General features: G+C 36.0%; 1 protein-coding gene and 1 long non-coding RNA gene across 2 annotated transcripts; both read right to left on the bottom strand.

The window, feature by feature from the left end:
• Positions 1-6,146: 6,146 nt before the first annotated feature.
• LOC128553066 (uncharacterized) lies at positions 6,147-50,569 on the bottom strand. The gene is made up of 6 exons (XM_053534176.1): positions 49,832-50,569; positions 45,551-45,637; positions 42,971-43,212; positions 32,259-32,313; positions 26,457-26,648; positions 6,147-15,742 (listed from the first exon to the last, which is right to left on the bottom strand). The coding sequence occupies exons 1-6, from the start codon at positions 49,863-49,865 to the stop codon at positions 15,060-15,062; spliced, it is 1,293 nt and encodes a 430-aa protein (XP_053390151.1). The 5' UTR covers positions 49,866-50,569; the 3' UTR covers positions 6,147-15,059.
• Positions 50,570-53,063: 2,494 nt separating this feature from the next.
• LOC128553065 (uncharacterized) lies at positions 53,064-56,465 on the bottom strand. Its single transcript, XR_008369243.1, has 3 exons — positions 56,363-56,465; positions 54,161-54,233; positions 53,064-53,161 (listed from the first exon to the last, which is right to left on the bottom strand). It is a non-coding gene; the product is annotated as an uncharacterized LOC128553065 (long non-coding RNA).
• Positions 56,466-56,519: the final 54 nt, after the last annotated feature.

Here is a 56,519-nt window from a genome sequence, read left to right as displayed (position 1 = left end):
ATTCCATGACAAATCAGATCCATTCGTAGGTTCCAGAGTTATTTTATATCTGATTAACTCCCCTGATTGTAATCAAAATGGATTTATATCAGTAAGTACTTACAGGACTTATTTGAAATTTCATTATTGTCACTAGTTGGACTGAGCCAATGAGGGTAGATAACTATGGACTGATTTTATATCAAATTAAAATGGGTATATCTCCGTAACTAATGAAGATACTGAAATTTCATTTATGTCAACAGATTTATTTGGCTGATCCTTCTTTTGTTAACTTACAATCATTTTTTTAATTACTTCCCTTTTACGTTACTATAAATAGCTTGTTTTTAGTAACTTTTTTATTATTGGCCGTAGGGAAAAACCGAGACCACTTTTATGTGGTACAACATGGATGGTACCTCCAATTTTTAGCTGAAAAAGAAAAAAGTGTGGTTTGAAGTGTCACGAATGTTTTCAACTATGGGCGCACTGTCTTACATGTAACACGAGTGTGGGCTATATTGGAGTACTGTGATATAGCTACCAAGATGTTATCCTGGAAAATAAAACTTGTCTTAGTCCTTCTATCAGAACGCTATGTCCTTTCAACCTTACAGATTAGCTGCCCAGTTCCCAATGATGAAGCATGATTTTGATGTCTCCGAAGTAGACACTGACAAAGACGAAAAGTTTCCCATGTAGAGGCCTTAAGAAACAGATCATCATTGATAGTTTTACAGGCCCCTTATTAGCAAGGCAGACTACTCCAAGGTCTGCGATCATGTGAGACCTTCATGCCAAATACAAGGACCTCAGTCTATATTTATCCCCCAGACATTGAATTGTCCACTTGCTCAACTACACTGAACCTATTAACTAGTCTTTTCTAGACATGATTAATGACATAGTGACTTCTGAACAAATTGTAAATTATCCAGATAAACTGGAAAATACACTCGATATTTTCTGCACTAACATGCAATCTCTCATAGGCAAATTTGTTCCAGTACCAGACTTAAGCGATCATAACATATAATGCTTATTGACTTTTACATTTTAGTTTATACATAATTTATTTTAGGTCGATTGTGAAGGAAGTTGTACAACTTATATTAATCACTCTCGACACCTCATTCCTGATGGAATCCATCGCCATGAGGGTATGGTGCATTTTACCACCTAGATGGAAGCCTGCAAGTCAGAATGTTCTTGCCGAAAAGTCACAATATCAAGTAAAATACAAAAATTCTGATTTAGTTTTCTACATATCCATTCATTCTCCTTCCACCTTAAGTCAGTGAGCTATGGTGCACTTAAAAGCAGAAGTGCTTTGGATCTATGACATAGACACGCTTTAAACAATAGTGTGACCATGAGGTTCGTCAAGTCAATAAGGAAGAAGAATTAAAACAAACAACACTGCTATCTCACAAAGTTGAATCGCATTAATCTTTGTCAATACACTGCAACAACAGTAGAATGACCGACTGGCTGGTGCTGTATAGTAGAATACAGTGATTCATGGAAACATAGTAATACTAGTATTAATGTAGCAAATCTTAAAATTTCCTATCCGTTTGTTGAAAGATACTGGTCGGATGAAAGCATCAGAAAAAATTAAAATTTACCTAAACAAGCAGATTGATATTACTAAGACGGGATGAGAATATTAGATATGCGTGTGCGTTTTTTTTTTTTCAAGATTTTTCTGATCAACACATACTGGAAGACAAAGAGGAAAACAAAATTGGTCTTCCATGCTTGAAGTCTGTAAGCCCGAGTATATATAGATACTGATCTGTTCCCAACGATATTTATATTGGCACTCCTCTGATAATCATAATGTGGTTCATTTATACAACGGTAAAACACAAAGCAAATGTGGATTTAAAATGTATTTTATTACATGTCCCCGGGCATATAGTGATTGAACTGTCTATACATCCATACAAATCGGATTGCCTATAGCCCACATTAATGACCAGATTTAGTTCATACTCACCAATTCTTGTGGCAAGACCTGCAATTGACCTATATATAAATTACCTTGACTCTGGCCTTCAAACTTAAAAACATTTTTGGTCCAACAGCCCACATATTAAATGACACAATTTAGTTCATACTTGCACTCAACAAACCTTGTGGCAATATCTTAAAACTGACCTACACATAGATGACCTTGACCTTCATGTGGTCTTCACTTTAAAAAACCTCAAAAACGACTGTTTTGGTCAGAAAATGCAGCTCCTTGTTTTTGTGCTGTATGAAGCATGCTACATTATTACAGTGTACCCATTCATGATGCTTACAAGTATTTGGATCAGTTTTATTCACATATACAGAGATTTGTCATTGGAATTGAATATGGAATAATAGTCAAAGATGTTGCATTGTTACAAGAGACCAGTATATCCAGTGAAACAGGTCAAGTTGATTTTTAGGTTGCAAAACTATGTATGTGACATTGAAATAAATCAAAACATTCATGTTGTGACCCTAGATCGCAGCTTGTCTGTTATATTTCCAGTGACTCTTCCAGGTGGTATCTGAGCTGAAAATGTTATTGTGTTTCTACATTTTGTATAAAGTATTTGAGCAACACCTACTTTTGATAAGAAAAAAAATTAATGATTTCAGTAAAGAGACCTTAATTCTTAATTGTGAAAAACATCACATTTTGAAGAAACAGTAACTGTTGTTCTGAAGTTTGTAATCAACTTAAACATTGTAATAACATGTAATTTTTGTAAATACATGCTGGAAATTTTGTACAACATTACTTAAAACACGAAGCTACAGTCTGAGCACACAAGCACGAGTATCGGACCTGGGACCAAAGCATATGACCAGACTGATATAAAACCCTGTTTTCATCTTAAATATGTCCAAAATGAAAAATAAGATGTATATTTTTAAGGGGGCTCATATTTCGCTATGTATTTTTCATTTTGGACATATTTAAGATGAAAACAGGGTTTTATATCAGTCTGGTCATATGTTTTGGTCCCAGGTCTGATACTCGTGCCTGTGTCTGAGCACAGATGACAATGGTTGTGCTTCAGTTATCACAAAAAAACAATTAACATTTAATGACTGATAATAAATGAATATCAAAGTGTTTGCATTCAAGAACTTGATGACTGCCGTACATAAATGAAGCTTTTTATACGCCCGAAGGGGATGCTGGGGTCTGTCCGTTCGTTAGCAATTTTGTGTCCACTCTGTAACTCTTGAACCCCTTGAAGGATTTCAAAGAAACTTGACACAAATGTTCACCTAATCCAGACGACGTGCAGAGCGCATGTTTTGGATGGCTCGTTTCAAGGTCATGGTCACACTTAGGGGTCAAAGGTCATATGACTTTGTTTCATGTCCACTCTGTAACTCTGAACTGCTTGAAGGATTTTAAGAAATTTGGCACATCAAGATGATGTGCAGAGCACATGTTTCGGATGACTTGCTTCAAGGTCAAGGTCATACTTGGGAGTCAAAGCAATTTCGTGTCTGCTTTGTAACTCTTAAACCCCTTGAAAGATTTTGAAGAAACTGGATACAAATGTTCACCACAATGAGACAAGCAGAAAATATGTTTTGGATAGCTTGCTTCAAGGTCAAGGTTACACTTATGTCAAAGGTCATATGACTTTATTTTGTGTCCGCTCTGTAACTCTTGAACTGCTTGAAGGATTTTAAAGAAACTTGGCACAAATGTTCACCACATCGAGACGAGATGAGAGCCCATGTTTAGGATGGCTTGCTTCAAGGTAGGGGTCCAATGTCATACCTTTGGGCGTATATTGCTCCGCATTGCGGTGCTCTTGTTGAAGTTCTGAATTGTACAATTAATTATGCTGAATTGGCTTTATGTCCTGTATAATGTAACGGAACAGCCATGTTGTGTCTGGATTACAGGTAATATTAAGATATTTTTATTACTCAACATTTTTATATAACGGAAACAGCCATGTCGTGTCTGGATTGAAGGTAATATAAAAATATTTTAATTACACAACATCTGTTGTCTTAGAAGCATTTTTATGCTCCTTTGGTGGGGTCTGCCATTTATCCATTTGTCCTTACTGTATCCAATAAGAGTTTGAGTTGCCAGTTTAGTTTTGACAAAACTAAACAAGAGGGTCATTGACCCTAAAGCGCTCACCTGTGTACAAGGCTTCAAGTGTGTCTGTATAAGTACAGAGTTAGGTTTCTTCTATGTTAGCCTATATCATATATATGTCACACACATTTTTGAACCTAGGGCAATAATTTGAATAATTACTATAGAAATTACAAATCTGATATCACATGCCAAATATCAAGGCTTTAGCTGTTATTGATTCAGAGAAGATTTACAATGTTTCTTATATAAAAGCCTATAGGAAGTACATGTCAGACACAGGGGCATGGCCATTTTTTTTACCTTAGGGTAATAATTTGGACAAGTATGGTAAAAGTGTCAAATCCTTATATCACATGCCAAATATCAAAGCTCTAGAGAAAAAGATCTTTAAAGTCTAATAGCTGAAAACCTATTTTTAACCAAATAGACCCTTATGTTCAATGAACCGGAACCATTTGAATAATTTTGAAAGAGGGCTACCCAGAGATCATTTGTGTAAAGTTTCATCAAAATCCATTCAGTGGTTTTGGAGGAGATACTGTTTAAAGAAATTGTTGATGAAAAGTGACCACGCCCTCTGGCGGCCATGTTTTTTGATGAATCAGAAAAATTTGAACACTATTGAAGGTCACACAAGAACCATTTGTGTAAAATTATTTTAAAATCGGACTAGCAGTTTCACACAAGAAGATTTTTAAAGTTTCCACTATATACATATAGGGAAAAGTGACCATGCCCTCTCAGGCGGCCATGTTTTTTGAGGAATCGGTATAATTTGAACAATCTTGGTAGAGGGTCACACAAGGAGCATTTGTTTAAAATTATTCTAAAATCGGGCTTGCAGTTTCACACAAGAAGATTTTTAAAGTTTCCACTATATACATATAGGGAAAAGTGACCACGCCCTCTAGCGGCCATGTTTTTTGACAAATCAAAATAATTTGAACAATCTTGGTAGAGGGTCACACAAGGACCATTTGTGTAAAATTATTTTAAAATTGGGCTAGCAGTTTCACACAAGAAGATTTTTTTAATTTCCACTATATACATACAGAGAAAAGTGGCAGCCATGTTTTTTGACGAATCGGTATAATTGAACAATCTTGGTAGAGGGTGTCACAAGGACCATTTGTGTGAAATTATTTCAAAATCGGACTGTTGGTTTAGGAGGAGATGTCGTTTGAAGATTTTTCTATTTTTAGCTCTGGCGGGCTGGCCCCTATGTGCAACCAAGTGGAACCGTTTGAACACCTTTGGTAGAGGACCATCCAAGGAACATCCATGCCAAGTTTCATCAAAATCCATTCAGTGGTTTTGGAGGAGATGTCTTTTAAACACAATTGTTGACGACGGACGAACGACGGACACAGCGTGAACACAATAGCTCACCATGAGCATTGCTCAGGTGAGCTAAAAATGGTAGTCATCATATGAAGTTGTGCACTTGGTGTTTTGACTGGACTCGATCAATAATGGCAGTGTTGAGGCCCTGGACTTGTTGAAAATAGCCTGATGGTATGGGTGTTGTGTATATGACTTGGAGAGGTTAAGACTTTTTTCAATATTAGGCGGCAGAAGGTTAGAGCAAAGTTATGACCCTTGAACTGATGAAAATTGCACATTTTGGTTGTATAATGGATTAGAACCTTAAGAGTGATCATAATTCACATATTACTCAAGATGTGTTCAATATTCACTAGGGGTTACATTTTAGATTTTTTTTATTACTTTATTATTCAATAAAACTTGGGGTACAATGTGCCCACGGTGGCACTGATAGCAATTTGCAAGGATGAAAGATTAAACCAAAGTAGTGTGAGCAGCCATCAAGTTGGTCATGCAGCTAAAAAATTGCTACAGAGTCACTGATTATTAAAAGACTGACATATCACCTGTTATATGTATCAGAACTTCCTGTTTCATACCATTTTCATATCACTCTAAATATCCAAAAACTTTGGTGATGCTGTCAAAGAATATTCAAACATTTTTTACTGCTCAAAACTGAGATAGGGGGAAAAAGAATGTAATAGTCTCTCAACCATAAGAATTTACAATTTATTGCAGTTCAGACCTCCAACTTGCATATATTTCACACACCTGGCAACAAATTAATGTTCAACAAACAAAATGATAATGAATAAATCCAGAATGTTTAAAATACTTGTTCAAATTTAGTAAAGTAAAAAATTGATAGATATGAAAGACAATATGATACTTAAATGACAATCCTTTGACTTACTGACCATGCAGCCTGTCCATTACACTAACAATATGTTAAACTAATTAATGGACAAGAAAGTACTTATCACAGTTCTTTTGTTAGCAACCTATGTTATTTATTACAACTGTAAATGTATATTGGAAAGTAAAATGTACAAAACAATGAAAAATGTGTACATTTCAAATATATTGCACTACATTTTAAATGGAATAATTTATTCAAGACCACAAATAAATAGCTGATAAGGCCGCTTCAGTCTGTAACAAATATTCACTGAAAAATATTTCTCAAAATTAATGCAAAACCTAATACTGAACATGGTACGTACATATAGGAGTTTTGCATGGTCTGCTGATGGATTTATATACAGAAGTGACTAGAGTAATTCAGAAATTTTATCTAGCTATTTCTATGTGGTGCACATTAAATACAAATTTAAACTAGCAGACATTTCTTTGCTGACTTGCAGGTAATGTGAATCTGTTTTCAATAACTTTTAAAAACTTTAACAGGTCATCTACCAAGAGAGTTTTGAGCCAAATAAGAATTTAAAAAGAGGCAAATAAATCTTCCATTTGTCATTCTTCAGTTTTTGAAGAAAAAGAAAAAAGGATCATGTAGCAAAATGCCCATTAAGGAACTGTAAAAAAATGCTCTGGACTATAACAATGACATCTATTTACAGTGAAATAAACAAAACAGACACCTACATATTTTTCAAGGTCGAGTATATTGATTAATGACAAGACTAGCAAAGAAATCAATACTCTACATAAAATCTAAGGAAACAGATGTGGAATCAGTCAAACCTGTCTTTAACCGATACCCTACTAAATTTCTAAAATGGACTGGTCCATCATTCAATTTGGGCAAACAATTTATTAATCGAAGGGGTATTCACTGAAAATTACTGACTGAATAGCGAAGTGCAGACCATGATCAGCCTTCACAGATGTGCAGGCTGATCTCGGTCTGCACTGGTTGCGAAGGCAGAATCACTTGTAACACATGTTAATTTATACTATCTATGGTTAAACTTACAGAGAAAATAGTGACCCATGTAAGCAGGTTTTACAGTAGGGACCTTTATTCAAAGGTGATCCTTATGACTGGTTTGACTGTATTTATTAATTTCAAATACACCCTGTCTTAAGCTTTATTACTGGTAAATGACTTAATTTATAAAGAGTGCCAGTCAATGGTTTGTGTTATTTACCTGTCTATAGTTCAAAACAGGTTTGCTGGGACAAAGCCCAACATTGACAATGAAAAAACTTATTTTTGATGTCAAGTAAAACACTTGAATGGCCAATTGGCTTGCAAGTTAATAGTCTTGCAGGTATTGGCCTTAGACCTCAGGCAAGCCGCAGCAATCCTACAACAGAGCAAGTTTATAACAGTATGGTTAAATGAGACATTGAATTATAATTAACATGAAAGATCAAACTGAAGTTACATGTATTAAAGAGAATTCCTATAGTTTTTTTCCTTTCATAGAATTTTTTTAAATTCACATATACTGTAGGAAAATTTGTGCTGAAAACAATGAACAAATAAAAACAATAGGTCACCAGGCTTGTTTTTGTGAAAAATTGTTTTGAACACACCCACTGTTGCTAGAACTGCCAGCGATTTTTCAACATTTTCATAATTTTCTGCTTTTTTATAAATACTATCCAAAATATACATCAAGACAGCACAATACGGTTTTTTTTTTACAGATTTTGTTATATACTTATTAGATATCATAGTCGTATTTGTAATACTCTATCCTTACAATAATGGGTACAAATGAAAAAAAATTGTTTCATATTTACTTTTGTGAACTTTTTTTCAATGAAAAATACCCATAGTGAAGAATATATTTTTAATTTCATAGAATTTTTTCCTGTTTTTCTTGTGTATAGATAATAGTATTGTGAGCATAAAAATGTATGGGTCACCAGACTAAATTTTATGTTAAGACCGCTAGAATACAACACCTGTTCGGACAGAAAATGGCGCGAACCTGGCCAAACTGATTACATGTATGTCTGCTAGAAGTTAAAAAAAGTTTTAAAAATTCTTAATTCTTTCTATAATTGAATACTAAATAATCTGAAAAGTGATATTGTCTTATCAGTACTAAGTCAATTATCTTACATTATATGAACAACACTGTCTTTGCACTAAAATGCGATGTAAAAACACAACCACAACAAGAGGGCCATGATGGCCCTATATCGCTCACCTGTTATCATTGCACTTGAGGACAAGAAGGTCCTCAGAAAAAATATCTGTCCAAAGGACAGGAACAACAAAGGGAAGAAATTTAACCAAAAAGAAAAAAAAATTCTTAAAAGGTACAGATATGTCAAAAAACACCTAAAAATTGGAGGTACCATCCATGTTGTATTACAGAAAAGTGGTCTTGGTTTTTCCCTACGGCCAATAATAAAAAAGTTTCTAAAAATAAGCTATTTATAGTAACATAAAAGGGAAGTAATTAAAAAGAAAATTATTGTAAGTGAACAAAAGAAGGATCTGCCAAATAAATCTGTTGACATAAATGAAAATTCAGATCAGTATCTTCATTAGTTACGGAGATATACCCATTTTAATTTGAAATAAAGGGAGGTAATTTGACATTAAATCAGTCCATAGTTATCTACCCTGATTGGCTCAGTCCAACTAATGACAATAATGAAATTTCAAATAAGTCCTATACGTACTTACTGATATAAATCCATTTTGATTACAATCAGGGGAGGTAATCAGATATAAAATAACTCTGGAACCTACATTTGGATCTGATTTGTCATGGAATCCAAGATTTATTGTTGTTGAAGATATTTTGGAAGTTTGTATCAAATAAAACCATAAATGAAGTCTCTATATGGCTGCAAAAGCCAAAATAGCCAATTTTGGACCTTTAAGGGGCCATAACTCTGGAACCCATGAAGCAATCTGGCCAGTTCAAGAAAGGAACCAAGATCTTGTGGTGTCACAAGTTGTGTGCAAGTTTGGTTAAAATCAAATCATAAATGAAGCTGCTATTGTGCAGACAAGGTCAAAATAGCTAATTTTGGCCCTTTCAGGGGCCATAACTCTAGAACCCATTAAGGGATCTGGCCGGTTCAATAAAGGAACTGAGATCTTATGGTGACACAAGTTTTGTGCAAGTTTAATTAAATTCAAATCACAAATGAAGCTGCTATTGTGCAGACAAGGTCAAAATAGCCAATTCTGGCCCTTTCAGGGGCCATAACTCTGGAACCCATAATGGAATGTCGCCAGTTCAAGAAAGGAACCAATATCTTATAGTGTTACAAGTTGTGTGCAAGTTTGGTTAAAATCAAATCATAAATGAAGCTGCTATTGTGCAGACAAGGTCAAAATAGCTAGTTCTGGCCCTTTCAGGGGCCATAACTCTGGAACCCATAATGGAATCTGGCCAGTTCAATAAAGGAACCAAGATCTTATGGTGATACAAGTTGTGCGCCAGTTTGGTAAAAATCAAATCATAAATAAAGCTGCTATTGTGCAGACAAGGTCAAAATAGCTAATTTTGGCCCTTTCAGGGGCCATAACTCTGGAACCTATAATGGGATCTGGCCAGTTCAAGAAAGGAACCGAGACCTTATGGTGATACAAGTTGTGTGCAAGTTTGGTTAAAATAAAATCATAAATGAAACCACTATCGTGCAGACAAGAAATTGTGGATGGACGACGGACGACAGACGAAGGGCGATCACAAAAGCTCACCCTGTCACTACGTGACAGGTGAGCTAAAAATAGCCAGATACCTGTCAGGCATGATACTTGTCAATACAACATAAACCAGTATCAACATTTGATTACTGATAAAACTTATCAAAAATGATATTTCATTCAAGATTCCTCATATTTAAGATTGTCTGTAACATGTTTCAAGAGATTTTGACTTCAGTTCAGTTTTCCATAGAAAGTGTCGGCTGCGCAGAAAGATGCGCATAAAAAACTATAGGAATTCCCTTTAATATAAAAAGATCATCAATAGGAAGAGGTAATTTTTTTTTGGCTGTTTTTTTGTTGTTGTTGTTTTTTTGTTTGTTTTGTTTTGTTTATTTTTTTTTTGTTTTAGTAAAAATGAAGATTATTAAAATGATCAATAATACAGTGATATTTTTGTTTTTTGTTTTAGCAAAAATAAAGATTATTAAAATGATCAATAATACAGTGATATTTTGGTTTTTTGTTTTAGTAAAAATAAAGATTATTAAAATGATCAATAATACAGTGATGTTTTGGTTTTTTATTTTAGTAAAAATAAAGATTATTAAAATGATCAATAATACAGTGATATTTTGGTAAGTATTTGGCAAATTTGTCATATATGTCTATTAATCAAATGCTGAATGAATATACTTTCATACAATGACAAAAGTGATATTAACAAAGATACAACAATAAATTTAATAAAAGTACAGAAAGTGAATACAAGGAAACAATTTGTATGAGATTTACAGTCAATTTATAAGGACTAGACCAGCATTTTCTTATTATACATATTCTATACACATTTACAATAGTAGCAAATTAAATGTACACAGTACAGTTGAATAATACAAATTGGAAGCACCTCCTCTCATTTAAGACACAACTCTTGAATAGATATTCTGTATTAGACAACATAGGTATCAATGTCACTGTGACTACAGCAATGGCAAACTACAAAACGAAGAGTAGACATACAATTAATCATACATGTAAGAACACCATACAGAGCACTACTTAAGTTGATGGGCGAAAACCAACATCTATCTGTAATTTCTTTAAGTGTAATATTTGAATGCCCATTAAAAAAAAGACAGAAAATAGAACAACTAGTATTGCAATAAAAACTGCACGAAACATACTGCAAGAGTACATAAAAGTATTAGAATACCAAAGCCAAAGTTAATATCAAACACTATACAGGGTTACAGTTCTGTATGTCTATTACTGTGAAATCAATTTTGTTCACGCAGGACGAATTTCCCATATGTCACGCTACGAACAATGCGCAAATTTAAGACCGCGCTATTATTCAACCATTTAATATATAGTTATCCAAGTTTACTTCATGTCTGAAATATGTGTATTGTATAAGACTCTAGTATTTCAATTTTTCTCAAAACTTCACAGTTATCGGCAGTTAAAGGTTGTCTTGATAGGAACTTATATGTTTATACCAAAATGGATCATTATGAAATCTGATTAAATGATTTATAACTGTTGGTTCATTGGTTATTCTTTACGATTGCTTCGAATACTTAAGCTAGTTTTATATCGTTGTCATCGTCTTACAAATGCAATGAAATATTTCTTTTATTGATAATTTTGTCCTTGACAGAAAACAATGTAATTTTTGGAATTTTTATGTGTCTAAATTCATTCGTCGTCAACAAATTTCAAGTTGTCACATTGCGTAATTGAAGGTAACAGTGCCACTTCGTGAATTATTTGCACCCACCATTGTAGTTTTAGAGTGACTGGACAAGCGCCATTCATAATAAAGACTTGAAACTCCTTTTATTTTACTTGATCCTTTGATGCTCTTTCACACATTACCGAACCATAGTGACTGTCTGACAGTGTCATATTGTTTATCTAACTAGGTCATAAAATGGACTGCTTTAATTGACAGGCAGTACATGACAGTGACTTGTGCAAGCTGGTGATTTCTAAAAAATATTTTTTTTAAATTTCTTTCTTTAATTGAAAATGTGCTAAATTAAATCCCGTGCAAAACTGTCGGCAAAATTTCATGCCAGCGATTTAAAATGATTTCACAGTAATAGATTTTGCAAAAGCATGAAAAATATAAATAATTTGATCCCTTCTAAAACATTCTCCTTGGATAAAGGTCCTTATGAAACATATAAAAATAATCAATACAAATTTAATACAAAAATGTACCCAAGTCATAGGAAAGTATAAAACTCAATATATGTGATAAAAAATATTTTAAAAGATAGACAACTTCTGGAATTTAACTTTATTCTTTTTTCTGGACTAACAAGCATTGATAAAAACCATACACAAAATTAAAGAGAAAACCTTAAAAGTCTTTTTAAAATGAGCTACAGTTTACAAAAACAACACTGATGACTTGCCAAAAAGAAGTTTCAGGGTAATGTCTCCTGGAAAATGAACAAAATAGCTTATACGAGTTTTCAAAGAACAGTGAAAATATGGAACATTATATGATATGTTTCAGTTTCACAATTAATAATTTAACACAAAGTTTAAACAATAAATACAAACTGGTTACCGGTATGTATCTTTCTAACAGTAAGCAAAACAAAACAACAAAATATTATGCATAAAAATGTTAGAAATATATTATGTTTAAATTCTATACTTGAAAATTTCAACAATTACATCACAGTATCTACATAAACATGAAATAAACATTTAGTGTGGAGAAACAGCACTTTAATATACATCTAATTTTCTCTTCCAGTCAGTGATTTGCATTTGAACCATGTGACTATCCATTATATTTATACTGGATACAACAACTTGGTAGATAAATATCAAAAATAATGGAGATGTAACTGAATGTATATGAGCCGTGCCATGAAAAAACCAACATTATAAAATGGGTTGGTCAGGATCCATGCTGTTAGCTTTCAAAGCCTATTGCAATTACAGAAACTGTTAGCGAACAGCATGGATCCTGACCAGACTGCGCGGATATGCAGTCTGGTCTGGATCCATGTTGGTCGCAAACCCACTATGTTGATTTTCTCATGGCACAGCTCATATGTTTCTCTCACAAAAAATAAAATAATTTTGAAGTCTGTAACATGTATGTATCAACAGACATATCTCCTCATAATTTTCATGATAGTTGCTTTTTCACATTTTTTTTTTTTTGCACCTTATGAAACATCCTAACAAATTAAGAAAGAACCAGTTGGAAGCACTGTGTCCTTTTCTAATCATTTTTACATACTTCAGCCAAGTTGATTTGTATAATACAATGTTTAGTTCTGAAACAACTTAAAATTTATGCCCCTGAGTCACAAATGGTGAACTGAATGCTAGACTGTATTTAAGGGAAAATTAGGAAAAATCCTCCAGTGTCTGTCCTGCAGCAAGTAAATCGGATGGTGACAAGGTAAGATTTGGTTTATCAGATGGCGCCTGGAAATTTGAAATTCGGCAGCGACCAGACAATTCTTTCACCTTCTGAGAACTTGTAAACACATTGTCAGTGCATTGTCCAACTGTCAGCAGGGCGCCGGACAGGGATTGCTTGAACTGGATGGAGATTGTATGATTTTTGTTCAAAATTTTACCTTCAAAATCGTCCGCGGACTGTACTGGCAACATCCAGGCATCCTTTGGGGTGTTTACAGGCAACATCCGATGTAAAATAATCATCCAGGTATCGGAAGAAGTCCATCATAATTCCTGCCGCGTTGCGTGAATTCTTTTCATGCAGCGGCCGCATGGCACACTTTATTGCCCCATTCACAATGGCAATCTAGTCCACAGGTCACACTGCTTGGGAGACCATTTTTGTTAATATGTTATGTTACATATGAGATTTTGGCATTTTACTGGACTGTTTACATGTTCCAACAACCTCTGTTAGTCAGCCACTTAGTTTGTTTTAGAGATATGTTAACTTCAAAAGTATGCAACACTGGATCCATATAAGCCTTTGGCCTCCGAACATAAATGGGAACAACTAAACTGTGATTCATTTCTCAACTGAATTAATTCATTCAAGGATTAAATACTATTTTTCTATGAATTTAGATGGATAAAAACAACATTGGGACTTCTTGCAAACCCATGAATCATGCTAGTTGTTTATAAAAAAAAAAAAAACTTTCTATACAAAACATATAGCCAATTCCAAAAAGGAACACATTATTATTACACTTACAACTACTAAATGACAACATATATTCTTAAAAAAAACGTTAAGTTTGTTCACATCATATGTTAAAACACACATCCTCTAACAAAAATACATTTTATACTTTATTGAAACAAAAGTTCATATAAAATATATCTGTACTATGAGATCAATTTGTGGCATAGATTTTTTTATAGTTTTGTTTCGTTGGGACATGAAGTTTTGTATATTAAAGTTAATGCTAGCATTATAAGAAATTCTTTTTGTTCGTTGGGATTCAGTTTCTTAGACTGATACTACAAGTAAGTCAATGAAAATTTATTCCTCATAACTAATAACTACCCCCAGAAAATGCCTGGCCAAAACATCCTAGGACGAAAGATCCTAGGCAAAAACGTCCGGGCCAAAACGTCCGCTGGCCAAAACGTCCTACATTCGATGATATCACAGTACCTTTATCATAGAAAACTATCTTACATGTTATACATAAACTTCAATTCTAACACAACCCAATTTGTTCTACTATTAAACAAGGATGACTGGAATTGTGATGTTAATTTGGGATAAGTATGTCACAATTATGACACATAGCATAACATAATGACACAAAACAGTGAATAAAAGATATGGCACAACCCTCACTGTCTGTTCTCCGACACAGGTGGTATCTTTACAGTTGAATCACAGTTACAGTATCTCAAGGGACTTCATATTTACTTTCACACAACCGAAGTTGCAGTATCTCAGATTTGTCTTAAACAGAAAATAAATACATTAAGAGGGAATATTCTTTCAATATAACCATAATTTCAAGATAAACGAGTTCGAGGTACCAAGTTTCAACAGCATATTTTATCTCATTGTTCCCCAAAAATATCTTTGGCTAACTCCGGATTAGCTTCCTGAATAGCATGATAGATGTCTTTCATTCTTGTTCCATATTCAAATCTGTAAGCTGTGGGAAAAGCCCTTTGGTCTGCTGGAGACAAACGGAAGTAAAAATCTGGGATACCATTAGTAAGAATGCCTACCACTACAACACAACGCTTGTTATCTACAGCCAGAAGTGGTGCACCAGAAGCTCCATGCTCGAGGTAACAGTTTAAGATTATCTTGTGTGGATCATCATACCCGTAATATCCAGCGTCTACAACATTGGGATCATCTACTTTCTGTCTGTAGAATATTCTATTTGTCTGGAGCCATGCATGAGCTTGTCGTATCTTGACACTTGCAGCAGGGATAACTGAACATGATGGGTCTATCTTTTTCTTTGAAGTATTGCTTGGGTGTCCAAATCCAATAATGTTCACAGCTTTTGGATTTGAAAACCCAGATTTATCTAGCACCATTTTTCGTGGAAGGTCACTGATGAGATCAAACTTAAGGACAGCTACATCCAAGTTTCTATCATAGAAGATACAAGTTAATTTGGACAATATCCTTGGTTTATCAGTTATTGATTCATTAAAGTTCACGTATATTTCATCATTCTTTAGCAGCAACCAGTCGAACTGATCCTCCTCATTTGGACCATCTCCTAAAAGGAAAAGTTAAACAATAGTAAAAAGGAAGTAAGAAAAACCTTCTCTAAAATGCAGCTAAAATGATACGTTCTTTCAACAGTTATGCATGCCAAAAATTTTGTATACTGAAAAGCAGATTTATCTAAATTTATAAGTCAAGGGCAATAACTCTGGTCTGCTTGAACAAAATCTCTAACAAGAGGGCCATGATGGACCTATATCGCTCACCTGTTATCACTGCACTTGAGGACAAGAAGGTCCAAAGGACAGGAACAACAATGGGAAGAAATTTAACCAAAAAGAAAAAAAAATTATTACAAGGTACAGATATGTCAAAATACACCTAAAAATTGGAGGTACCATCCATGTTGTACTACAGAAAAGTGGTCTCGGTTTTTCCCTACGGCCAATAATAAAAAAGTTACTAAAAATAAGCTATTTATAGTAATGTAAAAGGGAAGTAATTAAAAAAAAAATTATTGTAAGTGAACAAAAGAAGGATCTGCCAAATAAATCTGTTGACATAAATGAAATTTCAGATCAGTATCTTCATTAGTTACGGAGATATACCCATTTTAATTTGAAATAAAGGGAGGTAATTTAACATAAAATCAGTCCATAGTTATCTACCCTGACTGGCTCAGTCCAACTAATGACAATAATGAAATTTCAAATAAGTCCTATAAGTACTTACTGATATAAATCCATTTTGATTACAATCAGGGGAGGTAATCAGATATAAAATAACTCTGGAACCTACGACTGGATCTGATTTGTCATGGAATCCAAGATTTATTGTTGTTGAAGATATTTTGGAAGTTTGTATCAAATAAAACCATAAATGAAGTATCTATATGGCTGCAAAAGCCAAAATAGCCGATTTTGGACCTTTAAGGGGCCATAACTCTGGAACCCATGATGGAATCTGGCCAGTTCAAGAAAGGAACCAAGATCTTGTGGTAATACAAGTTGTGTGCAAGTTTGGTTAAAATCTAATCATAAATGAAGCTGCTATTGTGCAGACAAGGTCAAAATAGCTAATTTTGGCCCTTTCAGGGGCCATAACTCTGGAACCCATTAAGGGATCTGGCCGGTTTAAAAAAGTAATCAAGATCTTATGGTGACACAAGTTTTGTGCAAGTTTGATTAAATTCAAATCATAAATGAAGCTGCTATTGTGCAGACAAGGTCAAAATAGCTAATTCTGGCCCTTTCAGGGGCCATAACCCTGGAACCCATAACGGAATTTCGCCAGTTGATGAAAGGAACCAAGATCTTATGGTGATACAAGTTGTGTGCAAGTTTGGTTAAAATAAAATCATAAATGAAGCTGCTATTGTGCAGACAAGGTCAAAATAGCTCATTCTGGCCCTTTCAGGGGCCATAACTCTGGAACCCATACTGAAATCTGGCCAGTTCAAGAAAGGAACCAAGATCTTATGGTGATACAAGTTCTGTGCCAGTTTGGTAAAAATCAAGTTATAAATAAAGCTGCTATTGTGCAGACAAGGTCAAAATAGCTAATTTTGGCCCTTTCAGGGGCCATAACTCTGGAACCCATAATGGGATCTGGCCAGTTCAAGAAAGGAACCGAGATCTTATGGTGATACAAGTTGTGTGCAAGTTTGGTTAAAAATTAAATCATAAATGAAACCACTATCGTGCAGACACGAAATTGTTGACGCACGGACGCACGCACGCACGCATGGACGGACGGACTGACGACGGACGAAGGGTGATCACAAAAGCTCACCTTGTCACTATGTGACAGGTGAGCTAACAAAACACCAGATGCACAAATTCACATGCTGAATAAAATCCTGTGATGTTTCATAATCCTGGGTCAAATACTTTTTCTTGCATAAAAAATACTTTTTTCACTGGATCCGCCCATGTATTAACGGGAGAAAAATCGTGTGCAAACAAGGCAATTCACGTGCTGATAATACCCGATTTTTATTTTTGAAATACTTTCCCAGGGACGTATATTTATTTCTACGCAGATTGACATCTGGTATCTGCGTCTTGTTTCTTTCAAAAAAACTTCTTCTTGGAAGCATAAAAGATGCAATCTAAACCATAGAATGTTTTGCTGTATCAGTGTAACTAACGCCAAATGTGCTGCCCCCAACAATGTTCGTACTCGTTTCTTCCCTTGTTTACTCCCCTTTTTAGAACTCGGCATCGATTCAGATTTTGTAGACAACTGTGATTATTAAAGAATTGCATGTAACCTGTGCGATTCTTTGTTTTTAGAAATCATATTTATGATTTTGGTAAGTATCAGTCAGTATGTTTTTATCTAATTTCTCGAAAAATTTATATAAACAGCTTGGAAGCTTGACACTACGTTCGTACTCATCCGTACTCCAAACTGTGTCCGTACTCTATATAACTCGAATGTAAAGTTATTATTCTTGAAATTATGCTTGAGTGCACCAAATTGTGAAGTGATATGAACAATTATTGGTTATTTTATGTTTGTAATAATGAGAGATAAAACAACAGCTGTCTCCATAGGATGACACATGCCCCCGATGGCACTTTGAATGAATAGTTATGGCCGATGTTAGAGCTTAGGACCTTTGACTTACGGACCTGGGTCTTGCGCGTGACAAGTCATCTTACTGTGCCACACATTCATGCCCAATAATTTTAAAATCCATGCATGAATGACAGAGATATGGACCGGACACGCCCATCAATGCACTATCATGAAATATGACCTATAACGTCTAAGTGTGACCTTGACCTTTGAGCTACGGACCTGGGTCTTGCGCGCGACACGTCGTCTTACTGCGGTACACATTCATGCCAAGTTATTTGAAAATCCATCAATGGATGACAAAGATATGGACCGGACACGAATGCACTATCATGAACAAGAGGACCATGATGGTCCTGAATCGCTCACCTCTTCCCACATGACCCAGTTTTGAGTATGACGTCGTTTTTTCTATTATTTGACATAGTGACCTAGTTTTGAACATGACCTAGGTATTATCAAGATAAAAAATCCTGACCAATTTTCATGAAGATCCATTGAAAAATATGGTCTCTAGAGAGGTCACAAGGTTTTTCTATTATTTGACCTATTGACCTAGTTTTCGCAGATATGTGACCCTGTTTTGAACTTTACCTAGATATCATCAAGGTGAACATTCTCACTAATTTTCATGAAGATCTCATGAAAAATATGGCCTCTAGAGAGGTCACAAGGTTTTTCTATTTTTATACCTACTGGCCTAGTTTTTGACCGCACGTGACCCAGTTTCGAAACTGACCTAGATATCATCAAGGTGAACATTCAGATCAATTTTCATGAAGATCCATTGAAAAATATGGCCTCTAGAGAGGTCAAAAGATTTTAATAATTTTAGACCTACTGACCTAGTTTTTGATCGCAGTTGACCCAGTTTCAAATCTGACCTAGATATCATCAAGATGAACATTCAGACCAACTTTCATACAGATCCCATGAAAAGTATGGCCTCTAGAGAGGTGACAAGGTTTTTTTATTATTTGACCTACTAACCTAGTTTTTTAAGGCACGTGACCCAGTTTCAAAAATGACCTAGATATCATCAAGGTGAACATTCTGACCAATTTTCATGAAGATCCATTCACAAGTATGGCCTCTAGAGAGGTCACAAGGTTTTTCTATTTTTAGACCTACTGACCTAGTTTTTGATCGCAGTTGACCCAGTTTCAAACTTGACCTAGATATCATCAAGATAAACATTCAGACCAATTTTCATAAAGATCCCATGAAAAATATGGCCTTTAGAGAGGTCACAAGGTTTTTCTATTATTTGACCTACTGGCCTAATTTTTGAAGGTACGTGACCCACTTTCGAACTCGATCTAGATATCATCAAGATAAACATTCAGACTAACTTTCATACAGATCCCATGAAAAATATGGACTCTAGAGGGGTCACAAGGTTTTTTTATTACTTGACCTCTGACCTAGTTTTTGATGGCACGTGACCCACTTTCGAACTTGATCTAGATATCATCAAGATGAACATTCTGACCAATTTTCATGAAGATCTCATGAAATATATGGCCTCTAGAGAGATCACAAGGTTTTTCTATTTTTAGACCTACTGACCTAGTTTTTGACCGCACGTGACCCACTTTCGAACCTGACCTAGATATCATCAAGATGAACACTCAGACCAACTTTCATACAGATCCCATGAAAAATATGGCCTTTAGAGAGGTCACAAGGTTTTTCTATTATTTGACCTACTGACCTAGTTTTTGAAGGCACGTGACCCAGTTTCGAAACTGACCTAGATATCATCAAGGTGAACGTTCTGACCAATTTTCATGAAGATCTTGTGAAATATATGGCCTCTAGAGAGGTCACAAGGTTTTTCTATTTTTAGACCTACTGACCTAGTTTTTGAAGGCACGTGACCCAGTTTCGAACTTGACCTAGATATCATCAAGATAAACATTCTGACCAATTTTCATGAAGATCTTGTGAAATATATGGCCTCTAGAGAGGTCACAAGGTTTTTCTATTTTTAGACCTACTGACCTAGTTTTTGATGGCACGTGACCCAGTTTCGAACTTGACCTAGATATCATCAAGGTTAACATTCTGACCAATTTTCATGAAGATCTTGTGAAATATTTGGCCTCTAGAGAGGTCACAAGGTTTTTCTATTTTTAGACCTACTGACCTAGTTTTTGACGGCATGTGACCCAGTTTCGAACTTGACCTAGATATCATCAAGATGAACATTCTGACTAACTTTCATAAAGATCCCATGAAAAATGTGACCTCTAGAGTGGTGACAAGCAAAAGTTTACGGACGCACGGACGCACGTACGCACGTACGGACGACGGACACTGCACAATCACAAAAGCTCACCTTGTCACTTTGTGACAGGTGAGCTAAAAATGACCTTTAACGTCTAAGTGTGACCTTGACCTTTGAGCTACGGACCTGGGTCTTGCGCGCGACATGTCGTCTTACTGTGGTACACATTCATGCCAAGTTATTTGAAAATCCATCCATGGATGACAAAGATATGGACCGGACACGAATGCACTATCATGAAAAATGACCTTTAACGTCTGTGACCTTGACCTTTGAGCTACGGACCTGGGTCTTGCGCGCAACACGTCGTCTTACTGTGGTACACATTCATGCCAAGTTATTTGAAAATCCATCCATGGATGACAAAGATATGGACCGGACATGAAAATTGCAGACAGACCGACAGACGGTTCAAAAACTATATACCTCCCTTTGGGGGCATAAAAAACCGCTTATTAATAAAAACATTCAGGATGCGCTTTTGATAGTGTTGTTTATTTCTGGGCCCTGGATACGGATATTTAAAACTTGTTTACCATTTCCAAGAACAACAAGAATGGTAAATAAACAAGAGGACCATGATGGTCCTGAATCGCTCACCTATCCCCACATGACCCAGTGTTGAACTGAGTATGACGTCGTTATTTCTATTATTTGACATAGTGACCTAGTTTTTGAGCACATGTGACCTAGATATCATCAAGATAAAAAATTCTGACCAATTTTCATGAAGATCCATTGAAAAATATGGCCTCTAGAGAGGTCACAAGGTTTTTCTATTATTTGACCTAATGACCTAGTTTTTGAAGGCACGTGACCCACTTTTAAACTTGACCTAGATATCATCAAGGTCAACATTCTCACCAATTTTCATGAAGATCTCGTGAAAAATATGGCCTCTAGAGAGGTCACAAGGTTTTTCTATTTTTCGACCTACTGACCTATTTTTTGACCGCACATGACCCAGTTACAAACCTGACCTAGATATCATCAAGCTGAACATTCTCACCAATTTTCATGAAGATCCATTGAGAAATATGGCCTCTAGAGAGGTCACAAGGTTTTTCTATTTTTAGACCTACTGACCTAGTTTTTGACCCCACGTGACCCAGTTTCGAACTTGACCTAGATATCATCAAGGTGAACATTCTGACCAATATTCATGAAGATCTCATGAAAAAATTGGCCTCTAGAGAGGTCACAAGGTTTTTCTATTTTTAGATCTATTTTAATCCCACGTGATCCAGTTTCGAACTTGACTTAGATATCATCAAGGTAAACATTCTGACTAATTTTCATGAAGATCCATTGAAAAATATGGCCTCTAGAGAGGTCACAAGGTTTTTCTATTTTTAGACCTACTGACCTAGTTTTTGATCGCACGTGACCCAGTTTCGAACTTTACCTAGATATCATCAAGGTGAACATTCTGACCAATTTTCATGAAGATCCATTGAGAAATATGGCCTCTAGAGAGGTCACAAGGTTTTTCTATTTTTAGACCTACTGGCCTAGTTTTTGACCCCACATGACCCAGTTTCAGACCTGACCTAGATATCATCAAGGTGAACATTCTGACCAATATTCATGAAGATCTCATGAAAAATATGGCCTCTAGAGAGGTCACAAGGTTTTTCTATTTTTAGATCTACTGACCTAGTTTTTAAACCCACGTGACCCAGTTTCGAACTTGACCTAGATATCATCAAGGTGAACATTCTGACCAATTTTCATGAAGATCCATTGAGAAATATGGCCTCTAGAGAGGTCACAAGGTTTTTCTATTTTTAGACCTAATGACCTAGTTTTTGACCCCACATGACCCAGTTTTGAACTTGACCTAGATATCATCAAGGTGAACATTCTGACCAATATTCATGAAGATCTCATGAAAAATATGGCCTCTAGAGAGGTCACAAGGTTTTTCTATTTTAAGACCTACTGACCTAGTTTTTGACCCCACATGACCCAGTTTCGAACTTGACCTAGATATCATCAAGGTGAACATTCTGACCAATTTTCATGAAGATCTTGTGAAATATATGGCCTCTAGAGAGGTCACAAGGTTTTTCTATTTTTAGACCTACTGACCTAGTTTTTGATGGCACGTGACCCAGTTTCGAACTTGACCTAGATATCATCAAGATGAACATTCTGACCAACTTTCATAAAGATCCCACAAAAAATGTGACCTCTAGAGATGTCACAAGGAAAAGTTTACGCACGGACGACGGACGACGGACGCTGCGTGATCACAAAAGCTCACCTTGTCACTATGTGACAGGTGAGCTAAAAATGTACCGGAATCGTCAAGTCATCACATATAAAACAATACATAAAGTCGTTGTGTATTGTTTTTATGCAAGAATAGCAACAATACACGTTTGTTTTGTGTATTAACATCTGCAGAAGCTCTTGGGATATGTTTGTGACCTCAACCTTCGGTCTCGGTCACAATCCCGCGGGCTTCTGCAGACGTTAATACACAAAAAAACGTGTATTATCCCTACATTGAAATACATGCAACACAAACATAGGCCCTTTTCAGGATATTTTGACTAAGTCAATGGCCATAACTTGTTTGGCTGTATGAGATCTAAATTAAAACACCAGGTGCACAACTTCAGATACTGGAAGGGAGGTTTGATGACTCCGGGTCAAATAACTTTGCCAGATGCATGACAAAAATCCTGTGGACAGATGAATGGACAGATAAAATTAACTCTTAAGTGCCCCGACCACCTCCAGAAAAACAAGAGCTGTCTGTAAGACAGCCAATGCTCGACTATTCGAAATATTGTCCCAGAAGCAGGAAAATATTACCCAAAATATTAAAATATCTTAAGAGTTTCAATCCAGTAGCAGCAGTGCTAAATTTTAACCAAAAGTTTTAACTTCAAAAGGGACATAATTTGACCAAAATGCATGTCAGAGTTATGGGACTTCACGCAATCAACTAGTCTAATAACTCCCAAGGCACATGTGAAGTTTCAACGTTATATCTGCATTTGTTCTACAGATAGTAACTTGCACACAAGCTTTCACCAGAATTTCCCAAGTCCAAAAGGGGGTGGATTTTGCCCAAAATACATGTCAGAGTTATAGCTCTTGATCCAGTGAGGTTAGTTATTGATCTAGAAAAGGAAAAAATAAGTTATAAATCTATAAACCTTTAAGTTATAGCTGTATATACTTGCATGCAAAAATTAAACCAGGATTTTCTAAGTCCAAAGGGGTCATAGTTTTGCCAAAATGCATGTCAGAGTTACGGGACTTGATGCTTTCAACTAGTTTTATAACCCAGAAGACACATGTGAAGTTTCAATTGAATATCTGCATATGTTTTTGAGATAGTAACTTGCATGTAAAATTTTAACCAGGATTTTCTAAGTCCAAAAGGGGACATAATTTGCTCAAAATACATGTCAGAGTTATGGGACATGACCTAGTAAAGTTGGTATTTGATCTAGAAAAAGATAAAAATAAGTTTCAAATCTATATGCTTTTCAGTAATAGCTGTATATACTTGCACGCAAAAATTTAACCAGGAATTTCAAACTCCAAAAGGGGGGCATAATTTGGCCAAAATACATGTAAGAGTTATGGGACTTAGTGCTATCAACTAGTTTTGTAACCCTGATGACACATGTGAAGTTTCATTTCAATATCTGCATTAGTTTTGGAGATAGCACCTTGCATGTAAAATTTTAACCACGATTTTCTAAGTTCAAAAGGGGGCATAATTTGCTCAAAATACATGTAAGAGTTATGGGACATGACCTAGTGAGGTTGGTATTTGATCTAGAAAAGGAAAAAATAAGTTTCAAATCTATATGCCTTTTAGTAATAGCTGTATGTACTTACACACAAAACATTAACCAGGAATTCTAAGTCCAAAAGTTTCAATTGAATATCTGCATTAGTTTTTGAGATAGTAACTTGCATGTAAAATTTTAACCAGGATTTTCTAAGTCCAAAAGGTGGCATAACTTGGCCAAAATACATGTAAGTTATGGGACATGACCTAGTAAAGTTGGTATTTGATCTAGAAAAAGATAAAAATAAGTTTCAAATCTATATGCTTTTTAGTAATAGCTGTATATACTTGCATGCAAAAATTTAACCAGGAATTTCAAACTCCAAAAGGGGGCATAATTTGGCCAAAATACATGTAAGAGTTATGGGACTTAGTGCTATCAACTAGTTTTGTAACCCTGATGACACATGTGAAGTTTCATTTCAATATCTGCATTAGTTTTGGAGATAGCACCTTGCATGTAAAATTTTAATCAGGATTTTCTAAGTCCAAAAGGGGGCATAATTTGCTCAAAATACATGTAAGAGTTATGGGACATGACCTAGTGAGGTTGGTATTTGATCTAGAAAAAGAAAAAATAAGTTTCAAATCTATATGCCTTTTAGTAATAGCTGTATGTACTTACACACAAAACATTAACCAGGAATTCTAAGTCCAAAAGTTTCAATTGAATATCTGCATTAGTTTTTGAGATAGTAACTTGCATGTAAAATTTTAACCAGGATTTTCTAAGTCCAAAAGGTGGCATAACTTGGCCAAAATACATGTAAGTTATGGGACATGACCTAGTAAAGTTGGTATTTGATCTAGAAAAAGATAAAAATAAGTTTCAAATCTATATGCTTTTTAGTAATAGCTGTATATACTTGCATGCAAAAATTTAACCAGGAATTTCAAACTCCAAAAGGGGGCATAATTTGGCCAAAATACATGTAAGAGTTATGGGACTTAGTGCTATCAACTAGTTTTGTAACCCTGATGACACATGTGAAGTTTCATTTCAATATCTGCATTAGTTTTGGAGATAGCACCTTGCATGTAAAATTTTAATCAGGATTTTCTAAGTCCAAAAGGGGGCATAATTTGCTCAAAATACATGTAAGAGTTATGGGACATGACCTAGTGAGGTTGGTATTTGATCTAGAAAAGGAAAAAATAAGTTTCAAATCTATATGCCTTTTAGTAAATGCTGTATGTACTTACACACAAAACATTAACCAGGAATTCTAAGTCCAAAAGTTTCAATTCAATATCTGCATTAGTTTTGGAGATAGTAACTTGCATGTAAAACTTTAACCAGGATATTCTAAGTCCAAAAGGTGGCATAACTTGGCCAAAATACATGTAAGAGTTATGGGATTTGGTGCTATCAACTAGTTTTGTAACCCTGAAGACACATGTGAAGTTTCATTTCAATGTCTGCATTAGTTTTGGAGATAGTAACTTGCATGTAAAACTTTAACCAGGATTTTCTAAGTCCAAAAGGGGGGCATAATTTGCTCAAAATACATGTCAGAGTTATGGGACATGACCAAATGAGGTTGATAAGTGATCTAGAAAAAGAAAAAATAAGTTTCAAATCTATATGCCTTTAAGTAATAGCTGTATGTACTTGCACGCAGAACTTTAACCAGGAATTTCTAAGTCCAAAAGGGGACATAATTTGACCAAAATGAAGGTCAGAGTTATGGGACTTGGTGCTATAAACTAGTTTTTTAACCCCAAAGACAAATGTGAAGTTTCAATTCAATATCTGCATTAGTTTTGGAGGTAGTAACTTGCATGTAAAACTTTAACCAGGATTTTCTAAGTCCAAAAGGGGGCATAATTTGCTCAAAATACATGTCAGAGTAATGATGTCAGAGTAATGGAACTTGTTCCAGTGAGGTTGGTAATTGACCAAGTAAAAGAAAAAATAACTTCCAAAGCCACATTTTATATGCCTTTAAATGATAGCTGTATGTACTTGCATGCAAAACTTTAACCAAGGTGTGACACCGACGCCAAGGTGAGTTGAATAGCTATGACTTTACTTCGAATAGTCGAGCTAAAAATTTGGGTAGCACAAAAACATACCTATTCTGACTATATCAGAGAAGATATGGAATGCTGTCATAGCATAGCATGTTCCAACCCTAAACACCGTCCCACGATTATCTCCATACGCTATGAGACATCCAACACTCTGTGGTTGTGTATTCAATGCATTCCATTGAGTGGGAGTTAGTGTGTCATCCTGCTTTTTCTTTAGTTCACCAGCCAGTCCACCTAGTAAAAATTATGATGTTGTAAAAGAGTGCATTCTTTCAGTATATGTACACTGACCATAGTCCTATTAAAGCAATTATAATGACAGTAGGATTAGGTAAAACTGTCAAAGGTAGAACTTAATTTAGTGCAGACAATTCAGGCTAATTCAGTATGCCAAATCTTATCAAAATATATCAGCCTGTTAAGAGCACCACCATATTAAATCCAGAATATCATAATTATCAACAAGGACAAAACATTCATAAAGCATGTCAAATATCTTAATGATTAATCAAACCCGATTCCATGAATGTTTAACTTCATGTGAAGTTGTGACCATGAATGTTATTGTTTGGTTACTAAAGAATTCAACTAAAATATCACCTCCCTGACTGAACTTTAGACTATAAAGATATAAAGAGATGTTCTATTTAGTCTTCAACTTCATGACAGTCCTTTAAATGAGTAAGTCACTCACATGAAGAGGACAACTTCCTTAATATTTTACTTAAATAACAAACAATTTTTAAACATGAACTATTAGTAGAAGATAAATTTCCATTTAAGAAATAGAGGATATTTGTTTGTTTTCAGAGCGATATAAGAATATATTGTCACTGATACAGGAGACAATACAATATTTTCACAAAAGCCGAGCTATTGCTCCAATGGATTGAATTCATTTCATTGACCCAGATTTGAACTTGACCTAGCGGTCATCAAGACAAACATTCTGACCAAGTTCCATAAAGACTGGGTCACAACTGTAGCCTCTAGAATGTTCACAAGCTTTTCCTTTGATTTAACCTAGTGACCTAGTTTTTAACCCCACATGACCCAGATTTGACCCTGTCCTAAAAATCATCAAGACAAATATTCTGACCAATCTCATATAGATTGGATCACTACTGCGTAGTGTTCACAAGGTCAACGTTGTTGGACAACGCACGACGGACGCCAGACAATGACTGGTCACTATACCTAACCTTGAGAACTTTGTGCTCAGGTGAGCTAAAACAAGAGGGTCATGATGACCCTGGATCGCTCACCTGAGTCATATGAGCTACATGTTTCAAATGTCAAACTGATGATAAAATATTAAGAAAGTCAGTAGGTCACATTCATGGTCAATGAAATTCAGTTTTATGTGCAAAAAGGTTTATGTCATCAAAATTTCAAGGCTGTATCTCAAACAAGAGGACCATGATGGTCCTGAATCGCTCACCTCTTCCCACATGACCCAGTTTTAAGTATGACATCGTTTTTTTTTCTATTTTTAGACCTACTGACCTAGTTTTTGACAGCACGTGACCCAGTTTCGAACTTGACCTAGATATCATCAAGATGAACATTCAGACCAACTTTCATACAGATCCCATGAAAAATATGGCCTTTAGAGAGGTCACAAGGTTTTTCTATTATTTGACCTACTGACCTAGTTTTTGATGGCACGTGACCGAGTTTCGAACTTGACCTAGATATCATCAAGGTGAATGTTCTGACCAATTTTCATGAAGATCTTTTGAAATATATGGCCTCTAGAGAGGTCACAAGGTTTTTCTATTTTTAGACCTACTGACCTAGTTTTTGAAGGCACGTGACCCAGTTTCGAACTTGACCTAGATATCATCAAGATGAACATTCTGACCAACTTTCATAAAGATCCCATGAAAAATGTGACTTCTAGAGTGGTCACAAGGTTTTTCTATTTTTAGACCTAGTGACCTAGTTTTTGACCGCACGTGACCCAGTTTCGAACTTGACCTAGATATCATCAAGATGAACATTCTGACCAACTTTCATGAAGATCCCATGAAAAATGTGACCTCTAGAGTGGTCACAAGGTTTTTCTATTTTTAGACCTACTGACCTAGTTTTTGAAGGCACGTGACCCAGTTTCGAACTTGACCTAGATATCACCAAGATGAACATTCTGACCAAGTTTCATGAAGATCCCATGAAAAATGTGACCTCTAGAGTGGTCACAAGGTTTTTCTATTTTTAGACCTACTGACCTAGTTTTTGAAGGCACGTGACCCAGTTTCGAACTTGACCTAGTTATCATCAAGATGAACATTCTGACCAACTTTCATAAAGATCCCATGAAAAATGTGACCTCTAGAGCGGTCACAAGGTTTTTCTATTTTTAGACCTACTGACCTAGTTTTTGACTGCACGTGACCCAGTTTCAAACTTGACCTAGATATCATCAAGATGAACATTCTGACCAACTTTCATGAAGATCCCATGAAAAATGTGACCTCTAGAGCGGTCACAAGGTTTTTCTATTTTTAGACCTACTGACCTAGTTTTTGACCGCACGTGACCCAGTTTCGAATCTGACCTAGATATCATCAAGATGAACATTCTGACCAACTTTCATAAAGATCCCATGAAAAATGTGACCTCTAAAGTGGTCACAAGGTTTTTCTATTTTTAGACCTACTGACCTAGTTTTTGACTGCACGTGACCCAGTTTCGAACTTGACCTAGATATCATCAAGATGAACATTCTGACCAACTTTCATGAAGATCCCATGAAAAATGTGACCTCTAGAGTGGTCACAAGGTTTTTGTATTTTTAGACCTACTGACCTAGTTTTTGACCGCACATGACCCAGTTTCGAACTTGACCTAGATATCATCAAGATGAACATTCTGACCAACTTTCATGAAGATCCCATGAAAAATGTGACCTCTAGAGTGGTCACAAGGTTTTTCTATTTTTAGACCTACTGACCTAGTTTTTGACCGCACGTGACCCAGTTTCGAACTTGACCTAGATATCATCAAGATGAACATTCTGACCAACTTTCATGAAGATCCCATGAAAAATGTGACCTCTAGAGTGGTCACAAGGTTTTTCTATTTTTAGACCTACTGACCTAGTTTTTGACCGCACGTGACCCAGTTTCGAACTTGACCTCGATATCATCAAGATGAACATTCTGACCAATTTTCATGAAGATCCCATGAAAAATGTGACCTCTAGAGTGGTCACAAGGTTTTTTCTATTTTTAGACCTACTGACCTAGTTTTTGATCGCACGTGACCCAGTTTCGAACTTGACCTAGATATCATCAAGATGAACATTCTGACCAACTTTCATGAAGATCCCATGAAAAATGTGACCTCTAGAGTGGTCACAAGGTTTTTCTATTTTTAGACCTACTGACCTAGTTTTTGACCGCACATGACCCAGTTTCGAACTTGACCTAGATATCATCAAGATGAACATTCTGACCAATTTTCATAAAGATCCCATGAAAAATGTGACCTCTAGAGTGGTCACAAGCAAAAAGTTTACGGACGGACGGACGCACGGACGGACGGACGGACGACGGACGACGGACACTGCGCGATCACAAAAGCTCACCTTGTCACTTTGTGACAGGTGAGCTAAAAACAAGAAGGTAGGTCAGTAGGTCAAGGTCACAGTCAAGTGACAACATGTTACTTGGTGTTATCAGGTAATTATAATTAAACAGTCTTGGAAATAGGATCAGATGATTTTTAGTATTTTTTCCTATATAACTCACATAATAACTAAGTGACCCCAGGGCGGTGCCTCTTTTAACCCTTGGGGCATAATTGAACAATTTTGGTAGAGGACTACTAGACAATGCATCATATCAAAAGCCTAGGTCGTATGGTTTCAGACAAGAAGATTTTTAAAGTTTTTTTCTATATAAGTCTATATAAAAACTTGGGACCCCAAGGGCATGGCCTCTTTTCACCCCATGGGTACAATTTGAACAATTTTGGTTGAGGACCATAAGACAATGCTACAAACCAAATATCAAAGTTCTAAGTGTTGTGGTTTCAGACAAGAAGATTTTTAAACCTTTTTCCTATATAAGTCTATGTTAAACTTGGGACTCCCGGGGCGGGGCCATATTTAACCATAGGGGATAATTTGAACAATCTTGGTCGAGGACCACTAGATGATGCTACATACCAAATATCAAAGCCCTAGTTTTCGCTATATAAGTCCATACAAACTATGTGACCTCCGGGGCGAGGCCATATTTGACCGTAGGGGGATAATTTGAACAATTCTGGTAGAGGACCACCAGATATCAAAGCCCTAGTATAGGCCCTGTGGTTTTGAACAGGAAGATTTTTAAAGTTTTTCCTTTCGGTTGCCATGGCAACCAGAGTTCTGCATGGAATTCAATTCTTTGAACAAATTTGAAAGGGGGCCATCCAAGGATCATTTCTGTGAAGTTTGGTGTAATTCTGCCCAGTGGTTTTCAAGAAGAAGATTTTTTTAGAAATTGTTGACGGACAACGGACGACGGACATCAACCGGTCACAACAGCTCACCTTGTCACTTCGTGACAGGTGAGCTAAAAAAAACAGCATATACTTTAAAGTCTGTTAAAAATGGTACTTACCAGAATCTTATTTTTGAATATTGAGCATCTGACTAATGCAATCATAATGTGTACCGTAACAGAGGTGGGAGTATTTTAGAGTGGAGATCAACAAATTAACTTTTATTCTAGATCTTTTAGCTATCACGCATTCTTCACAACTTAGATTTATTGTATCTGTTGTCAAAAATTGCACTCATCCTGAAGGACTGCAGCAAGTTCTGTAGCTCATTTCTACTCATATCAACGAGGGAATGAGTTAGGGCTGTCATTGATTGGGTCTTACGCATATCAACGATACCAATATATCGGATAACAAATATCGACGATACATCGATATATCGATAATTAAGTTAGATTAACAACCTATTTGCTCATGTGCATGCTTTATACCTTCGTGTTAATGTTATGTTTAGTTTTATTGCCTACTTTTCATATTACTGTTTGATTATGTTGTATTTGTATTTATGAAATAAATAAAATAAATTTAAATTAACTAGAGCTATCACTAAAGGTGATGAATGTACCCCACACAGTACATTGCAATTTGACGCACACAAGATTGCATAATTAATTAATTATGTGGACTGTATGTACATAGACTGTATGTATACAGTATAGTAACAAAAAACAAAGTCCCATAACTATGCAGAATATTTATCTAAGAGATTGACCAAAAAATATCATTGACACATCAATATTGTTTCTATCGATGACAGCCCTAGAATGAGTGGATTTGCCGAGCCCTGAACAGAAGGGAGAACATAAATATCAGGACATAGAGAGTTTTAGTCAATCATCAATGAGAATATACACCTTGCCTGCAATGTGAACTTATCGTTAGTACCTCCTAATCTGAACTTGGGTGCTTTAAATATTGAGTTAACTTTACAGGGTACATGTGTTGAGGAGTGAGACCATTAAGTTCCATGTCAGGATGCTATAAACCAAGCTTTCTGAAGATACATTACACTGTTTATGAGAAAACTTATTCAAAGAATGTTTTATCTTTAAATCCTGGTGGCCCATGTTTTCACTGTAGCTGTAAAATCTGGCATACACCCAGTGATGCTAGTGACCTTGTTTGGGAAACTTCTTTCAATAGTTTCATTGCTGATGCCAGTCAATGGCCAACAGAGTACTCTACTATACCGAGCAAAGCCTGAGCTATAAAGATAAAGGTCATAATATCATAAAAAATACTGTATGCAGAAAAGAGATAACAAAATAGTATTAAAAATCTAAAAAGTACCAGTTCCATTTTCTACTTCTTTCCATGCATTTGCTGCATTAGGCTGTGTTTGATCCTGAAAAATAAACAAGACGGCCATGGTGGTCTTAAGTCGCTCACTAGACCTTTGCTATTTGATCTTGAATAGATATATGACATATAAAATCATGGATGTAAAGATCTTCTTATAGCCTACAAAAAGTGCCAAGTGCCCTCATTTAAACAAATTTATGAGTTGACTTTACATTCTACAGATCAAATTTGATGAAGAACTTAAAGAGGCCTGGTTCCCCACATGAACAAGTGAATGAAGTATTGCCATGCAATACAAAGTCCCCTACTGGAAGGCACCTAATTTTCTCTACTGCAGTATAACATAATGAACTGATATCTGTCAATGATGTATAAACAATATTGTACTATATATACAATATGTTATAACAAAACACTTGGATTAAAATTTATATATATAAAAACCTACAGTTGTTTTCATATTGATTTTTTTTGGCTGATTATAAAAAATGTTATCATGTAAGTTATTTATAGTAACAACAAAGGGAAATTAATCTTTAAAAAAAAAAAAAAAAAAAAAAAAAAAATCTATATAATATAAGTCCACAAGAAACTCTTTACCAGGTAGAGATAGGTCAAAATACACCTAAAAAGAGTGCCAGAATGTCACAATATACGCCCGTCACAGCAAATTTCTTTACTCTAGCACCTGTATTTGCAAATGGAATTTTAATTTTGTGGTTGTTTAGTAATCATTGTAAGTCTTTTGTTTTTCTAAGTCCACAAAAAAACTCCTTACCAGGTAGAGATACCTTAAAATACACCTAAAATTTGAAAGTAACATCTATGTTGTACCACAGAAAACTGGTCTTGTTTTTTCCCTACGGTCAATTATAAAAAAGTTACAATATAAGTTATTTATAGTAACAACTAAGGGAAGGTAATCTTAAAAAAAAAAAAAAAAAAAAAAAAAAAAAAAAAAAAATCCAAAAAAAAATGTTAAGTCCACACAAAAATCTTTACCAGGTAGAGATTGGTCAAAATACACCTCATAATTGGATGTAGCATGCATGTTGTACTACAGAAAAGTGGTCTCGATTTTTCCCTACGACTAGTAATGAAAAAGTTACAATATAAGCTATTTATAGTAACAACAAAGGGAAGTAATTCTAAAAAGGGAACTGCGCATGACACTTCGTCTCATGATGGTGTATAATTGTGACAAGTTACATCAAAATCCCTCCATGCATGAAGAAGAAATGCTTCGGACAAAGTCATTCTTGTATCTGACCTTTGGCCTCTAAGTGTGACCTTGACCTTAGACCTAGGGACCTGGTTCTTGCGCACGACACTCCGTCTCGTGGTGGTGAACATTTGTGCCAAGTTATATCAAAATCCCTCTATGCATGAAGAAGAAATGCTCCGGACAAGGTTTTCATTCTTGTATCCTTTGACCTCTAAGTGTGACCTTGACCTTAGACCTAGGGACCTGGTTCTTGCGCACGACACTCCGTCTCGTGGTGGTGAACATTTGTGCCAAGTTATATCAAAATCCCTCCATGCATGAAGAAGAAATGCTCCTGACAAGGTTTTCATTCTTGTATCCTTTGACCTCTAAGTGTGACCTTGACCTTAGACCTAGGGACCTGGTTCTTGCGCATGACACTCCGCCTCGTGGTGGTGAACATTTGTGCCAAGTTATATCAAAATCCCTCCATGCATGAAGAAGATATGCTCCGGACAAAGTTTTCTTTCTTGTGTCCTTTGACCTCTTAGTGTGACCTTGACCTTAGACCTAGGGACCTGGTTCTTGTGCACGACACTCCGTCTCATGATGATGAACAACTGTGCCAACTTTCATCAAAATCCCTCCATGCATGAAGAAGATATGCTCCGGACAAAGTCATTCTTGAATTTGACCTTTGACCTCTAAGTGTGACCTTGACCTTAGACCTAGGGACCTGGTTCTTGCGCATGACACTCCGTCTCATGATGGTGAACAACTGTGCCAAGTTTCATCAAAATCCCTCCATGCATGTAGAAGATATGGTCCGGACAAAGTCTGTGGACGCTGCCCGCCCGCCAGGGGCGTTCCCATAATATGCCCGTTTTTCAAACGGGCGTATAAAAATTGGATGTAACATGCATGCTGTACCACAGAAAAGTGGTCTCGATTTTTCTCTACCGCCAGTAATAAAAAAGTTACAATAAAATCTATTTATAGTAAAACAGAGGGACGTAATTCTAAAAACAAGGGTGCCTCATGGTGGTGAACATTTGGTCCAAGTTACATCAAAATCCCTCCATGCATGAAGAAGAAATGCTCCGTACAAAGTCATTCTTGAATCTGACCTTTGACCTCTTAATATAACCTTGACCTTAGACCTAGGGACCTGGTTCTTGCGCATGACATGTTGTCTCATCCAGGGGAATATTTGTGCCAACTGATATCTAAATCCTGCTTTGTATGACAAAGTTATAGACCGGACAGGAAAAAAATCCTCTTGACCTTTGATCTCAAAGTGTGACCTTGACATTTAAGCTAGGGTATTGGGTGTTGCGCATGACACGTCGTCTCATCATGGGAAACATTTATGCCAAGTAATATTGTAATCCCTTGATGGATGACAGAGTTCTGGATCGGACAGGGAAAAAACCTTATTGACCTTTGACCTCCAATTGTGACCTTGACCTTTGAGCTAAGGGTATGGGCTTTGCGCATGACATGTTGTCTCATCATGGGGAACATTTGTGCCAAGTAATATTAAAATCCCTTCATGAATGGCAGAGTTATGGACAGGACAGGAAAAAAACTATGTTGACCTTTGACCCCCAATTGTGACCTTGACCTTTAAGCTAGGGGTCTGGGATTTGCGCACGACACGTCGTCTCATCATGGGGAACACTTGTGCTAAGTGATATTAAAATTCCTTAATGAATGTCAGAGTTATGGACCGGACACGAAACAGACCCTGTTCATGCTATGTTAACATTTGACTGCTAAGTGTGACCTTGACCTTTGAGCTAGGGGTCTGAAAGTTGTGCATGACACATCGTCTTATTATGAGGTACATTTGTGCCAAGTAATATTAAAATCCCTTCATAGATGGGAAAGTTATGGACCGGACAGGAAAAAAGCTTTGTTGACCTTTGACCTCCAATTGTGACCTTGATCTTTAAGCTAGGGGTCCAGGTTTTGCGCACGACACGTCGTCTCCTCATGGGGAACATTTGTGCCAAGTAATATTAAAATCTCTTCATGGATGGGAGAGTTATGGACCGGACAGGAAAAAAGCCCTGTTGACCTTTGACCTCCAACTGTGACCTTGACCTTTGAGCTAGGGGTCCGGGATTTGCGCATGACACATCATCTCATCATGGGGAACATTTGTGCCAAGTAATACTAAAATCCCTTCAAGGATGGGAGAGTTGTGGACCGGACAGGAAAAAAGCCCTGTTGACCTTTGACCTCCAATTGTGACCTTGACCTTTGAGCTAGGGGTCCGGGTTTTGCGCATGACACGTCGTCTCATCATGGGGAACATTTGTGCCAAGTAATATTAAAATCCCTTCATGGATGGCAGAGTTATGGACCGGACACGAAATTGCGGACGGACGGACGGATGGACGGACAGACGGACGGACGGACGGAATGACGGAAAAGTGCATTCCTATAGTCCCCGAAACTGGTTTTCAACCAGTAGGGGACTAATAAAAGTGATACATGAGGGTTTTTATAGGTATTTCCATTTTTTGCTCTAGCAGCCCCAAAACGGGGCCCAGTGCCAACATTGGAATAATTTGAGAGAGGACATTACACTGATGCTACTGACCACGTTTAATGAAGATCCACCGAGCAGTTCATAAGAAGGAGTCATCTAAATGTATTTTTTAATTTTTAGCTCTAGTGGCCCCTTAAAGGGGCCAAGTGTCCCCATACGAATAAAATCTGAGGGAGGACCTTACACTGAATATATAGATCAAGTGTTTGTTTTAGATCTATAATGCGATTCATGAGGAGTCGTTTAAAGGTATTTTTACTTTTAGCTGTAGCAGCCCCTAAAAGGGGCCAAGTGCCACCATTTGAACTTTGACAAAGAACCTTACAATTTGATGCTACAAACCAAATTTGATTGAAATCAAGAGAAGAAGCTGTTTTATACTATTTCTATTTTTAGCTCAAGCAGTCCCTAACAGGGGACAAGTGTCTCCATTTGAACAGATTTGAGAGAGAACCTTACACTGATGCTACAGACATTTGATGAAAATCCATCAAGTGATTCATGACAGTAATCATTTAAAGGTATCTCTATTTTAGCTCTTGTGGCGGCTAAAGGGGGCCAAGCCCCCCAACTGAAAACAAAAGCTGTCAGAGGACAGCAATGCTTGACTATTTAAAGCCCTGTCAATTGAATAAATACATAAGTCGAAAAAGAGGCATAATTTTGTAAAAATGTAAAACAGGATTATGAAACCTGCTACATGCTTATCAGCTCGTAACAGTGGGCAAGTGTGTATTGTTTCAATCCATTCCCATCAGTGGGTACTGAGATACCAGCTTAAATACAAAACTTTTACCAAATATCTAAAGTTGAAAAAAAGGACCATAATTTTGTAACAAGAGGGCCATGAAGGCCCTGTATCGCTCACCTGACATATTGACCTAAAGATCATCAAGATTAACATTCTGACCAAGTTTCATTAAGATATGGTCATAAATGTGGCCTCTAAAGTGTAAACTAGATTTTCCTTTGATTTGACCTGGTGACCTAGTTTTTGAGCCGACATGACCCAAATTCAAACTGGACCTTGAGATCATCAAGATTACCATTCTGACCAAGTTTCATGAAGATACAGTCTTAAATGTGGCCTCTACAGTGTTAACAAGCTTTTCCTTTGATTTGACTCGGTGACCTAGTTTTTCACCCAGATCTAAACATGACCTATAGATCATCAAGATTAACATTCTGACCAAGTTTCATTAAGATATAGTCATAAATGTGGCCTCTACAGTGTAAACTTTCTTTTCCTTTGATTTGACCTGGTGACCTAGCTTTTGATCCTACATAACCCAGATTCAAACTGGACATTGAGATCATCAAGATTACCATTCTGACCAAGTTTCATGAAGATAAGTCATAAATGTGGCCTCTACAGTGTTAACAAGCTTTTCCTTTGATTTGACCCGGTGACCCAGTTTTTGACCCGACATGACCCAGGTTCAAACCTGACCCCACCTGACCCGGATCTGAACTTAACCTATAGTGCTTCAAGATTAATATTCTGATCAAATTTCATTAAGATTTGGTCATAAATGAGGCCTCTAAAGTGTAAACTAGCTTTTCCTTTGATTTGACCTGGTGACCTAGTTTTTGACCCCAGAGGACCCAATGTCGAACTCGTCCAAGATTTTATTAAAGATTACATTCTGACCAAGTTTCATTAAGATAGGGCCAAAAATGTGACCTCTAGAGTGTTAACAAGCTTTTCCTTTGATTTGACCTGGTGACCTAGTTTTTGACCCATGTGACCCAATATCGAACTTGTCCAAGATTTTATTGAGGGTAACATTCTGACCAAATTTCATTAAGATTGGGCTGAAATTGTGACCTCTAGAGTGTTAACAAGCTTTTCCTTTGATTTGACCTGGTGGCCTAGTTTTAGATCCCAGATGACCCAAAGTCAAACTCGTCCAAGATTTTATTGAAGGTTACATTCTGACCAAGTTTCATTAAGACTGGTCCAAAAATGTGAACTCTAGAGTGTTAACAAGCTTTTCCTTTGATCTGACGTGGTGACCTAGTTTTTGACTCCATATGACCCAATATCGAACTCGCCCAAGATTTTATTAAGGGTAACATTCTGACCAAGTTTCATTAAGATTGGGCCAAAATTGTGACCTCTAGAATGTTAACAAGCTTTTCCTTTGATTTGACCTGGTGACCTAGTTTTTACCCCAGATGACCCAATATCAAACTTGTCCAAGATTTTTTTAAGGGTAACATTCTGACCAAGTTTGATTAAGATTGGCTCAAAATTGTGACCTCTAGAGTGTTAAGAGTCAAATTGTTGACGACGACGACGGACGACTGACGACGGACACAGGGCGATCACAAAAGCTCACCTTTGAGCACTTCGTGCTCAGGTGAGCTAAAAATACAAACTACAGTTACTGAACCTTTGCACTGCATGTCATATCATGGCAGTTAATAAGTGTGTGAAGTTTCAATCATTTCCCATTTGTGGATACTGAGATACCAGCTTACATACAAACATTTAACCCAAAATTGCTCAGTTGAAAAAGCGGCATAATTTTCAAACAAGATGGTCCTGAATCACTCACCTGTCCCCACATGACCCAGTTTTGAACTGAGTATGACGCCCTTTTTTCTATTATTTGACATAGTGACCTAGTTTTTGAGCTCATGTGACCCAGTTTTGAACCTGACCTTGATATTAACAAGATGAACATTCAGACCAACTTTCATACAGACCCATGAAAAATATGGCCTCTAGAGAGGTCACAAGGTTTTTTATTATTTGACCTACTGACCTAGTTACTGATGGCACGTGACCCAGTTTTGAACCTGACCTTGATATCATCAAGATGAACATTCAGAACAACTTTCATACAGACCCATGAAAAATATGGCCTCTAGAGAGGTCACAAGGTTTTTTTTATTATTTGACCTACTGACCTAGTTATTGATGGCACATGACCCAGTTTCGAACTTGACCTAGATATCATCAAGTGAACATTCTGACCAATTTTCATGAAGATCCATTCACAAGTATGGCCTCTAGACAGGTCACAAGGTTTTTCTATTTTTAGACCTACTGACCTAGTTTTTGACCACAGTTAACCCAGTTTCGAACTTGACCTAGATATCATCAAGATGAACATTTAGACCAACTTTCATATAGATCCCATGAAAAATATGGCCTCTAGAGAGGTCACAAGTTTTTTTATTATTTGACCTACTGACCTAGTTTTTGATGGCACTTGACCCACTTTCGAACTTGACCTAGATATCATCAAGATGAACATTCTGACCAATTTTTATGAAGATCCATTCAAAAGTATGGCCTCTAGAGAGGTCACAAGGTTTTGCTATTTTTAGACCTACTGACCTAGTTTTTGACCGCATGTGACCCAGTTTCGAACTTGACCTAGATATTATCAAGATAAACATTCAGACCAACTTTCATACAGATCCCATGAAAAATATGGCCTCTAGAGAGGTCAAAAGGTTTTTCTATTATTTGACCTACTGACCTAGTTTTTGAAGGCACGTGACCCAGTTTCAAACATGACCTAGATATCATCAAGATGAACATTCTGACCAATTTTCATGAAGATCCATTGAAAAATATGGCCTCTAGAGAGGTCACAAGGTTTTTCTATTTTTAGACCTACTGACCTAGTTTTTGACTGCACGTGACCCATTTTCGAACTTGACCTAGATATTATCAAGATGAACATTCAGACCAACTTTCATACAGATCCCATGAAAAATACGGCCTCTAGAGAGGTCACAAGGTTTTTCTATTATTTGACCTACTGACCTAGTTTTTGAAGGCACGTAATCCAGTTTCGAACTTGACCTAGATATCATCAAGGTGAACAATCTGACCAATTTTCATGAAGATCTTGTGAAAAATATGGCCTCTAGAGAGGTCACAAGGTTTTTCTATTTTTAGACCTACTGACCTAGTTTTTGAAGGCACGTGACCCAGTTTCGAACTTGACCTAGATATCATCAAGCTGAACATTCTGACTAATTTTCATGAAGATCTTGTGAAAAATATGGCCTCTAGAGAGGTCACAAGGATTTTCTATTTTTAGACCTACTGACCTAGTTTTCGAAGGCATGTGACCCAGTTTCGAACATGACCTAGATATCATCAAGGTGAACATTCTGACCAATTTTCATAAAGATCCCATAACAAATGTGACCTCTAGTGTGGTCACAAGCAAAAGTTTACGCACGCACGGACGACGGACGCTGCGCGATCACAAAAGCTCACCTTGTCACTTTGTGACAGGTGAGCTAAAAATGCAAAGTAGAGTTATGGGACCTGCAGAGTACATGTCAGATCATATCAGTGAACAAGTGTGTGAAGTTTCATTCCATTCCCATTAGTAGTTACTGAGATACCAGCTTACATACAAAAACTTAACCAAATACTGATTAGTCAAACAAGAGGGCCATGATGGCCCTATATCGCTCACCTGTTATCATTGCACTTGAGGACAAGAAGGTCCTCAGAAAAAATATCTAAGTCCAAAGGACAGGAACAACAAAGGAAAGAAATTTAACCAAAAAGAAAAAAAAAATTCTTACAAGGTACAGATATGTCAAAATACACCTAAAAATTGGAGGTACCATCCATGCTGTACCACAAAAAAAGTGGTCTCGGTTTTTCCCTACGGCCAATAATAAAAAAGTTACTAAAAATAAGCTATTTATAGTAACATAAAAGGGAAGTAATTAAAAAGAAAATTATTGTAAGTGAACAAGCAAATTCGATGAATTGGTATCCCCCGCCGAAAGGGTTTGTGGTGAGGAATGGCAAAAAGATATATCCTGCAAAAAGTTAAGGATGTTAATAAGAAGCAAATAATTTCATTAGTCAAAATCAATTTAACAGAAAACAAATGTTTAATTAAAGAGTATATAATAAAAGTATGATACTTTGATCTTGACTAAAGAATTTATTTTGAATTGGATATGTTTACTGTAATAAGCTTAGCTTTTAAAACAAAATGCAGTTAATTGAAATGTGAGCTTGAAGTTTAACTGGAACGAAACATTGTCTTTGAGTGGTTTGGCACCAGGTGTTGCTGTTTAACATGTACATTTGAACTTAAAAGAACAGATGTCCTTAAGAGAACACAGGTAAGGTATCTTGAACATGGCTGAGGGCAAGGTTTGTGCAGTCACAACTTAACATGTTGAAGGTTTGAACATTAAAAAAAAAAAAGGAATGGAAATATATAATATGTATATATATTTATTTTTTTAGGGGGTGGGGGTGCAGGGGAATAGGAGAGGAAACAAAATTTCACATGTTGATTATAAATATTGATTGAAAATTGAAAATAAAAAAAAAGGGTAAAAGGGTGAAGTTGGGGGCAGAGGATGCATGATCAGTGGTGGGCATGACTGGGTGGAGAAGTGAGGTTAGGGAATGGTACAACTTGGAAGGTTTGAAAAAAAATCTAAAATAAGAAATGATTTTTTTTTTTTTTTTGTGGGGGGGGGGGGGGGGGGGGGGGGGGGGGGGGTGAGAGAGGTTGGGAGGGGTAGTGACCAAGGCAAGTGGGTGACTAGGTGTGGGTGCGCAACTTCATATGTTTATAATAAACGTTCACAGAAAAGAATGAAAGAAATTTAATGAAATTCTGCCAAATGGTAATTAAGTTTGTTATGTACAAATATGTGGACTTTTAGACAATTAAAGGGCAATAACTCTGAAGTTACAAAAGAAATCCATACAAAATTGTCTGTGCACAACCACATTATAGTGCTCTAAATTCTGTTAAAGTTTCATAGTTCTAGGTCAAATATATCAAAAGTTATGATGCAGAAATTGCCATATCTATAGTACCCTGTATAGTTAACACTAGAAACTTCTAAGGGCCATAACTCTAGTGTTACTTGGGCAATTTGTCTGAAACTTGATGGGCCCCATAACCTCATAGTGGTGAACATATATATGAAGTTTGTTTGAAAAAAATTTAAAATAAGGAATGAATCTTTTTTTTTTTTTTTTTTGGGGGGGGGGGGGGGGGGGGGGGGGGGGGGGGGGGGGGGGGGGCTGTGATCAAGGTAAGGGGGTGTCCAGGTGTGGGAACACAACTTCACATGTTTACAATAAATGTTCATGGAAAAGAATGAAAGAAATTTAATGAAATTCTACCAAATGGTAAGTTTGTTATGTACAAATATGTGGATTTTTATACAATTAAAGGGCAATAACTCTTAATTTACATATAAATCCGAATGAAATTGTGTGTACACAACCATGGTGATCTATATGAAGTTTTAAATAAATATTCCCAACCATTTCCTAGATATGGCTCCGGACGGACGGACGGACGGAAAGACGGACGGACAATGCCAAAACTATATCCCTCCGACTTTCGTCGGGGGATAACAAAAGAAGGATCTGCCAAATAAATCTGTTTAATTTCTAGGTCAAATGATTCTCCAGTTTAACTAATCAAAAATTAAGTGGGATGGATGGATGGATGGATGGCCTCTCAGCCTGTGACCTTTACCTTTCATCAAGTGACCCAAAATCATTAGGGGTCATCTACTCTGCATGTCTAATCATCCTATGAAGTTTCAACATTGATTGGAACTAATTTTCCATGTTCAGGACCCTGTGACCTTTACTTTTGATTCAAATGACCCCAAAAACAATAGAGGTCATCTAATCTGTTAGCCCTATCAACCTATGCGTTAGAAGGTTCTGGGACAAATGGTTCTCAAGTTATTGACTGGAAATAAAGTGACTGACAGAGAGGGCAGAAACAATATGTCTCCCGATGTGGGGTGGCGGGAAAGGGGGGCCATTATCACAGGTAATCTCGTAGCAAAACTGTTGTGAAATACATATATATAGCTAAGCTGGACATTCCTGATCAAATATATATTAATAGATAATTTTTCCATATGACATAGAGCAACTAGAAAAAATTCTGCAACACTTACATTGTAAAAATGAAAATGCTGAGTATTTGCACTGTAATTATTTTCAATGGACTCGATGTGCTTTAGGTTTTTGACGGATTCCTTTTTCCTGCTTTTAGAATCATGTTCTTTTCTCTTTGGCTTTGGACTTTTTTCCTCCGAATTTATTTCAACAGTGTGTTGTTGGATTCCATTTTCTTGTGGCAATTCCTGTGCTTTTTCTAACAGAGATTCTGTCTCCTTTAGATCATCTGGTTCTTTGTCTGTGGAACAAAAATTTCAGAAAAAAATGGATCATTACATTATAAATTATGTATGTATAAAAGCCATACTAAGCTTATAATGTTTTTCTTTCCTTATTGATATATATAGCTAAGCTGGACATTCCTGATCAACTAAACTATGAATTAAATGTAATTTGCTTTATGCTTTCCTGAAATTGTTCTGCTTGATTCGCTGGACAGTGTATAATTATTTACACAGTTGCTGTATAAAAACACAAGAGCTGTCTCCATAGGATGACACATGCCCCCGATGGCACTTTGAATGAATAGTTATGGCCGATGTTAGAGTTTAGGACCTTTGACCTATGGACCTGGGTCTTGCGCGCGACACGTCGTCTTACTGTGGTACACATTCATGCCCAATAATTTTAAAATCCATGCATGAATGACAAAGATATGGACCGGACACGCCCATCAATGCACTGTCATGAAATATGTCCTTTAACGTCTAAGTGTGACCTTGACCTTTGAGCTACGGACCTGGGTCTTGCGCGCGACATGTCGTCTTACTGTGGTACACATTCATGCCAAGTTATTTGAAAATCCATCCATGGATGACAAAGATATGGACCGGACACGAATGCACTACCATGAAAAATTACCTTTAACGTCTGTGACCTTGACCTTTGAGCTACGGATCTGGGTCTTGCGTGCGACATGTCGTCTTACTTTGGTACACATTCATGCCAAGTTATTTGAAAATCCATCCATCGATGACAAAGATATGGACCGGACACGAAAATTGCGGACAGACTGACAGACCGACAGACTGTTCAAAAACTATATGCCTCCCTTTGAGGGCATAAAAATCAATAAAAAATCAGCATAATTAGCTTGCATGTGTAAAACAAAATAATACAAACAAATCTATTCATTCACCTGCATTGTTTTAGTGACTTTATATATTATGATTACTTAACTAGAAAGTCCACTACATACAACAGCACCCCCACCCCCTTTATAATCTCCAACTCTTGTTCGATCTGAACAAAACAGACAAAATTCACCCTCTGACTTTGTTAAATAAAATCATGAATGACAACAAAAATATTCTTCTTTTTAAATTCTGAAGTTAATAGTAATTTATTTTCAACCTTCAATTTAGAAATGGTTTGAAACAAGAGCTGTTTACGAAACACATATGCCCCTAATGATGAACTGTCAGAGGCAACTTGGTATGTCATTTTGTACACTGTGACTTTGACCTGATAAACTATAATTAATAAAAGGAAACATCTACTACTGACTACTGGCAATCATCCTATTAAGGTTAAGGTCATAGGTCCAAGCTTTTCCAGTAAATGATCAAAAACTGTTGTCACTCTCAAGGTCATTGTGGCCTTGACTCATAGGTATAGGTCCCCAAAAATGTAAGGTGTCATCTTTAGGCCATAGGCAATCATCCAAGGCAATCATCCAAGAAATTTGATAGTTACTCCAGGGATTGGTAGAAAACTGTTTTCAGTTTCAAGGTTAGTCAATAAATATACTAACCCCAACATTATAGGGGTGATCTACCAACCAGAGGCAATCGCCCTATTTAGTTTAAAGACTGCAGACCGGTGTTCTTTAGTTATTGTGCAGAAACCATTATCAATCTCAAGGTCATGGTGACCTTGTCTTTGACCTATTTATTTCCAAAATATAGGGATTACCTACTGACCACATTCAATCATCCTATGAAGTTTGAAGGCAGTAGGGCAAACATTCTTGTTATTGAGTGGAAACCATTTTCAGTTTCAATGTCACTGTGACCTTGACCTTTGACTTAATGACCCATAAAACAATACGGGTCATTGGCTGACCATAGGCAATCAACTTTTCAAGATTGAGCATTGCAAGCAAAGGCATTCTCTAGTTATTATCTGAAACCAGTAAACTGACTGTCAGACAATGCTAACTGAATAAGCAAAACAAAATTAAGAGAACCACTCTTCTTCGAAGTGATGGGGTATAATAAAAATCAAAAGGGGAATTTTGCCCATATTACAATATTTCTTGTTCCTCTTTTTCTTGTAGCTGAAGCATCATCAAGGTCAAGTTCATTCATGTAAGGAAGCCATCCAACTCAGTTGGTAGAAAACAAAAATTGCAGGTTTGAATCCCACATATTAAGTTGTATTTTCTCTGTGAGGATTAGCTAAATGCAGTACAAATGTATGTATATGGTTATTTGTTTTCTAACTTGTTGCGAAGTTGTTAGTCACTTGCTGAGAATAGGTTAATACTGGCTAACCTGAATAATTTCAACAAAGAGTTTTATTCTAAGTGATCAGCTCCTAACTTTTAATATTTATTTTCAGTGCATATTTCAGACCTGATTCATCCAATGCCTTTAGTTCTATATCTTGCGAAGAATTCGGCTCTTCAATATTTCCATTTGGTGTCTTATCCTTTTGTTTATCTAAAACAGAAATAAAGTATAATGAAGTGAACAGACTGTGTCAATACCACATTTCAAACTCGGAAACCTTCTTTTTTGTCTTTTCATACCATCTTTGCATACCTTTTTTTAAAACAATAACTAGAAACTTTATACAAGAGGGTCATGATGACCCTGGATCGCTCACCTGAGTAAAATGAGCTACATGTTTCAAATGTAAATCTGATGATAAAATATTAAGAAAGTCAGTAGGTCATATTCATGGTCAATGAAATTCAGTTTTACGATTGGTGTGCAAAACTGTGTATGTCCTAAAAATTTCAAGGCTGTATCTCAAAAAACAAGAAAGTAGGTCAGTAGGTCAAGGTCACAGTCAAGTGACATCATATTACTTAGGGGCATCAGGTAATTATAATTAAACAGTCTTGGAAATAGGATCAGATGATTTTTTAAGTATTTTTTCCTATATAACTCACATAATAAATAAGTGACCCCAGGGTGGGGCCTCTTTTAACCCCAGGGGCATAATTTGAATAATTTTGATAGAGGACTACTAGACAATGCATCATACCAAATATCAAAAGCCTAGGTCATATGGTTTCAGACAAGAAGGTTTTTAAAGTTTTTTCCTATATAAGTCTATATAAAACTTGGGACACCCAGGGCAGGGCCTCTTTTCATCCCAGGGGTAAAATTTGAACAATTTTGCTTGAGGACCATAAGACGATGCTATAAACCAAATATCAAAGGTCTAAGTGTTGTGGTTTCAGAGAAGATTTTTAAACTTTTTTTCCTATATAAGTCTATGTAAAACTTGTGACCCCCGGGACAGCGCCATATTTGACCCTAGGGGGATAATTTGAATAATCTTGGTAGAGGACCACTAGATGATGCTACATACAAAATATCAAAGCTCTAGGCTGTGTGGTTTTATACAAGAAGATTTTCAAAGTTTTCCTTATATAAACCATGTTACCCCCGGGGAGGGGCCATATTTGACCCTATGGGGATAACTCGAATAATTTCTGTAGAGGACCACTAGATGATGCTACACACCAGATATCAAAGCCCAAGGCCCTGTGGTTTTGGACAAGAAGATTTTTAAAGTTTTTCCTTTCGGATGCCATGGCAACCAGAGTTCTGCATGGAAAATTTTGAAAGGCAGCTACCCAAGGATCATTCCTGTGAAGTTTGGTGTAATTCTGCCCAGTGGTCTTCAAGAAGATTTTTTTAGAAAATGTTGACGGACACCTGATGCACAACGGACATTGGGCGGTCACAAAAGCTCACCATGAGCCTTTGGCTAAAAATGCGTAACACATGTATATACCATATTTTCTTGCAGATACCTTGTGGGATATCTGATTTTTGAGCATGTACGAATATTCCTGTGCTTTATCTGACAGTGTGGATTAAAACTTTCAAAGCAAAGGTTTATGCAGCCTTATATTTAACATGGTTTTGACTTGGAAATTCTATGATTTTCTACAGATTTGAATCATGTGTAAGGTCTTGATAACCCAGAATTTTTCATAGGTTAGCCACTTAGTGTAAATCTCAAACCTGGTCTTGAACCAGTTCAGAATTGCTTCTGATAATTGGTAAATGTTAATAAATGAAACATTATTTTGACTAAAAAAAATTTGTTTTACTTTTGAGAAACAATGGCTACTCGTTACTTGGCCATTTGTCGACTTGTTTCGGTTGTATTACTGACCCGTTAAATCGGGTACCAGTTATGCGACATGTACATCCTATAGCCGTATAAAAGCGAAAATCTCGTGCCATCTGCTCAATTCACTTGTTTAAACTTGACAGCCAACACAAACTTTCCCGCTCGCCACACCCCGTAGTTATTATTGTATTATTGCTGTTTCTGCTATTTTAGATCATGTATTGTTTAAAAGCAGTCTTGAGTCAAACAACATTATCATATAGTGTTTTTGATATGAACATTTTTACTGTTTTTCTGCAGTTTTATTGTTGTAGGACATATTGTAAACATGGTTATGGAAAGGGCCCTGTATGAACAGAGAATACCTGAAGTATGAATCTGTAAATGACATGAACATTGTGAATTGTTAATCAATCAAGTAACATCCTTTAGAGAAACATCAACTGACTATGTATGGAGAACATTTTCAACATCGTTTGTTCCACCAGTGCGGTACAGTAATGCAGGTATTTGATATAAAAGTATGTTATCAATGAGACAGACATTCCTTACATACTCATCTGATAAACTGTTTTGTGATACAGGCCTTTTTCAAAAACTGAAATAGAGCTGATTAATACGAAGTTTAATTATGGATTATAAACAGATTGTTTTATATTCATAATACAAGTTCGCGTTATGTGCTTTTTGTGATTTAAAGTTTGAAGATTTGTGTCTTTAATCACTTCAAGGATGATGTTTCTATCAGGATCTAAAACAATGAGTTCAATCACGTTTATTTATTTTCCTTTCTTTTAAATGTTGCTCCTGTCACGGAAAAATTCTTTTTGTGCATACCAAAATGCGATCAGGCGCGTCAAATTATTGCTATAAAGCTTGGCTAAATGCCATATCCCGTGCTAAGCACCATACTTTGGCGTTCTGCTTTCAAATCAAGTTAGTGGCTAGGTGGCTTGGGTTGAATAGGTTTTGCCCCAGTGTTAGGCGAAATCTTGTCAGTATTGCTGTATTGCTATATGTATTGCGTTCTCAACCCTTTGCATGCAACTATGTACTTACCTTCATGCAGTGGTCCGCATGATAGTTGCCAGATGTTTGCAGCTACCTACAGGCTTTCGGTCCCTGTCTTGTGACACCCCTGGCTCCGTCGCTGCAATGCACAGCCATCCTGTTTTGGTGTACTTGTGAACATCTGCCACCTTACTGGGTGCTTCACTGTTTAACAGTAACCCTTTGCATGCAACAATGTGCTTACCTTCACAAAGTGGTCCGCATGGTACTTGCCAGCCGTTTACAGCAACCTGTGGGCGGTCGGTTCCTGTCATGTGACACCACTGGCTCCGTCGTTGCAATGCACAGCCATCCGGTTTGGGTGTACTTCAGTTCAACCGTATCGTTCAGTGGTGTTAGTGTCAGTTCAAAGTATTTCTTGTTATGCACTGTATACCCCTATAGTTTTGTTGTATTGCTTTGACGCGCCTGGTCTCCTTTCGGTTGAACAATTTTACCTATCTTTTTCAAGCGACCAACAAAACCCAATCTTAGATACTGCTGTATTTATATGTTGTTTTAAAATACATCTCAATGAGTCATTTGATCTATATTATTACATATACGTATTATTTAATGTGTTGAATAAAATTTAATGTGAAGCATATAGCACAGTGTTTCTTTGTTGTTTCGAGTACTAACAAGAGCACCGCCTTGCGGGTGCTGACGCTCATCTGATTTTTTTGTATAACAGAAAAATTGTCCTACCCATGATTTTCTAAGTCCAAAAAGGACCATAACTCTTGCAAAAAGCAGGATGGATTTATGTTTCTTGGTGTACAGAGTCAGCTTATAATGGTGAACAATTGTTGCAAGTTTCAAAGCAATAGCTTTGATAGTTTTGGAGAAAAGTTTACCTAAACATAAAACTTAACTAATAAATCTGATATTTTCTAAGTCCAAAAGGGGCCATAATTCTTGCAAAATGCATGACAGAGTTATATTTCTTGCTGTACAGGGTCAGCTTATGATGGTGAACAAGTGTTGCAAGTTTTGAAGCAATGGCTTTGACTGTTTGTGAGAAAAGCTGACCTAAACATAAAACTTAACCAAGAAATCTGATTTTCTAAGTCCAAAAGGGGCAATAATTCTTGCAAAATGCAGGACAGAGTTATGTTTCTTAATGTACATGGTCTGCTTATGATGGTGAACAAATGTTGCAAGTGTCAAAGCAATAACTTTGATAGTTTAGGAGAAAAGTTTACCTAAACATAAAACTTAACTAAGAAATCTGATATTTTCTAAGTCCAAAAGGGGCCATAATTCTTGCAAAAAGCAGGATGGAGTTATGTTTCTTGCTGTACAGGGTCAGCTTATGATGGTGAACAAGTGTTGCAAGTTTCAAAGCAATACCTTTGATAGTTTAGGAGAAAAGCTGACCTAAACATAAAACTTAACCAGGCAACGCCGACGCCGATCAAGTGATGACAATAACTCATCTTCTTTTTCAAAAAATCGGATGAGCTAAAAAATAAATGGTGTTAACTTACTTTTTCTTTTATTCCGTGCACAGTAGCACACCATTATAATCACAAGCACAATCACAATTGCTGCAAGAACTGAAACTAAACAATAATTAACAATTTCATATACAAGGAAATCATCAATATTCAAAGGGATTAATTTTCAAGGATTTCATTATTGCATCAATCCACAAAATTAAATCTCAAAGAAAAGGCAAAACTTTCCATTCATCTTATCTGTAGAATTTGAAACCCACCATTTCATGTCCCCACTAAATAGCTATCTTTGACAGAACCACAAAACTTAATGCCCACAATTTTGCAGTATTGGTCAGTCATTAAGTGACCTCCATTTAAAGCCACACTAATGTTAGACAAGTTCCTAGCAATGGAAGTCCACAGCTTTGCACATGCATATATTACCAGCTACGTAGCCAAACTTTATTTAATAAACACTGCACAACTTGACCATTCATGACCTCGTGGCAGTGGACAGATTCATAATGATTCATTGAAAGCTTTTTTTAGTAATGAAATCACATTTCATTTATTCTGATGAGCATCCAAAACTTACTTTCTAAATAATTTCAGCACATCAAATTTGCATAATTATTTCCTTTAATGCAATGTATATGAGCTATGCCAAGATAATAAATAAAAGTTCTAACTTATAATCCAGACAACCAAGTTGGAACGATGTGAATTTCCAGCTATATTGTTCTGTTCTCTTTCTGAAATAAAAAAACATTTGAGCCGCACCATAAGAAAACCAACATAGTGCGTTTGTGACCACCATACCAGCCTGCACATACACGCAGTCTGGTCAGGATCCGTGCTGTTTGCTTTCAAAGCCTATTGCAATTAGAGAAACCATTAGCGAACAGCACGGATCCTGGTCTGGATCCATGCTGTTCGCAAATGCACTGTGTTGGTTTTCTCATGGTGTGGCTCAGTTTTGCTATATTTTTTGCTTTTAAAACAGAGAGGTTGTATTTTCATATGGTACCCATGTGTAGCATTTTATTCCTTATTTTAAGGTAGTTCTGTACATGGGGTAAACTGAAAGCCAAAGCAAAATGTCATTTTTCTGGAAAACAGAGAATAAAACCTGGACACAGTATACAGGGAGGAAATCCTCATACATATAAATGTGTGCACATATATAACAAGAGCTGTCACAGGAGACAGCGCGCTTGACTATTTCGATGCTAGATAGTGAAACTGGGCACATCTGAGGAAACTGGAGCGGTCACTGGAGTGTTTAATGACTCCAATGTGGATGAAGATATTGCACAATAGCTTGAGTCTGAGTCCAAAATGTTAAGTAATAAGGGAGGTAAAGATAAAGTGTATCCAAACACTATATAAGTATAATTCTATGCAAAAGGGGGGCATAATTCATAAAATAGTGTGCAAGAGTTATGCACCTTGTGTCATATGATGTGGGTGATGATGTGGAATAACTACTTCAAGTTTGAATCAAATGCATTTCGTAATAACTGTGATATAGTGAAAATGCATCAAAATTAACCTTAAATCTAAAGTAAAGAGGAGCATAATTCATGAAAAATTGGTGCCAGAGTTGTGCACCTTGTATCCTATGATGTTGGTAAAAAGGTGGGACAACTATTTTAATTTTGAATCAAATCCATTTAGTAATAACTGAGATAAGAGTGAAAGTGTATCAAAACTTTAACCTGAAATTCTAAGCAAAAAGGGAGGATAATTCATGAACTATTGGTGCAAGCATTATGGCAAGAGTTATGGCCCTTGTGTCATAAGATGTGAGTGATGATTTTGAACAACTATTTTAGGTTTGAATCAAATCCATTGAGTAATAAATGATATATACTGAAAGTGCATCAAAACTTTAATTAATTCATTAAATATTGGTACCAGAGTTTTGCACCTTGTGTCATATAATAAGGGAAATGACATGGAACAAATACTTTCAGTCTGAATCAAATCCATTTAGGAATGACTGAGATAGAGTGAAAGTGCATCAAAACTTTAACCTGAAATTCTAAGTAAAAAGGGGGATAATTCAAGAAATATTGATGTGAGAGTTATGGCTCTTGTGCCATATGATGTGGGTGATGATGAGGAATAACTATTTTAAGTTTAAAGCAAATCCATCAAGTAATAACAGAGATAAGGAGAAAACTGAGAAAGTGTTAAAAAACTTTAACCAAGGTGGGGACGCGGAAAGATGAGTAGGACAGCTCTCCATATACTTCGTATAGTCAAGCTAAAAACAGCAACTATTACATTACTTTCTTTCTAAAGATACAAAATGACACCAAAAATGTTAACAGTGCACACAGAAATAATTTCAAATAATGTTTTCAAGTACAGTATGTTGATTTATGATTGCGAAAAGTTTTATCAAAATCTACATTGCAGAAGAATTTCTACACACGAAAATGTCATTCAAATCCCACAGCGATCCAAATACTTCAAATCATACTAGCAAAAAATCAAGTACACAACCCTATGTTTTTTATCTGCCAAATTTTCTTCATATATTCTGGACTTTTGAAAAGGAGTGAACACAGTTTGATTGTATAGAAAATTCCAATGGTGGAACCAAAGGTGAACATTCTAAGACAGGTCAGCATGATACAGGTGACCACTAATACAGGTTAGACTGTAGATATTTATTCCAATATGCTTACATAATCTTAGCTTCTCTGATACTCATATTTCTACATCATGCGTAATTATTATTAAACAAGGTATTAATAGAAAGTTTACAATGTTACAAGACTAGAATTATTTATGCTTAACAAAACTTCCACCTGTATCCTAGTGAATCATTTGATCTCTTTTCAAGTGAAAATTTTTATAAGGGAAATTTTATTATCTCTCTAAGTGAAAATGTTGATCTCTAAGTGAATTTTGATGTGCCTCTAATTGTAAGCTTTTACCTCTTTCCAAGTGAAAATTCTGATCTCTAAGAGAAAATTTTGATCTCTAAGTAAATTTTTATGTATTATTTTTCTAACTCACTCTAAATTTTGATCTCTAAGTGAAAATTCTGATCTCCCTCTACATGAAAATTTTGATCTCCTTTTAAGTATTTTTTCATATCTCTATTAGAGAAAATTTTGATAGAACTGAAAACTTTGATCTCCCTTTACATAAATTTCTTATACCTCTCCAGGTGAAAATTTTGACATCCAAGTAAAATTTTGATCTCCCTCTACATAATTTTACTATCTCTTTAAGAGAAAGAAAAGTTTGATCTTCATCTAATTGTACCAGTAAAGTCTGGGTAACTGACCTGTAGTTACTTTAGATCCAATGGTAGTCTCTGTCACACCATCTGTATCATTGGGGACACTAGATTTATTTGTTCTGAAAATTTATAATGGAATTATCAAAGTTACCTATAAAAGCATCAATTCGAATATTAACGTGTGAAATTATCAAATAAATTAGGTCAATTTCATTCTTTAATGGTGATAAACCAAAGATGCATAGTGACTACATTTAAGTTAAAACTGCAGGTTTATAACACTCACAACCACATCTAGACTGCTTTCTAACATCAACGAATTCTATACCCCTTAAAGTATGGATCTGAACCCACTGCTGTGAGGGATAATTGTTTCAAAGTTGGCAATCTTATCCACTCTGTTACGGTCCTGCACCAAGATGAAATTATCATGAAGATGCTGACCAAGTTTCACATAGATCAGGTAGAAAATGTGGCCTCTTGAGTGTTAACTTGGATATTCAATGATCTGATGTTGTGTCTAAACACAGTTTCTAGACTGTCACAAAGAGGTTCTTCTAGGATTTGACCCAATGAACTAGTTTTTGACCCATGGTGGCTAAGTTTCCGACGACCTTACTTTCACAAAGGCAAACACACTGGCCGTGTTTGATATAGATCCAGTAGAAAATTGTTGCCTCGCAAGTGTTAAAGTTTTCCAATAACCTGACCGAGTAAGCAACATTTTTAACCAAGATTACCCAATTTATAAATTGTCCCGAGATTTTGTCAAGGTAAACATTCTTACCAAATTTCATTCTGAAATGGTCAAAGATTTATCTCCTCACTTGCTAACAGTAAAACTGCGGATGACATAAAACAGACAAGGAAATTAGATGCTAGATGCATCCATCTAGTATATTATACCAGTGTACTCTGTACTGCCTGGCCAATTTCAAAAATAAATCTGTTCTTCTCCCCTCAGCTAATCAAATACCTACTATTGAATAAATTGAAAGGAGTTTTACTTTCCAATTCTCACAAAACTTTTTTAAATAACACTTAGTAAATATATTTAATTCACCAGCCACAATTTAAAACCAATTTAAAACATTGTGAATTACAAGAAAGTGACTTACTGCAGTTTGCATATAAAGTCATCATGGTCATCCCTAACTTGTCCTGCAGGACACGGTATAACGCATGTCCCATCTGTAATAAAATGATAAGCAGACGCAATTTAAACAAATTTTATTTGATGTACTGATATATTGTCTTAGTTAGAAAATAATTACAAGGTTACAAGGCCATATTCTGGTCATTTATGAACAATGCTTTTCTTCCAAGACGTGGCTAATAATTTTCAATGTACATGTATATAAATGGCAGTAACATAATATTCTACTTTAATCATGCTTAAGGTAATTCTGCACATCTGATAAACTGGAAGTAATGCTGTAATGTAATTTATTCACAAAAAGTAGAATAAAGCCTGGAGGAAGCAAACAGAAAAAAAAATCCTGTCATAAATTAATGGCAACCATGAGTAAATTTATTACAACAGCAATGTTACTAATCTTTCTGAAGTTAAAATATGATATCAAAACATCCGACGCGTTAAATATTTTTTAAAGAATGTCTTAAACTGAGCTTGAAAGGTGTAGATCTCTTTAATCATGGGCAGATATCTCAAAAACAAGCACATGTACCTATACAACACATTTTATTCCATCATATTATAGGACATATGTTTATTTACCGGTATGAGAAGTTTCATTAAAATATAGATTGCAGAAAAATTCAATTTGAGAAAATGTTATAAGGATTGTAATTTTCCCATAGCCTCCTATTATGAAAACTTGTTAACTTCTTTCAAATCAATCTAGCAAAGACTCGAGTACACAACCTTCTCCTTTTTATCTGCTGATTTTTTTAAAGTATATTCTGCAGTTTTGAAAATCAGGGTTTAATCAAATAATTAATTCTACACTGTAAAAAAAAAACTTTTTGACCTCCAATATCATGGGTACTGCATATTCAAGCAGTCTCGAGTTATTGAGCAGAAACAGTTTCAGTCTGAAAGTCAATGAGACATTGCCCTTTCACCTGATACCCAAAGCAACAGGGTTCATCTTCTAATCAAAGGCAATAATCCAGAAGGTTAAACAGCAAAAATGTAGGTCCAGACCTTTTCTAGTTACTGTATAGAAACTGTTTTTAGTCTGAAGGTGACCTTGACCTTTCGCATGCTGACCCTAAAAAAAATAAATGTCATCTTCTGACAACATGCACTAATCGAAATTTGACCAATGTAGCCTTAAGTGTTTTCTATTTGTCAAAAGTGCCTCTCTACATACAGAAGGAAACCCACGTGAATGAAACAATATTTATTTTATGCTCTTTGGTGAAATACTGAAATTTATCAGTGAAATAAAATTGATATTTTCACTGTTTCAAACAGTGAAAATATCATTTTTATTTTTCACTGGTACGGAACTACACTTGAATGAGAAGGAATATGAATTATAAATTATATAAAATATTAGAAAATTTCATGCAAAATATACTTCAGTAAAGAAAAAGATTTATAGAAATACTAACAGGATCAAAAATATATACATTTTATCATAATAAAATGTAAACAAAATCAGGCGACGTAATAGAACTACTTACAGTTTTTCTACAAAGATATCCTGACGTCATGACATTATGACGTCATGATGCGGTGCACGTGACGTTGCGCGGACAAACTGGATATCATTTTGTTTAAATCATTAAAAATACATAAAATAAATAGAAAATTTGTTTGTTTCAGTGTAAGATCGAAATATATTTCACTCGTGAACACCATAACTTACATTTTCACTCGTGGCTGCACCACTCGTGCAAATATTGCATTATAGTGTTCATTCGGTGAAATATATTTCGATCTTACACTAAAACAAACAAATATCCTCTATATCCCCTCTTCCTCAATGGTGGGCATATCAATAATGAACAAATTGAACATTCTACATATGCTTTTACAAAAATTTAATATTTATACATTTTCATTACTTGGCAATGAAAATGGAAGATTCAAATGTTTTCCCATTTTTCACCCTTAGAATAACCTTTTAAAATGAACTGTAAATTCATGTGACTATGTTAGCATGGAATTTCATGGTTTCGGTCAAAACGATAATTTTGTGAGTATATAAATTTGTGATTTGTGAATTTGCACTTTTCAACATAAAATTGGGATTTACTTGTTCATTGTGATTTAATTCCGTGGATTGACTCAACCACACAATCCACAAAAATTAGTCCTTTGCAAGTATTAATGATTTCACAACACTTACTTGGTAGGGGCATTAATCCCTTTTTACAAGGATCATTCTCGCTGACATGTTCACAGTAAGTTCAAAAAAATGCTGAGAAACTCTATCAAAGTCAAACAGCGTGATGTTATTAGGATGTAGTAACGTCATGTAGTTGCAATAACCTCGGTGCCGGACG

Source organism: Mercenaria mercenaria, unplaced genomic scaffold (assembly GCF_021730395.1).
Source record: "Mercenaria mercenaria strain notata unplaced genomic scaffold, MADL_Memer_1 contig_3447, whole genome shotgun sequence".
In the NCBI taxonomy this organism is placed as follows: domain Eukaryota; kingdom Metazoa; phylum Mollusca; class Bivalvia; order Venerida; family Veneridae; genus Mercenaria; species Mercenaria mercenaria.
Note: the sequence above shows the minus strand (reverse complement) of the source record. Positions and strands in the feature narration are given on the sequence as shown.

Coding starts and splice junctions, on each gene's coding strand:
- LOC128553066 (XM_053534176.1), bottom strand. CDS start 49,865: ATGGTGTGCTACTGTGCACGGAATAAAAGAAAAA. Junction 32,314..42,970: donor AGCATTTTCATTTTTACAAT/GTAAGTGTTGCA, acceptor TTTATTTTTCAG/GATCAAACACAGCCTAATGC. Junction 26,649..32,258: donor AGAAGTAGAAAATGGAACTG/GTACTTTTTAGA, acceptor AATTTTTACTAG/GTGGACTGGCTGGTGAACTA.